The sequence below is a fragment of the Mandrillus leucophaeus genome, unplaced genomic scaffold, assembly GCF_000951045.1.
Source record: "Mandrillus leucophaeus isolate KB7577 unplaced genomic scaffold, Mleu.le_1.0 Scaffold339, whole genome shotgun sequence".
NCBI lineage: Eukaryota > Metazoa > Chordata > Mammalia > Primates > Cercopithecidae > Mandrillus > Mandrillus leucophaeus.
This window is the reverse complement of record NW_012103576.1, coordinates 1,478,959-1,543,644: the sequence shown is the minus strand read 5'-3', so window position 1 is coordinate 1,543,644 and position 64,686 is coordinate 1,478,959. Positions and strand designations below refer to the sequence as shown.

The 64,686-nt window shown below is 39.7% G+C and overlaps 1 long non-coding RNA gene and 1 pseudogene across 1 annotated transcript; both read right to left on the bottom strand.

The window, feature by feature from the left end:
• Positions 1–20,303: 20,303 nt before the first annotated feature.
• Positions 20,304–20,739, bottom strand: LOC105545783 (annotated as a pseudogene).
• A 1,253-nt stretch (positions 20,740–21,992) lies between these two features.
• LOC105545782 lies at positions 21,993–48,180 on the bottom strand. Its single transcript, XR_001006981.1, has 3 exons — positions 47,829–48,180; positions 43,513–43,656; positions 21,993–22,058 (listed from the first exon to the last, which is right to left on the bottom strand). It is a non-coding gene; the product is annotated as an uncharacterized LOC105545782 (long non-coding RNA).
• Positions 48,181–64,686: the final 16,506 nt, after the last annotated feature.

Below are 64,686 nucleotides of genomic sequence, written 5' to 3'. Positions count from 1 at the left end.
CATTTTTTAATTCAACAACTAGTCATTAAATGGTCCATTACAGGCCAGTAGGGAATATATATACACACATACACATATATAAAAATATAGATATAAATAAATATATACGTGTATATATATACACACTTTTTCTCTTTGGGGGGACCAAAACTTTCTCTGTCACCCAGGCTACAGTACAATGGCGCAATCTCGGCTCACTGTAACCTCCAAGTTCAAGTGAATCTCCTGCCTCAGTCTCCTTAGTAGCTGGGATTACAAGCACAGGCCACCAGGCCTGGTTAATTATTTTGTATTTTTAGTAGACATGGGGTTTCGCCATATTGGCCAGGCTGGTCTCAAACTCCTGACCTCAAGGCATCCAAACACCTTAGCCTCCCAAACGTACCCAGCTATATATACATTCCTAATTTCATGCAAATAATAAATCTGTATTGAAATTGGGTTACACTCTACACTGTGGTTTGGAGCCGATCATGTATGTATTTTAACAAAGCTTTCAAGAGCATTAATTCATTTAAATATCATCAATACTAAACGTTGTTTTCAACATTTCAAGTCTTCAGTGTAAATGAAGGAAAATCTGAAAAATATATGCTCAAAAACATTCCTTTAGAAAAGCAGACACTATTTATTTATTTATTTTTGAGACGGAGTTTTGCTCTTTTTGCCCAGGCTGGAGTGCAATGGCCTGATCTCGGCTCACCGCAACTTCTGCCTCCCAGGTTCAAGCGATTCTCCTGCCTTAGCCTCCCAAGTAGCTGGGATTACAGGCATGCACCACCAGGCCTGGCTAAATTTGTAGTTTTATTAGAGATGGGGTTTCTCCATGTTGGTCAGGCTGGTCTTGAACTCCCGACCTCAGGTGATCCGCCCACCTCGGCCTCCCAAAGTGCTGAGATTGCAGGCGTGAGCCACCGCACCTGGCCAATTTTTTGTTTAAATTATTACAGATACATCACAATGTGCATACTGGCTCTATAGAATACATACTTGACTATATGTTTGGTTTAAGTTTCTGACATGTTAGAAGTAGAGTAACATATACTTTACTTTATCATTTATCTTACGGTGTGGTAGGTTTAATCCTCAAGGTTCTATAATTTTTCTTTTCTCCCTAAATTAGAGGCAGGGAATGGTTATTTATGAAGACACAGAGAATAAAATTAAGATTTTGTGATGGGCCAGGCGCGGTGGCTCACGCCTGTAATCCCAGCACTTTGCGAGGCCAAGGCAGGTGGATCACGAGGTCAGGAGTTGGAGACCAGCCTGGCCAATATGGTGAAACCCCGTCTCTACTAAAAATACAAAAATTTGCTGTTTGTGGTGGTGCACGCCTGTAGTCCCAGTTGCTTGGGAGGCAGAGGCAGGAGAATTGGTTGAACTCAGGAGGCGGAGGTTGCAGTGAGCCGAGATCATGCCACTGCACCGCAGCCTGGGCAACAGAAGGCGACTCGGCCTTAAAAAAAAAAAAAAAAGAAAGAAATTGTGAGGGATAAAGGGACTACCTGGTACAGATGAATGACATGTATCCAACCTAAATGGGAATGAGAGGCTCATTGCCCCTCCACACTACCTTTCATTGCAGAATAAACCAATCAATCTCCTTGTCACTGCCACTGGTAGTTGGCTAGCTGTGATTTCCTTTCCAGGCTTCCATCCACTGCCCAGGCACATAGCCACTTTATTAAAGATAGTTAGCAAGGGGTGAATAAAAGATCACTTAGCCTAAAGAATTCTAGGTTTGGCACCACTAGCATTTCTACCTTCAGATATGAGACACTGTCCCATAGGTAGGTCTGTATTCTTCCATGAAAATGGTCGGGTCAAACTATTCCTCCATAGGAGGGAGGCAGTTTAGCAGATGTCTGAGTTTACTTTAGGTGAAATACTCCGGGGAGGTAAGATATCCTTTTTGTCCTTTCCAGGAACAAGGATCATGGGGAAATGTTTCCCCTAGAGTCTCCAGAACATTCATGCATGCCAATATCATCTATGTCTGCAGATCATCACTCAACTCAACAAAACCAGCTAGAGTGAGAGCTAGACACAGTTAAAGATGTCAAAAAAGCCAGGCTACCCTAGAATGCCTTACCCTGGAATGCCTGCCTGAATCCTCAGAGGCCAGGAGAGGTCATACCTGAACAAGCTCTTGAAGCACTGTAATGTCACAGTGCAGAACCAGACTAACATTAATTCCTTTCATTAAGAATTCAGATACTAAGATAATAAACTCTGAGGAAGAATGTCATGAGGATCAAGTCACCCATACACTTTTAGTCACCCTTAATGATTCTTCAATTATGAGTCATAGAGTATCTGGAGGTCTCCATACCAAAGGTTGGATATCTTCATTAGGAAATGGATTTGAAGCTGCTAGAGAAAATACTAGCTTGGATGCAGTACATAATGATTTGCTCAGGCCTAAACAATGCCATACCTCTCAAGGACATCGAACAGGAAAGAGCCACCTATCTGCCCTCCTTGAGAGAACTGAGATGACATCGGGGTCCCATTATGACAAAAGACTTTCTCCTGAACTTATAAAGTCACAGAAGCTGCTGGCTTGTGCGCTCAGATAATTGCTTAGGCCTTCCATCACATTCTTGGCCTTCATCCACTTTAGCAAATCGGCTCTCCTAAAAGATGATCTGGCCCTCATAGGCATGTTAATGTATCCTCACTCCTCTACAGAGGTCCCTCTAGTTGTAGGCAACGGTGTTTAGAATTTTTGTGTATTGAGGACCATGTGAATGACACTGGCTTCAGATAGACGGTCCCTGGAACTGGCCTGTCCATTGCAACCTAACAATGCTGCTGTAAATGTCACAGCCCCATAACACAGGGACAATCAGATTGCCTAAAACTCCCAATGGCATATTCATAACATAAATGCCCCAAGGGTCTGCATTTGGCTGTGTCATCTTCTAGTCTTGTCCCCACTATGAGGAAACTGAGGCCCTGTCCTCTGTTTCCTGTACTAGGACTTCCTGGAAGCAATTGGCTTAGTCCTGGTCTCTCACTCAGCAGATACTTCACTAAGAGTTTGCATTTGTCCATTGCTTCTGCCAGGCCTCAGAGAAAAGGGTAGGAATGTCAACTTGTCTTGGGCGACTTTTCCTTCCGCAGCTGCTAGGGCTTACAGGGAGAAAACGTTCACGGCTTTGGATGCTATGAAACTATTTCCGCACGATGGCAGTATTGTGCGAGAAAAGCCAGCTAATTTTGTTCCAGTCGCTCCTCTCCCGCCCATCACGTTTCAAAAAAAAGGCCAAGAAGAGACAAAGATACCAGAAACTATGGTTACCTAACATTTTGCTACATTTGCGTAAAGGTATTCCACTTTTGGCATTTATTGGATATTAAACTGAGGTGTCATCCACTCACCCTCATCGAGCATCTCCTCTTTTCAAGAATTCAGTTTCTGCTCAACCAAGTCTTCTCATTTCTACTCCTCTTCACTCAGCATTGTGTCTGCAGGGCTCTATTATGATATCAAATTGCCTCGTAGTATTGGGGACCAACCTCAGGGATCCATGTCTAAAGAGAAAGAAAAAAAAAAGTTGACATTTAAGGTCTTGGAGGAGAGCAAATCTAGGCACCAGGCCACGCGTTTCTTCTCCAGACTCCCTACCCAGGTTCCCTGGAAGTTTTACTCTATGTTCAGACCTAGTCAGTAGGCCTTGTATGTTGAGAGGGAGGCTGCTATTTAGTGGGGCTCTAACTTAAGAGTCCAGATAACTCTCAAGCTTGACAGACACATACAACCCTACTTGCATGTACACAAATACAGGAATGACTATAAATGCTAATCAGATAGATCCCAGGAATTTGTTTTACGGTTTCATTATATAACATTGTAACACAAACATTTTCCTGGTTCATTAAACTGCAACGGCTTACAACTATGTCCTATGAGTTTACTGTGTATGTGTGTTACTGTTTATCAGTTAGGAATCAGTCCTATATTTTCACATTAGTAACAAAGAGGTGGGATTTGCAAAGAAGTTAAAAAGATGTGGTGATCAAGAGAAAAGCAATGCCATACAACTGTGTCTTAAATACTGAAGGCTGGGTGCGTTGGCTGACGCCTGTAATCCCAGTACTTTGGGAGGCCGAGGCAGGTGGATCACTTGAGGTCAGGAGTTCGAGACCAGCCTGGCCAACATGGCGAAACCTCGCCTTTACTGAAAATATAAAAATTAGCTCGTGTCACATGCCTATAATCTCAGCTACTTGGGAGGCTGAAACAGTAGGATCGCTTGAACCCAAGAGGTAGAGGTTGAAGTGAGCGAAGATCACACCATTGCACTCCAGCCTGGGCATCAAGAATGAGAATCCGTCTCAAAAAATAAAAATAAAAAACACTGATACCCTTTTTCATATTTGCTCCCACTTTCAATACATAGATAAAACTTCTGTATACACAGTCACAATATATACAGTCAAACGCCACAATAAATTTACATTTAAATCGGATTCAGGCCAGACGCAGTGGCTCATGCCTGTGTCCCAACATTTTGGGAGGCCAAGTCGGGCGGATCACTTGAGGTCAGGAGTTTGAGACCAGCAATTTCTTGATTTTAGACAAGAAATTATATACAAAGAACTTTGTGATTGTACTAGTCATTAAAAAATAAGTTCTGATTGCTCTTTTTAATCTAAAAATGTGTTTATACATATATAAACACATAAATATTTACATATCATATAAATATGTATATTATACATGCTTATACCTCTGAAAATGAGGATTTTAAAATTATTCTTGAGATTTTAGCTCTAATTCTTACCTTCAAATTTTATCTTTAAAAACTCAAAAGAAGGAAAACAAAATTCAATACATGATAATTGAAATAGGCATCTCTCACATGCAGTCACTTAGATGTGAACCCTAAGAAAACTGTAAGACGGATGTATTCACACCACTCACATGCAGCTACATGGTTTCATTAATGTCTCTGTTTATATAACTATGAATTAAAGATATGAATTTGTGGGCCAAAAATATCATATTCAAACATATACTCACTATAACACTGACCATGATTTAAAATATAAGCCATTGACTGAGTGTGGTGGCTCAAGACTGTAATCCCAACATTTTGAGAGGCTGAGGTAGGAGGATTGCTTGAGCCTGGGAGTTTGAGACCATCTCGGGCAATTAAGTGAGTCCCTGTCTCTACAAAAAATACAAAATATACCTGGGCATGGTGACATGCACCTGTGGGCCCAGCTGCACAGGAGGTGGAGGTGAGAGGATCACTGGAGCCCAGGGAGGTCGTGGCTGCTGTGAGCCATGATCACGCCACTGCACTCCAGCCTGGATGACAGGGTGAGACCCTGTGTAAAAAAAACATATATATGGCATTTTAAAATCTGTATATGCATATAAACAGATATGAATACACACACAGTCCCACACACATTTTACATTCAGTATACTTGGATTCGTGCTGTTTGAAATTTTGTACAAAATCTTCAGCATCACCTTATAATCTTTGAATATATCCATATCGATTTATACTTTTCAGTGCTTGAGTTTTTTTATATTTTACTCTAGAAGAAATTTAAGAAAATTATAAGCAGAAAACATATGGTAGGTCAAACCTAGTGAGAAGAAATAATCACTTTTAAAATATCTATGCTTTGTATTATTATCTCTTTCCTATGCACATATAATATGTACATTTATAAATTCATGTTCAAATTCTCCTGTAGTATAATTGTTAAAACAAGTTTTCTTCACTGATAACTTGAGTACTTTTCAAATATAATTAGTTATTCTTGGAAATAATGATAGGTTTAAAAATATTGACACTTTTTAAAACTGTGTTGGTAAAATTCATGTAACATAAGAATAACCATTAAAATGTTCAAATTCAGTGGCATTTAGTACATTCACAATGCACTACCTCTATGTAGTAGCAAATCATTTTCATTACCACAAAAGAAAACCCTGAACTCATTAAGCAGTCATTCCCCATTCCACTCTATGCCCAACTCCTAGCAAACACTAATCTATTTTCCCTCAGTACTGATCATCACAATAAGTAGCCTTTTTTGTCTTTCTTCTTTCACTTAGCATGTTTTCAAATTTCGTCCATGTTGTAATATATGTCAGTGCTTCATTTCTTTTTGTAGCTGAATAATATCCATATGTATATATCACATTTTGTTTATGCATTCATCAAGTGATGGATGTTTGCTTATGTTCACCTTTTGGGTATTGTTAATAAATATATACAGTGAGTATATACATGTACTTGTTTATTTGTTTTCAATCATTTGTGGTATATACTTAGGAGTAGAGTTGCTAGCTCATACGGTTCCTTCTATGTTTAAATTTTTGAAGTACTGATAAACTGCTTTTCGTAGTAGGTGAATAAACTGCTTTTCGTAGCATTTCCACCAACACTCTAGAAGAGTTCCAATTTCTCTACCACCCAACTGATATTTGTTCTTTTTAAGTAATTCCCATTCTAGTGGGTGTTAATTGGTATCATGAGGTGGTTTTGATTTACGTTTCTGAAAAGACTAATAATGGAAGCATCTTGCATAGAACTGTTGGTTATTTGTATATCTTCTTTGGAGAATCGTATATTTAAGACCTTTGCCTATTTTTAAAATTTACACATAATTGTACATATTTATGTAGTACATTTATTTTCATGCATTCATAAAATGTGTGATAACCAAAAAAGGATAACTGGGATACTCGGCACCTAATGCATTTATTATTTGTTTGTGTTGGGAACATTTCAAATGTTCTTTTAGGTATTTAAAAATAAGCATGAAATTATTGTTAACTATGGTTGCCCTAACTATGCTATTGAACACTAGAACTTACTCCTTCCGTCGAGCTGTATTTTCGTAGCCATTAACCAACCTCTCTTTATTCCCCTCCCTTCCTAACTTCTGGTACCCACCATTCTACTCTATAGTTCCATGAGATGGATTATTTTAGCTCCTGCATATGAATGAGGACATGTGATAATTTGTCTTTCTGTATCTGGCTTATTTCACTTAACATAGTGTCCTACAGTTCCATTCATATTGCTGCAGATGACAGGATTTTATTCCTTTTTCTGACTTAATAATCTTCCATTTTATATGCATGCCACATTTTCTTAATCCATTCATCCATCAATGAACACTTAGGTTGACTCTATATCTTAGCTATTGTGAATAATGATGCAATGAACATGGGAATGCATATATCTCTGCTGTACTGATTTCCTTTCTTTTGAATATATACTCAGCAGTGGGATTGCTGCATCATATGGTAACTCTGTTTTTAGCTTTTTGGAGAAACTCCATCCTATGTCCCATAGTGGCTGTATTAATATACATTTGCAGCAACAGTATACAAGCATTCCTCTTTGCTTCCTAGCCAGCATCTACTATTTTCTGTCTTTTTAGGAAGAGCCATTTGAACTGGGGTAATATGGTATCTCACCATGGTTTTGATTTGCGTTTCCCTGACGGTTAGTGATGTTGAACATTTTTTCATATATCTGTTGGCCATTTGTGTCTTTCTTTCAGAAATGTCTATTCACATCATTTGTCCATTTGTAAATCAGATAATTTCATTTTTGGTTATTGAGCTGAGTTCATTTTACATTGCGATTTGTTACTCCATTGTTAGATGAATAGTTTGCTAAGATATTCTCTCTTTCTGTAGGTTGTCTCCTCACTTTACTGTTTTCTTTGCTGTGCAGAAGCTTTCTAGCTTGATTTACTCTCATTTGTCCATTTTTGCTTTGATTGCCGGGGCTTTTCCGGTCTTATACAAAAAATCTTTGCCCAGAACAATGTCTTAAAGCATCTCTGCAATCTTTTCTTCTAGTAATTTCATATTTTCAGGTGTTTTCTTAAATTTGTTGAACCTTGTTCTGTGGCCTAACATATGCTCTATACTGGAGAATGTTCCATGTACTGATGACAAGAATGTACATTTTAGAGCAATTGGATGAAATAATTTGTAAATGTCAGTTAAGTTCATTTGGTCTAGAGTATAGTTTAATTCCAATGTTTCTTTGTCTAGATAAGCTTTCCATTACTGAAAGTGGGGTACTGAAGTCTCCCTGTATTGTTGTACACCATTCTATCTCTCTGTGTAGATCTTCAAATGTTTGCCTTATTTTGCTCTCCAAATATCTGCGTATTCCAGTGTTGGGTAGATACATATTTCCAATTGTTATATCTTCTTGTTGTATTGGCATTTTCATTGTTATACAGTGACCTTCTTTGTCTCTCTTTACAGTTTTTGACTTTTAATCTATTTTATCTAAGTATAGCCTTTCTTTTTCTCTCTTTTCTTTCTTTCTTTTTTTTCTTAATGGAGTCTTGCTCTGTGACTCAGGCTGGAGTGCAATGGCATGATCTCGGCTCACTGCAATCTCGGCTCACTGTAATCTCTGCCTCCTGGATTCAAGGGATTCTCCTGCCTCAGCCTCCAAAGTAGCTGGGATTACAGGCGTGTGCCAACGCATCCAGCTACTTTTTGTATTTTTAGTAGAGACAGGGTTTCACCATGTTGACCAGGCTGGTCTTGAACTCCTGACCTCAGGTCATCTGCCTGCCTCGGCCTCCCAAAGTGCTGGGACTCAAGCATGTGCCACCATTCCCAGCCAAAGTATAGCCTCTCCTGTTCTTTTTTCCTTCCTGTTCATTTTCATGTTGCTGCTGATGCCCTCTCTGACTTGAGGTCTTCTTTGAGTAAAAGAGGAGTCCCCAAATTTAATGCACTGGGGTTGCTAGCTTAAACTCCACTTATTGTCTCTAACTGCCCTCAGAGATTTTTCTTCCTACAGGCAGTCAGGATGCTGTCTAGGGAGTGAGGCAAGAACAGCATTCCTGCAAAGGACACCAAAATGGGAGAGAACCTAGCTGCCTGCCTGGATCTCACATTTTATAGAGGAAACCGTGAGTCCAGGGGGAATTTTCTACGTGGTGCCTAGCAGCTTCTGGTTGGAGAAGAAGTCCATCATGGAGAGAGAAGTCCATTAATCTTACCAGCTGCTCATATGTATTCACTTTCTTATGGCCCCACAGATCGTCATAGTCTCAATTTTCAGTTCTGTAATATTGATTGTGACAATCTCGGCACTAGACAGCTGTTTTTAGTCTTTTGGGGGATAACGTCAGATTGCTTCCACTCTACCATTTTGGTGACCTCACTCTCCCTTGGCCTATTTTTTTTTAAATTGAGTTGTCTTTTGTTGTTTTTAAGAGTCCTTTATATGTATTGGATATTCGCAGTTTTTAGATAATTGATTTGGAAATATTTCCTCCCATTCTGTAAGCTGGCTTTTCAAGTTCTGAATTGTGCACTTCGATGCAAAAAGTTTTTAATTCCAGGGAAGTCCAATTTATTTTTTCTTTTGTTATTGGTGTTTTTGGTTGTATAGCTAAAAAATCATTGCCAAATCTAAAGTTCTGAAGATTTATTCCTATAGTTTCCCTGAAGGTTTTATAGCTTTAGCTCTTACCTTTAGACATTTGATACATTTTGAGTTAAGTTTTGCATATGATGTGAGGTAGAGGTTTAACTTCCTTTCGTATGTGGATAACCAGTTGTCTAAGCACTATTTCTTAAGGGGTCTATTCATGTCTCATTAAATGAACTGGATAACTTTGTGAAAAGTCAATTGACCAGAATGTCTTGGTTTATTTTCAGACTCTTCATCTCTTCCATTAATCACTGTGTGTATTCTCATTTGATCATCACCCTGATTTGATTACTCTAGCTTTTCTAGTAAGTTTTGAAATCTACAAGTGTGTCTTCCACCTTGGTTTTTCTTATTCAAACTTTGGTTACTCAGATCTCTTGCAATTTAATAGGATCTTTAGAATTTGCTCTTTCTTTTTCCCAAAAATAAATGCTCATGCGAATAATAATTAGGATTACATTAAATCTATAGATCTCTATGGCTAGTATTGCCATATTATAAATATTTAGTCTTCCAACTCATTACCACAGGATGTCTTTTTTAAAAATCTAGGTAATCTTTAAGTTCTCCAATATTTTGTGATTTTCAATGTACAAGTCTTTCATCTGTTTAGTGAAACATTCTCCTTAAAATATGATTTATTTTGAAGCTATTATAAATGGAATTGCTTTCTTAATTCAATTTTCAGATTGTTCATTGCTAGTGTACACAACTATAACTGATTTTTACCATTTAATGTTCTATCCTGCAGGGCTTGCTGAATATTGTTCATTAGCTCAAATATGGTTTTTCTGCATTTTTAAGCATTTTTATAAGATCATCAACTTTATGAAGAGAGATAATTTCCATTTTTTTCTTCTCAACTTGGATGCCTTTTATATATCTTCATTGTCCCATGACCCTGACTAGAATTTTAAGTGTACTGTTTAAGAAAAGGGCAAAAGTGTGCATTCTTACCTTGTTCATGATCTTAGGAGGAAAGTTTTCAGTCTTTTACTCTTGAGTATAATACTACCTGTAGACTTTTTATAAATGCCCCATATATTGTGTTGAGACAATGATCTTCTAATTATAGATTCTTGATTGTTTTGAGTTGCCTTTCCGGAGAGATACACTACAGAAGTTCCCTAATGCATAATTTTCATTGATGTCACTTTTGCCACCTGTTTTTGAATTTGTAGAAACAATCATGCTTCTTGAAAACATAACTGCCACAATAGTCATACATGATAACGTGAAGTGAGATCATGAGTAATGCCATCTCCAACAAATACTATTAAAACATAGATTGATTTTCAATCCCTTTCACTGCTCTTGGTTTATGTGTTTATGTACAGCAGTCCACTAGAAGAAGATGTAACTCTTCCTCGATGCTCAGTGGTTCAATTTCTCTTTATGCCCTTCTAGTCTTCTCCAGACAATTGGGTACCCTTGAGACCCTCAGAAAACTTGCTCGCTCCTGCTATATCCCACTTGGAACTGGTCTGTCCTTGGTGTTCTCACATTGCTGCAACAAATGACTCATGCCTCACAGCAGAGTGACACTGCCTGAAAGCCTGCTAACTCTTGCTGTAAGGAAGAAAACATAATGCACCCATCCATTCCCCACATAGGCACTGTGTAAAGTCTCAGGAAATACTTGAAATATATGTAACACATGGGAAATGCTGTATTTTTATGTTAAATGATGCGACCATGAGATATAACTCTGAGTAACCTCGACAGGAATTGAACATATGTACTATGAGTATCATTCCATGTGGAGTATATGTGGCAGGCAGCAATGACAGCTATTGGATCCCTCCTCTAAGGCTGATGACAAATTACTGCCTATAATGCAACACATGAGGCTAGAACATGAACTCCCTGGTTGTCTGGGCGGGGAGCCAGGTCAAAGAACACCAGAATTTGTAAATTGATTGCCAGAGAAGATCTCCAAGTTTCAAGTAATTTTCTCTTTATGCCTTCATCCCTGAAGAAGATAATTTTATACCATGAAATACACTGGCCCTGTAACTCTGTGAAATAAATCATACCCTCAAAGACTTGGGCAAGAGGATATTTAATTTCTGAAAGCAAAGATTCTTGGTGAGGGCGGGTCTTGTTTGATTTCAAGTGGAAAACAAAAGCAAAAGTGCAGCAGTAAGACCTGCTGGCCCCAAACCGGGATAAATATAAGGCAGCCATGTTTGGTGGTGCCTTTGTCTATGGGTGGCGTTTTTTCATACAAGAAGGGCGGGAGTAGAGGGCTCCAAGACAAGACTTCTTGGCACATCTGGAGCACTACTGCCATCGTGAGGATGTCGTTTAACGAAACCCCTACGCCATTATAGAGTTCTAGTGAGGGCTACCTGTTGGGGCAGATCTGGTCAGGTAAGAGGTGGAAGAGGCTTGGCCTCTATGCTGGGAGTCCTTGCCTACTCCTCTAAGGCTTTAAAAGAGACCTGGACATTGGCGGTATCTTGCTACAGAACCTGGAGAGTGAAGGTTATAATAGCAAATCCCGTAAACTTCCCTTGGAATAACCCTGTTGATTGTGCGCGATGCTACCAGAGACCCAAAGATCCATAGCAAGATGACAGCTCGTGAAAACCCGACTCTTGCTCCAAGGGGCAGGAACAGGAAAGAGATGCCCATAAGAACCTACATGTGTCTTTGAGAGGATTCCTGCTGTCCTGCCCACACCAGGAGGGCCAGAGGCAGGGAATGGCTGTTTATGAGGACACAGAGAATGCAATTAAGATTTTGTGATGGGCCAGGCGCGGTGGCTCACGCCTGTAATCCCAGCACTTTGCGAGGCCAAGGCAGGTGGATCGAGGGACCGAAGCCCCGCCCCACGACTTCCTGTACCAGGACCGCCTGGCGGCTGCTGCTTCACTCCAAGCCCCTCACTCTCCAGGTTCTACACCAAGATACCGCCAAAGTCCAGGTATCTCTTCAGGCCTTACAGGAGAAGGCAACAAGACCTATAGCCTGGAGCCCAATCCTCTTCCACCTCCTCACAGACCAGACTTTCCCCTACAGCGAGGCTTCCCGAGAAGGACGCTGTAATGGCCTAGTCTGTCTAAACGATTTCCTCACGGTGGCAGTAGTGCTTCAGATTTTCAAGGACACCCTGTCTTGGAGCAGTCTTCTCCCGCCCTTCCTGTCTGAAAAAACGCCACCCAGAGACAAATGGGCCAGGAAACATGGCTGCCTTGCATATTGCACAGTTTGGGGCAACCTGTGCAAATTCCTGTATTTTTGCTTTTCTTTTCCATGTGAAATCAAGTCAAGGCCTAAACCACCCATCCTCATCAGGAATCTTGTTCTTTCCAGAAATTAAATGTTTTCCAGACTTAGTCTATGTGGGTTGGCTCAGCACTTTCACATGGTATCAAAATGTCTGTCTCAGGCAGGAAATTAGACTGATCAGAGAAGAAAGGCGAGAATAAATTATCAGAAGCCTGGAGATCATCATGAGCCACCAATTCACAAGTCTAGGTGATCTTTGACCTATTCCCCTCCCCAGACAACCAGGCAGTCCTTCTCCATTTTCTTAGCTTATGTGATGAATTGTCAGACAGTGTTTGATAGGAGTGGTAAGAGAAGGCCAAGACAGCACACATCATTGTATGTAATACATTGCTCCACAGAGCATGATACATACACTTACATCTGTATAAATTCCCATTAGAAGTTACACAGTTTGGGGGCAGACGCAGTGGCTCACGCCTGTAATCCCAACACTTTGAGAGGCCAAGGCGGGTGGATCACTTGAGGTCAGGAGTTTGAGACCAGCCCGGCCAACATGGTGAAACCCTATCTCTACTAAAAATAGAAAGATCAGCCAGGTATGGTGGCCCACACCTGATGTCCCAGCTACTCAGGAGGCTGAGGCAGGAGAATCGCTTGAACCCGGGAGGTGGAGGTTCCAGTGAGCCGAGATCACGCCACTGCATTTCACCCTGGGCGACAGAATGAGTGAGACTCTGTCTCAAAAAAAAAAAGTTACACAGTTTTAAAAATTGTCCTATGTTTAACAGTGAATAATTTATTTTTCCACATGTTCCTATGTCATTAAATATTTTTCAGCTTCTTCTTGTGATCTGAGTGTGTGTGTATGTGTGTGTGTGCCTGCATGCGTGTGTGTGTGTGTGTGTGTGTGTGTGTTACCTCTTATCTCTTAGGTATCAGACTTACAATATCTTCTTATTAGCAGTGGTATTTGCAAGCCAGGTAGTTGCGTGTTCCTGTAGTTTCAGCTTCTTGGGAGGCTGAGGCAGGAGAATAGCTTGGACCCAGGAGCAGAGCAACCTGAAGAACATAGTGACACCTTAGTCTCTTTAAAAAAAAAAAAAATTTAAAGAGTATGATGTTTGCCACGTAGTTCAAAAATAATCTTGTGTACACCAAGAAGAAAAACACCATAAAATCTGTTAATACAACTGATAATATGTTGGGTTATTTTCTTCCATACTTTTCAATGTATACATACATAGGCCTACTATATTTAGGTTCACACAAAAAATAAATCTATATTAAAATTGGATTAATCTGTAGTGGTTTGGATCAGACCAGATGTGTATTCTGACAAAGTTTTGAAGGGAAAGTATTGGCTTGCATTAAATGCATGTACAAACTCTCCTTAACATCTTGTTTTGTATAAATAAGTACATATACACATACATACGGATATAGGCACAAAGCGAGGTAACTGAAATGATTACCATGGCTAAAATATAGTTAGTAAACATGTGTACACACATAGGTGTATATATACCATAAATAAGTGGTCTCTCAATCTCAAGAGGAAATGACTTTTAAAATGGTTTTATCACACATTCACGTATTCCATTGGTCATATAAGAACTTCTCTATTTAAAGTTCCCATGTATTTGTATGTCCAGTGTATGTCCAGTGTTCAAATATGTTCTCTTACAAATGGATTCTATGATTGTTCATGAGAGGTGATACTATTTTACTAAATCGATAGAGGCTTATTAATATACTCCCTTATTTGCACAACAAGGTGTTCAACACACACACACACACACACACACAATCACATTAATTATTCCTTTCAATTCCATCATCAAACTATAGGTAGTATTTAGTGCCTTGAATATTTCACACAATATTAGGTAATGGGAAGTTTCCAATGGTATGGAGTAACTAATAGTACTTTATTGCTAACTCTCATGACATTTCTTTATAGTTCAAAAATAACAATGAATCAAATTGCACTCAAATCCTAAGGATAATATAAACATTTGGCAAAAAAATGAAAAATGGAACAATTATAACAGAAGCTAATGAGGCATATTCTCTATCACAGAAGCTCAATCAAAATTCAATTACTGTTTTTCTCAATTGCATTTTGCTTGTTCTTCTATTTGCATTATATTGGGGGGTTAGAGGGAATGTACATGTGCAGGAATTTTTTGTTATAAACATCAAATAACACTCTTTATGAGAAATTTCCTTCTGATTTAATGTTTTTCCTTCTATCATTTTTCTCGGTTTTTATATAGAAAGGCTACTTAAAATGTCACTAAACATATTTCAGCTAATTGGATTTTGTGTTAAACAATAATTGGTTAGAAGGTTTTAATTTTCTTGACTAGTAAGAGCAAGACATTTAATCATCCTAGCATGTAAACAGTGCCATTTATTTTTAGATAAAAATATGGTATTACTCAGAATGTTATCAGTACTAAGCTTATTTGTCAATGTGTCAAGCCTTCATTATAAATAAAGGTAAAACTGGAAAACGTGCTCTCAAAAAACTCAGCTTTAGAGAATTAGACACTGTTAGTTGTTTTGTTTGAGTTTTTTCAATTTACAGATACATTACAATGTGCATATTGGCTCTCTAGAATACATACATGTTTAGACGTTTGATTCAAGGTTATCACGTATTAGAAGTAAAACGCCCTTGACTTTGCCATTTCTCTTACTTAGTGTTAGCAAACTTACATGGTTTGATTCCCAAGGTCGAACTGTTTGCTTTTCTCCCTAAATCAGAGGCAGAGAATGTCTCTGCCAATCAGGCCACAGAGAATGGAATTCAGGCTTTGTGAAGGCTGAAGAGGCTACCTAAGGAGCCTAACTCATCTAGTCAAGGCTTTCTCTGAGTGTTCTTTAGATGATATATGAAGGGAAGGTTAGAGATCATTTTTCTCTTTCACAAAATACCTGGAAGACGTCGTGCTTGCTTCCCGGAGCCTCTGCAAGGCACTCCTGTGTGTCAGTACACCTATGTCCATATGCCATCCTTTAAGTCTAAAAGAGAGTTAGGCACAGGCCAGGATGTCACAAAAGCCAGTTCCCTTCTCCTGGCATAGCATGGTCTACATGGTAGGTGATGGAATCTTACCTTTCAAGGAAAGATATATTTTTATATCTTTTAGGTCTAGTTGACTTATAACTTTGTTCACATTCTCTAATTCCTTAATGATCTTCAGTTTAGTTGTTTCATCCATTGTTTAAGGTGGAGTATTGGGCTGGGTGACGTGGCTCATGCCTGTAATCCTAGCACTTTGGGAGGCCGAGGTGGGTGGACCACTCCAGGTCAAGAGTTCAAGACCAGCATGGGCAAAATGGTGAAACCCCTTCTCTGCTAAAAATACAAAAATTAGCTGAGCATGTTGGTGCACGCTTGTAATCCCAGCTACTTGGGAGGATGAGACATAAGAATCGCTTGAACCCAGGAGGCGGAGATTGCAGCCAAGATGGTGCCACTACACTCCAGCCTGGGTGATAGAGCAAGAGACTCTGTCTCTAAATAAATAAATAAATAAATAAATAAATAAATAAAGTGGGGTATTGAAGTCACCAAGTTATTTTTTAGAACTCTCTATTTTTTCCTTTAGTTCTGTTCAGTTTTTGCCTCATGTATTTGGGGACTCTTGCAAAATAAATATGTATGCTTAATTAGTACATCTTGACAGACTGATCATATCATTATATAATGTCCATCTTTGTCTCTTGAAATAATTATTGTCTTAAGGTGTATTTTGTCTTGTATCAGGACAGTCAGATCAACTTTATTTTGGTTATTTTTCACATGAATTTTCTTTTTTCATGCTATTACTATTAACCGTTTGTGAATTGGATCTAAAGCCAACTCTTTTAGACAGCATAGAGTTGGATGTTCTAAAAAATGCATTCTGCCAATCTCTGCCTTTAAATTGGAGAGTTTAATCCATTTAAAGTAATTACTGGTAAAGAGGTACTTACTCCTCCTATTTTGCTATATATTTTCTGTATATCTTATAGCTTTTTTCTCAATTCCATAATTCCTACCTTCTTTTGTGATTAATTGATCTTTTCTAGTGTACCGCTCTTATTCCTTTCTGTTTCTTTTTCCCTATATACTAATTTTTTATGGCTATCCTGCAGAATACAATTAATATCTTAATTTTAGAGCAATCGATTTTTATTAAACTACAAATTAGTTTATATAGTACATAAAACCTACTCCTTTAAAGCTCTAATCCCTTTTGTGTTATTTTTACAAACTATATGATTAAACATTGTACAATGTTAATTAATACAGACTTATAATTATTGTTTCATGCATTTGTTTTTAAAATCATATGGGAGGAAAAGAGAATTATAAACCAAAAATATAATTCTTCTGGCTTTTTTATGTATCTATGTAGCTACCCTTTTCTTTGTTCCTTATTTCTTCATATGGTTTCGAGTTACTATCTAGCGTCTTTTCATTTCATCCTGAGAGACTCCGTTTTGCATTTCTGTTATGGGAGGTCTACTACTGGTGGAATCTGTAAAGTTTTTTTCTATCTAGGAATGTCTTAATTTCTCCTTCATTTCTGAAAGTTAGTCTTGGGGGATATGGAATTTTTGACAAGTTTGTTTGCTTTTGCAACTTTAAATATGTTATCCCACTGCCTTTTGGCTTCCATGGTTTCTGAAGAAAAACTGGCTGCTAATCTTATTGAGGAGTCCTTGTATATAATTAAGGCCTTTCTCTTATAACGCTTTCAAGATTCTTGCTTTGTCTTTGTCTTATGACAGCATGGTTATAAGCTTTCTCATTGTAGATTTCTTCATGTTTATCTTACATGGAGTTTGTTGAGCTTCTTGCATGTTTATACTCATGTGTTTCAATTGCTCTAGCTTCACATTCAATGACTTTTTTCTAACTGTTCTAATCTGCTGTTGGAAACTTCCAGTGGTTTTTTTTTTTTTTTTTCATTTCAGTTTCTGTACTGTTCCGTTCCAAAAGTTCTATTTGTTTTTTTAAAAAATAATATCTCTCTCTTTACGGATATTCTCTACTTGGTGAGACATTATTCTCTTGGTTTACTTTAGTTCTTTGTATTTTATTTATGGAAACACTTTGAGCATATTTAAGAGAGTTGACGTAACTCTTTTCTAGTAAGCCCAATGCCTGGGCTTCCTTCTGCACAGTTTCTATTAATTTCTCTTTTCCCTGTGAGTAGGCCACACCTTCTTGTTTTCTCTGCATGTCTTGTTTTTTGTTTATCATTAAAAATTAGATGTTTTGATATCATACTGTATCAACTCTGGAAATTAGATTTCTAGACACACTTCCCTCCCCACCCCATGGGTTTAGTTGATAGCATTTGTGTGTTGTTGTTTTTTATTTGCTTTTTTAGTAACTTTTCTTAAATATTTTTGTAAAGTCTGTATTTTTATCATTTGTGGCCACTGGAGTCGGTGTTCTGATAGCTTAGTGGTCACCTAGTATTCCGACAGTTTCCTTAAACATGTGGAGCCTAAGAAAGAAAGAGAAGTATTCTCTAAGTCCTTGAAGGCTGGCTCTGTGTGTTGGGGCACTCTTTCAACTAGCCAGGCTGTAGTCTTCACTTCTAGCTTGCACGGGGCCTGAAAGCTAGTGAGATATGAGTCCTTAAGGTCTTCTCAGGCATTTTCTGAATAATTGTCCAGCCCTGCGCATGTGCATGGTTTTTTATTTCTCTAGTATATACAAGAACTTTTTAAAGTTCTTATTCCCCCAAGTATTTCCTTTCATAGCCTCTTCCTTCCCATGCTTTTCCATCTGTTTACTGTTTAACTGTTGTCCCTTGCCCCAGACTCCTATAGCCAATACTTGTATCTTTAAGTTTTTTCAACACATGCCCCTCAGGAAGCTGTTCCAAACCTGGAAACGCTCTAAGTGAGGCAAAACAAAAGCAAGATTACACCAATCCTTTAGGGAGCCAAAAGACAGGTCCAACTGGAATGCAACAATTCTTTGAGAATAAGTTCTGTATTATACCTATGCACAAGGGTGGGAGCTATACTGAAGGCACTGTGGAGGCTGGGGGATGGTAGACAGGCAATTTAAAATGCCGTAGCTCTCTTGCTCTCTCACCACAAAGCAGCCACTTCTTTCTTCACCAAGGCTTCCTTGGGTGTTGCAAGTTTTTGACAAGCTCTAGAGTTCTGTAAAAGTGGATTCTGACACTTCTTTCTAGTTCATGCCTGGCTCGTTGTTGCTTTTGTGGAGGGTTGATGTACCAACGTGTCCTCCTTTGTGATCTTCAGTGACATCATTTTTGCCACCTGATTTTTGCACTTCTAGAAATAATCACATTTCTTTACAACGTTCCTTCTACAACAGGCATGTATGAAGTCATAGAGTTATATCACAAGGAATGACACCTCTGACAGGCAAGGACTTTTCAATCCTTTTCACTGTCTGTGTTGAAATAAATGATAAATATTATTTAACAGCTTAGTCATATGTAAAACATATAAATTAGATTGAATTCTACTTCAGTTTTCGTTTATGCTTGGCTAACATATTTGGACTACTTCTTCTCCATCTGTTTTTTTGTATCTACTCCTTTAGACGTTTCATTACTTCTTGGTTTGGCTACGTGGCCCCACTTCTCTTCAATTCCTCCTGGCTGCGGGCAGTGAATCTCTAGATGTTTGAGTGACCTGAGATCCTAAGCAAGCACACTTGCCTCTGCAATACGTCACCTGGAATTGGCCTGTTCTTTGTGTTTTGACACGGCTGCCACAAGAAACCAATGCCCCATAGCTTCCTTGAGGAGTCCTTGTATATAATAAGGCCTTCACCATAGGATGGTGGTACCACGTGAAAGCCTGCTAACTCTCGCTGCAAGGGGCAGGAACAGAAGACAGATGCCCACAAGAGCTTGCATTCGTGTTTGAGTGGGTCCCTCCAGTCCTGACCACACCAGGAGGAAATGAGGCCCCACCCCACGACTTCCTGTGCCAGTATCGCCTGGCAGCTGATGGTTCACTCCAAGCCCCTCACTCTCCAGGTTTTATACCAAGATACCACCAATGTCCAGGTCTCTGTTAAGGCCTTAGAGGAGAAGGCAAAGAGGCTCACCATGGAGCCCCAGCCTCTTCCACCTACCCACAGAACAGCCCTTCCCCAACAGTTGGGTCTCAGGGAAAGAACGCTGTAATGGCGTATTCTGTCTTTAAATGATTTCCTCACGGGGGCAGTAGTGCTGCATATTTTCAAGGAAGCCTGCCTTGGGGCACTCTTCTCCCGCCCTTCCAGTGTGAAAAAACGCCACTGAGAGACAAAGGCGCCACCAAACATGGCTGCCTTGCATTTTGCCCAGTTTGGGGCGACCTGCTCATACTGCTGGAAGTTGCTTTTGTTTCCATCTGAAATCAAACCAAGGCCTAAGCCAGCCACTTTTTTACTGAAATTTTTCCCCACTAAACGCTCAATAACTTTATTTGCCTTTGGCTGGCTCCTGGGTGTGGGGCGGGGTAGGGGTTGGCAACAGCCTGGGTTTCATGCGCCCTCTGGTGGACCTCGAGAACTGGAATCCCGGCCAAACCTGAGGACTTCACAGTCAACACAGTTTAGGAGGGTTGCATCGTTCCTCAGGTCTGCACCCCAGACTCAACATGAGGGGACGGGGCATGTTAGAGGGATGCCCTGAACCTCTGGCTCTCATACTGTCCCGTGTTGGACACCCGCATGTTCTGCCGAGCCTTCATCTGCTTCACACGGTCCTTGTCCACTTCCCGCTTGTTGAGGATGAAGAGAAGGATACCACAAGGGAAGCCGATGGCCCAGGCCAGTCCCTGGCTTTCATGGGGTTCTTGCTCCTCTTTCTGGGAATGTATTCCAGCTCGGGGGATAGGGGTTCAGGTTCCTCCCTGCCCTCTGGGGAGCTGTGGGTTTGCAGTGCCTGGGTCCTGTTATGGGAGGCCGTGTTAGCTGTGGTTCCTGCCTGAATCCCCCGGAGGACACAGGCATTTCTCACCCCCCATATCCCCGGCCCTTCAGCACCATAGCAGCTACCACCGCCGCCATGTTCAGATCCCACCTTAAAGCACCCTCTTTTATCAGGCAATATTGTCTTTCAAGAACGCAATTTCCACTTAACCTAGTCTTTGCAGTTCTGCTCTTAACTCGGTTTTACATCTCAAGCATTTTCTCTACATTACCAAATTGTTTACGTCTAGGGGCAAGTCTCAAGGAGCTAGGCCTAGGAGGAAGAAAACAATTCTGAAAATTAAGGGCAGGATTGGGGCGTTTCTAGGCAGCAGGCCACATGTTCCTTGACTTGGCTTGCTGTTGTTAAAGAGAAAATTATTCTGGCACTTGTAAAAGTGATAAAGAAGACTTTATTCAAGACTATTGCAATAGGGACATTACAACAGGTGAGAAATAGATCAGTCTCCATTCTGAGCATAGTAAAGACAGCCAGGGATTTACAGTCAAGGAGCAGAATGAGGGGTGTCAGTGCATGGAACATCACAGAGAGGAGACATCAAGGGTAGGGGAATTCTTGCTAAACTGAGTTAAGATTCGTATTAAAACTGGATTAGGCAAGCCAAAGACTGAGCTCAAGAATGAGCTCAGTCAAAAAGAGGGCTCAGAGGAGCCTATCTACAATTTGGTCAAGGAGATAGCCTTTGTCAGTATTCATGCCCTCAAGGAGTCTTTCTCCATTTACGGGGTTAGACTGTAAAATGAGAGGCACCTGTTTTCTTGGAGCCCTAAGAGGAAGGCTTAGATACCGCTCATCACTTCATGCCATAAATGCGGACTTTGAGTGGTATACATATATAAATATGTATAAACCCCTATCAGAAGTTACTAAAAGGTTGTCTCATGATTTCATCTTTTAACATGGAAACACAAGCACTTTCTAATATCATTAATTTTGTACCTTATATTTTAAAATTTTTATTTCACTTTATTTTTTGTTTGTTTTCATTGTATTCTCATTTGAAATTAGTTACTTAGTTTCTTCAGAAAGCTAAGGAAAATATTCATTGAAATAAATTACAAATATTACTGAACAGCTTAGTCATATTTCAACTTGTTAAATACATTTAGGCTTAATTCAGTTTTTGTTTATGGTTGGCTATAATATTTGGACCATTTCTCCTCCATATCTCTCCACTGGAAACAAAATATATAGGATGAAATACAAAATTCTCCCTAAAAGTGTCAAAGAATTCACAAAAGAGAAACTCTCAGATTAAAGCTCTATAGACAGAGAATTAAGGGGAACACCAGATTACCCAGTCTTTTTGGCCTTTCAGGTATTTGCTTAGCTGGGTAGTATTGGCCTTCATTTTCAGGGACCTCACAGGTGGCAAAGAGCAGAAGATAGAAAAAGCCTGAAGGGAAGTATAACTATTAAAAAATAAAACACACTTAGGGATTTTCCTTTAACACAAACATCTATCCCACATGGTTACAGGTTGGTTCTATGAATTTTTTTTTTTTTTTTAAGATGGAGTTTCACTCTTCGTGCCCAGGCTGGAGTGCAATGGTGCGAACCCGGCTCACTGCAACCTGCACCTCCTGGGTTCAAGTATTCTCCTGCCTCAGCCTCCGAAGTAGCTGGGATTACAGGTGCATGCCACCATGCCTGGCTAATTTTTGCATTTTTAGTAGAGATGGGGTTTCGCCATGTTGGCCAGGCTGGTCTCGAACTCCTGACCTCAGCTGATCCGCCCGCCTCGGCCTCCCAAAGTGCTGGGATTACAGGCAGGAGCCACCATGCCCGTCCGGTTTTATGAAGTTTTAAGCAAAAGATGATTCCAATCTTATTCAAAATATTTTAAAGGGGAACTAGAGAAGAATTACTCCCCAACATATTCTGAGCAACTTTTATAACCTTGATACCTAAATCAAACATAGATTGTGACTGAAGAGAAAAATACAAACCCACTTCGATTATGAGTGGAGACTTAAAAATTGAAAGATATAAGCATGTTTAATCCATAGTTCTATAAAAGACAATAAACTACGATCAGCTTGGATTTATCTCATGACTGAAAGGGAGTTAAAACATTACAAAAGGACGAAATGTCATACACCACTTTTCCAAATAAAGGAGAAAAGTATATGGTCATCTCAGTTGATGCAGAAAAATAAAAATATTTGGTAAATTCAACAGCACTTACAACATAAACTTTTAGGAAGCCATGAATATAAAGGAACTTTCATAATCTGGTTATTGTCTCATTTAATCATTGCTCTGTGAAACACTATTTTTTAACTCAGTGGCTTAAAAAACAAGCACTTATCATAGCTGAAAAAGCTACAAGTAAGACCAAGTGCTGTGGCTCACGCCTGTAATCCCAGCACTTTGGGAGGCTGAGGTAGGCGGATCACCTGAGATCAGGAGTTCGAGACCAGCCTGGCCAATGTGGTGAAACCCCGTCTCTACTAAAATTACAAAAATTAGCCAGGCATGGTGGCATGCCCCCGTAGTCCCAGCTACTCGGGAGGCTGAGGCAGGAGAATTGCTTGAAACCAGGAGGCAGAGATTGCAGTGAGCCAAGATCATGCTACTGCACTCCAGCCTGGGTGACACAGCGAGACTCTGTCTCAAAAAAAAAAAACAAAAAAAAAAAAACAAATCTACAACTATACTGTGTTGTTATCATGGTCTTGCCTGGATTCTCAAGCATCTGGCATCATCACTAGGTCAGGTTGGCAGCTTTGCTAATGCTATCTCTTACATGTTTGGGGGTAAATTCACCATAGAGACTGCTGGTCTTTCCTCCCCATCCTGCAACAGGCCAGCCTGAGCATATTCACACACTGGCAGCAGGTTCGCAAGGGAAAATGGAAGTGCACAAGTCTTGTGAAACTCAGAGCTGATACACCATGACTTCAGAGTTTTATTAACTAAATCAAGTCACAAAGACAGCCCAGATTTAGAGTCCACCTTTTCCTGGAAAAGAAACTGAAAATTCACATTTACCCTAGGAGGACAATTTAGGACGTTTTCACATTCAATCTAGTAGAGATAGCTACAAAAACCTACATCTAACATAATGCTTAATGGGAAAACAGCTAAAGAATTCCTTTCACGGTCATGAATAATAAAAGGCTACTCAATTAGAGCAATTCTACCAAATAGAGTACTGAAGGCAATGAAAAAAGAAAAATGAAATGAAAACAGGATTAGAAAAGAAGAAAAGTAAAATGTCGTATATATTATATAATTCTATACATGTATAAAATAAGAGAATACATCAAACTGGGCATAAGATCAATATATAAAAGTAAACTGTATTTCTATATAGCAAAGGACATTAGAAAACATAAATTTAAAGAAGACACCATGTGCAACAGCACCAGTCACTATAAATTAACTAGGGATAGGCTGGGCTCGGTGGCTCACGCCTGTAATCCCAGCACTTTGAGAGGCCGAGGAGGGTGGATCACCTGAGGTCAGGAGTTCAAGACTAGCCTGCTCAACATGGTGAAACCCCGTCTCTACTAAAAATTCAAAAAAATTGGCCAGGTGTGGTGGCAGGCATCTGTTATCCCAGTTACTTGGGAGGCTGAGGCAGGAAAATCACTTGAATCCGGGAGGTGGAGATCATGCCATTGCGCTGGGGCAACAAGAATGAAACTCCATCTCAAAAAAACAAACCAAAGTGAATTAACTAGGAATAAAAGATGTGTAAGACTTTTCATTTGAAAATGTAAAATTGCTAAGTGGGCCAGGCGTGGTGGCTCATTCCTGTAATCCCAGCACTTTGGGAGGCGTAGGCGGGCGGATCACCTGAGGTAGGGAGTTCGAGACCAGCCTGACCAACACGGAGAAACCACATCTCTACTAAAAATACAAAATTAGCTGGGCGTGGTGGCGCATGCCTGTAATCTCAGCTACTCGGGAGGGTGAGGCAGGAGAATCGCTTGAACCTGGGAGGTGGAAGGTGCGGTGAGCCGAGATCATGGCATTGCACTCCAGCCTGGGCAACAAGAGCGAAACTCTGTCTCAAAAAAAAAAAAAAAATTTACTAAGTAATGGTAAAGAAGATTGAGATAAATGCAGACACCATGATCAAACATAGGAAAATGCAGTATCATAAAGGTATCAGTTCTACTACAATTGGTTTATTGGTTCAATGCTACTCAATTTATCATTGCAAAATGTCCTTGTTGTAGTGCTTTTTTTTTTTTTTTTTTTTTTTTGAGACGGAGTCTCGCTCTGTCACCCAGGCTGGAGTGCAGTGGCGCAATCTCAGCTCACTGCAAGCTCTGCCTCCTGGGTTCACGCCATTCTCCTGCCTCAGCCTCCCGAGTAGCTGGGACTACAGGTGCCCGCCACGACGCCTGGCTAATTTTTTGTATTTTTAGTAGAGACGGGTTTTCACCGTGTTAGCCAGGATGGTCTCCATCTCCTGACCTCATGATCCACCCGTCTTGGCCTCTCAACGTGCTGGGATTAAGGCGTGAGCCACCTCGCCCGGCTTTTACGTTTTAGTGCTTTTAACTTCAAAGCGCATTTGTCTGATATTAATATTGGTACTGCTACTTTCGTTTTGTGTGATACTTGTTTGCCCCAACCTTAATTTTCAAAACTTCCTATAATTCTTGGCTTTAAGTGACTTAATTTTTAAAAGTACTGCATAGGGTTCTTTTTGTTGCTGTTTTGTGTTTTGTATTTTAGCCCGATATAATGACTTCTGTCTTTTGAGGAGATAATTGTGTCCACTCACATTTACTCTAATGAAGAAAACATTTAACTTTATTCCTGCCTTCCTACCTTATGTTTATTATTTCTTTTTCCAGTTCTTGTTTTTGATGTTTAAGTTGCTGATTATATCTTTTTTACCAATTGTTAATTTCCATTCATAGTTACCTTCATTTCTCCATGTCCACAAACAGCCACATATTTTTCTAATGTTGTCCGAAACAAAGTCCCTCAAAGCACACTATTTCTTAGGTCAAGGTACTTGATTTCTTCCTCAAAACTAACCCAAGATGTTGTGTCCATTAACATATGTATTCCAATTCATCCTTTTATATTTTTCCTACTTAAAAGATTTGTTAAAATTCTTTAATATTTTATTGTGTACTCTTAGTGTTATTTCCTTTGCAGTATAGTCCCTCAATTATGACCATTTAGAGTGCTTATGTTCTTCATTTATAGAGTATAAGGTCTTTATTCCTGCTTTTCCTTCTTCATCCACTTCAGTTCTCTTTTCTGGAATATTCACTTGGCTAGATTTTTTTTTTCTTTTTTTTTGAGGCGGAGTGTTTGTTCTGTAGCCCAGGCTGGAGTGCAATGGCGAGATCTCGGCTCACTGCCACCTCTGCCTCCCAGGTTCAAGCGATTCTCCTGCCTCAGCCTCCCAAGTAGCTGGGATTACAGGCGCCCGCCACCACGCCCGGCTAATTTTTTGTATTTTTAGTAGAGACGGGGTTTCACCGTATTAGCCAGGATGGTCTTGATCTCCTGACCTCGAGATCTGCCCGCCTCATCCTCCCAAAGTGCTGGGATTACAGGCGTGAACCACCATGCCCAGCAAGGTGACTTTTTAATAATTCTAGTATTTTGCCAACATATGCTTAGTGCATATCTTTATTCCATTCTGTACCACAGTGAGACTCTACAATCTGGGCCTTCTTCAATTGTGGGAAGTTTTCTTCTACTTGTTACCTTAAATTTTGCCTTGTTTATTCTGTTTTTTCCCAATTGTAACATCTTTTAGTAATATGTTAAAACCTTAGATTTTTAAGGGTATTAACTTTTCCTTATTTTTCCCATTGCTTTATTTTTTCCTTTGTTTTGAGATATTTTATGCAGTTGATCGTTCTAGCCTCTCATTCAATGTCAATTGATCTCCCTTTCAAAACTTTTCCTAATAGTTTAGCATTTTCCTAAATAAACGCTTTTGGGAGGCATCTGAATTTTAACAATTTCATATATTTTTTTTAATTCAAGTTGTCATTTTTCCATCTAGCTACTGTATTTGCTGAGTCAAAGGTTGGCTTGTTCAGAGGCTGTTAGGGGGCCATCTAAGGTTGCTTATGCCGCTTATGTGGGCTACAATTTATTTATTTATTTATTTATTTATTTTTTGAGATGGAGTCTCACTCTGTCCCCCAGGCTGGAATGCAGTGGCCGGATCTCAGCTCACTGCAAGCTCCACCTCCCGGGTTTACCCCATTCTCCTGCCTCAGTCTCCCAAGTAGCTGGGACTACAGGCGCCTGGCACCTTGCCCAGCTATTTTTTTGTATTTTTTAGTAGAGACGGGGTTTCACCGTGTTAGCCAGGATGGTCTCAATCTCCTGACCTCGTGATCCACCCATCTCGGCCTCCCAAAGTGCTGGGATTACAGGCTTGAGCCACCGCGCCCGGCCTACAATTTATTTTGTTGGAGTTACTAAGTAAAAAGTAGCTGAAATTCCACAAGTGGTAGAGAATAAAGTGTTCTTTACTCCTGTAAGCTACTGGAATACCACCATCAAGGACAATAGCTAACAAATATCGAATACTTAACCACGTTATCAGGGAATATTCTAAGGATCTGAATACTGAATACAAATTCATATATTTATTCTTCACGACATCCTTCTAATGTAAGTAGTATGATTCTAGCCACTTAATTAACGAGGACAGATAGCAAAGAAAGTTTTATTATTATTATTTTTTTGAAATGCAGTCTCGCTCTGTTGCCCAGGCTGGAGTGCAATGGTGTGGTCTCTGCTCACTGCAACCTCTGCCTCCTGGGTTCAAGCAATTCTCCTTCCTTAGCCTCCTGGGTAGCTGAGATTACAGGCACCTGCCACCATGCCCAGCTAATTTTCTTTTGTGTTTTTAGTAGACACGGGGTTTCACCATGTTGGCCAGGCTGGTCTCGAACTCCTGACCTTGTGACCGCCTGCCTCAGCCTCCCAAAGTGCTGGGATTACAGGCGTGAGCCACCGTACCCGGCCGCAAAGAAAGTTTAAATACTTTAGGCAAAGTCACAGAAGAACAGTTAGAAACAAATTTTATAATTGGATTAGTCAGGCTTCAGAATTCACATTCTTAAGATCTAGATTAGGCAAACTGTCAGCTCACTTCTGAGGCACTTTGAGGAAGCCTCCCAACTTTTATTGGTTTTCTTGCATTCTGCAAGTCTCAGGTCCAGGGAGGACTCAGGTAACAAATTCAGTTCTATCTTGTGTTCTTGGCATAGGGGAACAACTGGCAAAAATAAGTCTGACTCAGTTGACCTTCCAGTTATTATTAGTCCACCTGTTTCTCAGGTCAAGCCCTTCCCACAGTCTGTTCCTTTTCATTGCAAGCTTTAAAATTTTTGGCCGGGAGCGGTGGCTCCCGCCTGTGATCCCAGCACTTTGGGAGGCCGAGGCAGGAGGATCACGAGGTCAAGAGATCAAGATCATCCTGGCTAACATGGTGAAACCCCTTCTCTACTAAAACAAATACAAAAATTAGCTGGGCTTGGGGTCGCGCGCTTATAGTCCCAGTTACTCAGGAGGCTGAGGCAGAAGAATTGCTTGAACCCGGGAGACGGAGGTTGCAGTGAGCCAAGATAGTGCCCCTGCACTCCAGCCTGGTGAGCAGCCCAAGGGAGAAATTCCCATAATGGCCCCACTTATCCTCAGCTACCTGCAGGCCCAAGGACTCCCTTGGCTCGGAAGAAAAAGATAAATTACAGTTGGGAATGTAGAAATACACAGTCACATTCAGGTTCCAATGTTATAATTTTAAAAAACGCTGACATTGTTTAACTATATTTATGGGTATATGGGTATATGGGTATTTGTTATGGCTGTTTGCCAAATATTTCCATTACTCCTCCAGGATACTGTTAAGATAGTGGCATTTGGCTAAAGGATGGAGTCAAACCCATAGATCTGATTAAATAAATACCTAACCTACCCCTGCAATCCTGCCAGAACCCTTTATAGGAGAATGTAACCAGGACCTGTAGAGCAAGACAGCCAGATTACATAGTCCATACAGATTAGCCATTTGATACACAGAGAAGTAGAGAAAAATGAAGAGTGGATTAAAGAGGAGAAAATAGAAATATCAGGGAAAAACATCCAATATACGCTATTACGCAATTTGTGTTTAAAGAAAAAATACATACAGATTATAGTAATACGATAGGTCATTTTGTGTTCACTTATCTGAATTCCATATTTTCTAAATATTCTGTATTGAAAGAGTCTATTTCTCTTAATTTTAAATATTTCTATTTCTTATAAATAGCTATTTTCATATTTTTAAATCGTACTTTTGGATAACTAAAGTCCAACTGTCAAAATGCTCATAATATAGCCAAGAGAAAAAGTATAAAAGAAAAAATATGCAGGACAAGGCCCAATTTTTGTAAGCATGTATATGTATATACAAATTAAAATTTATTGGCCAGGCGCACAGGCTCAAACCTGTAATCCCAGCACTTTGGGAGGCCAAGGCGGGCCAATCACCTGAGGTCAGGAGTTCGAGACCAGCCTGGCCAGCATGGCGAAACCCCGTCTCTACTAAAAATATAAAAATTAGCTGGTCATGGTGGTGCACGCCTGTAATCCCAGCTACTTGGGAGGCTGAGGCAGGAGAATCGCTTGAATCCAGGAAGCAGAGGTTGCAGTGAGCTGAGATTGTGTCACTGCTCTCTAGCCTGGGTGACAGAGCAAGGCTCTGTCTCAAAAAAAGAAAAAAAAATGTATTTAGGTAAATAAAGCATAAAGATGTGATCACTGTTTGTCTCAAGACTGTGGAATTATAAATAGGGTGAACATTCCTTTCAGTTTGCCTTAGGAAGTCACAGTTCACACAGTTGTCCAACCTGGACAATAAATTATATAATTACCTAAGAAGGATACACGATGTATATTCTCTACCTAAGTGCCCAATTAATTATTTAAAATGTGTTGTTTCTTTATTCATTCAAAGCATCATCTATGTGCAAATTAAAACATGAATATATATGAGGCATAAAAATGTAAAAGTGTAAGAAAAGGTCATATGGTAAAATTGATAATGTTGTTTTAACATATTAGTTCAAAACCTATGGAAGAGCTTAACTCTAATGTCCTTAAATTATAATAGCTAAATATTAGTATTTATTTTGAACATCAAGTTTGAGCAACTGAAATATTTATTAGTGAGTTCTCCATCTGGAAAGACATTTAAAAAGAAGGATGCCATTTTGGTTACTTTCTAAACTATGTGAGCCAGAAAATGGAGTACACCATAAGAGCTTGGGAAATGAGCCAGGTCAAAGACCACAACGTCTGATGGAGACAGATAGCCTCGTACAAGCTTTGGAGTTCCAGCAATTTCTTTTCCTCATGCACGGACTCCTTGGGACTTGAACCTTGTATCAGAAAACTTGAAAATGGGGAAAATCGTACATATCTAATGGTGACTGATGAGGAGATCTGTGAAGCTGTGGTAGAGGAAACTGAATTACTGAAAAGAAAAGATGCCTGATGAGAGTGTGTGGTTTTAGGCTTCAGTTTGATTGTATATAGAAACCAAAAGCAAAAGCGCAGCAATGTGAGCAAGTTTCTTCAAACTGGGTAAGACACAAGGCAACCATATTTCCTGGTAGCTTTGCCTTTTAGTGGTGATTTTTTTTCAGATGGAATGGGCGGGAGAAGAGGGCCTGGGGGCAGGGTTAGTTGGCTTTCCTGAGTTCATACTGCCATCGCGAGGAAGTAGTTTGACAAAAGCAAAAGCTTTGGATTTGAATTTCCCTCCCATCTAGCAGTTAAGAAAGATTTAGCAAATTCAAAGGTTCAATAGGGCCTGACTCCAAGATGGGCCTTCTCAACTTCAACAATTAGGCTTTCCAGGAGCTCAATCTGGACAAAGGCAAAATCTCAATGACTGATGCAGGGTTTGGTTTCTTCTCACTGTGGGCAGGACTATAGAAAAATTAGTCTACACACAGCTTCTGGGCATTGATCTTCTGGCCCTGCCCCTTAGACCATGAGATAGTTGGGCTGGCACAAGATAGCCCTGTACTTTGGAGTATGGGCCCCAATGTCAGCAACGTTAGAATGTGGGGAGGGGAAAATGAATCTCATTTGAGGTGGCATCTAACAGCCGCTGGAGGTCTCAGGGACACCAAAAGTCTGGTGCCTCTGTTGCCTAGAGCAAGAGGGATCTGAGGAAAAGGAGCATGTGTCACTGTGCCAAGTCAATAAATTCTAGAACATCGATAGGAGTGCAGATATACACAACCAGAAGGCCTGGAAGTGTTCTCTGAGCCCAGGAGGTAACAGCTATAGTGGCTTTGCAGCATTTTGTCTAGGGTCCAGTGTGAAGGCATACCCACGTGAAGGGATCCGCTCTCATTTCAGTTCTCTTAATGGGACAGAAATGGGTTCTTTAGCTTTCTTCTAACGAAGATGAGGCCTTTAAGGCTCAGGATCTAACTGTTCATTAAGATTAGCAAGTAGTGTTCTCTGTGCCTGTTCCTTAGCCTTTTTCTGATGAAGATTCCTTGTAGGCCTGACAAGATATCCTTCTTCAGGGAGCTGAGTACATCAGGAGCCCCAGAAAACTTGCCTCTTTAGTGCCACGCTTTCATACCAGAGATGATCTCTGTACATGATCCTTTTGAGAAAATGCTGAGCAGTCCATGAAAACAAGCATGAGTATTTTGATCTTCTTTCTTCTGCTCTCTTCTGAATCTATTCCGTTTGAATATTTGCATGAGTACATGTATATGTGAGCACTCATGGGTTTGTTGGTATGACTTTAGGCTTCCACATAGTTTGCAAATCTCCTTGGGTTTTGAAATTTTTCCTTTTATCATACTTTTCCTTTTTATTATAAGGCCACCTCATGGGTCACTAAATATCCTTCGGATTATTGGATTTTGTGTTACTTATAAATTTGCCCAAAGATTTTTGTTTTCTTCACTATAAAAAGTGGTCTTTTTTATTTCCATATGTAAACAGAGCAATGTATAATTTTCAGAGAAACTGATTCTTACACTGAAGGCTATTTTAAAACCTGAAGGGTATACCTTTCTTTCTTTCTTTTTTTTTTTAGACAGAGTGTCACTCTATCGCCCAGGCCACATTGCAGTGGCGCGATCTCGGCCCACTGCAAGCTCCGCCTCCCGGGTTCAGGCGATTCTTCCGCCTCAGCCTCCGGAGTAGCTGGGATACAGGTGCCTGCCACCACGCCCGGCTAATTTTTTGTATTTTCAGTAGAGACAGAGTTTCACCATGTTAGTCAGGATGGTCTCGATCTCCTGACCTCGTGATCCACCCGCCTCGGCCTCCCAAAGTGCTGGGATTACAGGCGTGATCCACCGCCCCCAGCCTACCTTTGTTTCTTGATTTCGAATGTAAACCTTGCTTGTTACTATTTCAAGCATGGAGACATGTATGACGTTAATACTTGAGGGCATGGCCTTAAAATAATTACTCCAGGAAGGTAGACACAATGAGTATCTTCGTTAGAAGGCTCTGCAAATTCATTCTTTAGAATTCATATATATGCACTCAACTTAGAACAGTAGTCACACATGGAATAAGCAGAGAGAGATAGGCTTTATTGTTTTTCTTTCTTTCTTTTTTTTTTTTTTTGAGATGGAGTCTTGCTCTGTCGCCCAGGCTGGAGTGCAGTGGCACTATCTCGGCTCACTGCAAGCTCCGCCTCCCTGGTTCACGCCATTCTTCTGCCTCAGCCGCCTGAGTAGCTGGGACTACAGGCGCCCACCACCACGCCCAGTTAATTTTTTGTATTTTTAGTAGAGACAGGGTTTCACCATGTTCAGGATGGTCTCTATCTCCTGACCTCATGATCCACTCGCCTCGGCCTTTCAAAGTGCTGGGATTACAGGTGTGAGCCACCGCACCTGGCCTGTTTTCTTATATTAGTAAACTAGGATGGTTTGATCCCAAAGAGTCAATAATTTGCTTTAACCCCTAATCAAAGAGGTGGAATATCTTTACTCATGTGGACACTGAGCATGGAATTCATTCTTTTCCAAGAACTTAAGAGGACCACCTGGTACAGCTGAAACATGTGGAGTCAATCTACTAGAGAATAGACCCTTTGCTCCTCCCCACTGTCTGACATTGCAAAGGAAAGCTGAATGAACCTACTCATCTCTATACTCCTGTCTCCTATGGGAATGTGACCTTGACTCTGGAGAAAGAGTGTGCTCATGTGAAAGGTTAAGTGATACACATATATTGCCCACCAAATTGTAAAACCAATTGACAATGCTTCCCACCTCACGGGAACTTGTCCGATTCTACAAATGTTCACACAAAGTAGGTGTTTTCAGTGGTTTCATGTTCAGTAGCTTGCTCAGGGATATTTTGAAGAGGTGGGGAATGTTTGAGACTTTGTCAAATTGTAATTTACTTGAGTATTGGTGAATTTGAGAACCTCTGCTGTTGTGGGAAGTCAGGGATCCCAAACAGAGGGACCAGCTGAAGTCACATCGGAAGAACACAAATTGTGAAGATTTCGTGGACATTTATTAGTTCCCCAAATTAATACTTTTATGATTTCTTACACCTGTCTTTACTGCAATCTCTGAACATAAATTGTTAGGATTTCATGGACATTTATCACTTCCCCAGTCAATACTCTTGTGATTTCCTATGCCTGTCTTTAATCTCTTAATCCCATCATCTTCATAAGCTGAGGATGAATGTTGCCTCTGGACCCTGTGATGATTGTGTTAACTGCACAAATTGTTTAAACAATATGAAATCTGGGCACCTTGAAAAAAGAACAGGATAACAGCAATGTTCAGGGAACAAGGGAGATAACCATTAGGTCTGGCTGCCTAAGAGCCAGGTGGAACAGAGCCATATTTCTCTTCTTTCAAAAGCAAATAGGAGAAATATCACTGAATTCTTTTTCTCAGCAAGGAACATCTCTGAGAAAGAGAATGTGTTCCCAAGGGGAGGTCTCTAAAATGGCCGCTTTGGGAACGTCTGTCTTTTATGGTTGTAGATAAGAGATGAAATAAGCCCCGTTCTCCCGTAGCACTCCCAGGCTTATTAGGATGAGGAAATTCCCGCCTAATAAGTTTTGGTCAGACTGGTTGTCTGCTCTCAAACCGTGTCTCCTGATAAGATGTTATCATGACAATGCATGCCAGAAACTTCATTAGCAATTTTAATTTCGCTCCATCCTGTGATCTCGCCCTGCCTCCATTTGCCTTGTGATATTTTATTCCCTTGTGAAGCATGTGATCTCTGTGACCCACACCCTATTCGTACACTCCCTCCCCTTTTGAAAATCACTAATAAAAACTTGCTGGTTTTGCGGCTTGGTGGGCATCATGGAACCTACTGACATGTGATATCTCCCCCGGACACCCAGCTTTAACATTTCTCTCTTTTATACTCTTTCCCTTTATTTCTCAGACCGGCCAACACTTAGGGAAATAGAAAAGCAGCTACATTAAATATCGGGGGCTGGTTTCTTGTTCCGTGGTCTTTTTCTTCTGGGAAGTTTGTGCCTGGTTCCTTTTCTCTTTCCTTGCTGAATTGTTTCTCTTTAACTTTTCATCTTGGAATAGCTAATGATCTGTAATGGATGCCAATGGTTGAAAGGCAGTAAACACGGACAAATAATTGCTTGTGGTTTCCTGTTTTTGCTGTTATTTTTATTATGCCTGAAACAATGAAATTGTTTCCATCTGCAATCAGGCCTGTAAGCCTGTATTAAGTATAGCCAGGTGAGGTGAATACAACATTCTTGAGCCTGAGGAATTCCTGAGCTGAGGCCACTGCTAGTGTCATCCACAATTCTGTCTCCTCACATTTGTCTACCCTACTTCAAGCATAGGACCTAGTCAAAATGCAGCTCCAACGCAGGCATGCTAACCCATCTAGTTCAGGTCTTCTCTTTCAGTCTGTTTCAACTGAGATAATGTCAGAAGATCAGCAATGAACTTTCACCTTCACAAGACATCTGGGATCACTGAGGGATGCTTTGCCACATGTCTCCAAGACACTCCTGAGAGTTATTCACCCTTCTTGTCAATTATCTATTGCCTCTCAACTTTGAATGCATTCTTCAATATATGCTCTACAATAAATAGTGGGAATTTCCCCCCTGCACTCTGAGCTCCCGCACTACTGCCAAATGGGGCTCATATCCCAGGCCCCAGTGTGCTAGAGGACTGTGTCCCAGACTGTCTGCCTCTACAACAAGGAGCAGGAGCAGGAGACAAATGATCAGAAGCCCTGCACTTAGCAGTGAACTGCTTCTTCTAGTTCTTCCTGTACTGGGAGGACACAAAAGCTCCACCTCCAGGACTTCCTGTGCATGAATTTCCTGCCTGCCCCTTGGTCAGTTCTGGCCGCTTCTACAACTATATCATGCCTTTGTCCACAGATCCTAGAAGGCCTGAGAGATGAAGGCAAGGACATCACGCTTGAGGCCAGAAGCCTTTCCACTTCCCCACAGGTCCAACCTTCCTCGACATACTAGTTTTATGGGAGGAATTGTTCATGACTTGGATTTTCATCAACTGATTTCCTCACGATGGCAGTAGTGCTCCAGAAATGTCAACTGTCCCCAGGGCCTCTTCTCCCGCCCATCCAGTGTGAAAAAACGCCAACAAAAGACAAAGGCACAAGGAAACAAAACTGTTTCAATTCTTGCCCAGTTTGAGGAAACTTGTTCACATCACTGTGCTTTTGCTTTCTATTTCCATCTTAAATCAAAACGAGTCCTTAACCATCCCGCCCTGGTGAGGCATCTTCCCTTTTCCAGCATTAAATTTCCACCAGATCTCTGGCTTCACAGTTCAGCTCTTCTTCACTGAACATTAGTTCTTCAGCATTTTCTCAATTTATTAAGTTCACTTCTTAAAGTTGAACAAGACTCAGGATTCCAGAATGAAATGGGAGAAGAAAACGCCGTTAAGTTCCAGGCTTGGAGAAGGTCATCTCTAGTCACCTGGTATTATGGTCCTTGACATAGTTTTCTAGGTTACCAGGGAATCTCCCTCCATTTTGTAGGAGACACTAATCTTTCTGTTTGGTGGAAGGCTGTTATTTGGCCAAATTCCTGAGATTATTTTCTTATAGCCTATATAGCTCTCATTGGTTTGACATGTCATATATGACATACCAAATGTACCTTTACATTTATTTATTTATTTATTTATTTATTTATTTATTTATTTATTTATTTATTTATTTATTTATTTATTTATTTTTGAGACAGAGTCTCTCACTCTATCTCCCAGGCTGCAGTGCAGTGGCACAATCTCGGCTCACTGCAACCTCCACTTCCTGGGTTCAAGCGATTCTTATGCTTCAGCCTCTCAAGTAGCTGTGACTACAGGAACCCGCCACTACGCCTGACTAATTTTTGTATTTTTAGTAGAGATGGGGTTTTGCCATGTTGGCCAGGCTGGTCTTGAACTCCTGACCTCAAGTGATCCTCCTACCTCAGCCTCCCAAAGTGCCAGATTTACAGGCATGAACCACTGGGCCTGACTTGTTCTTAGGAAACTCTTAATGAAAAAAATGTATTAAACAAAAAGGTGAGTTCTTATCTAAAACAAGTCTTCAGATGTAACTTTTCTTTGCACTTTGGTGTATCTATTTTAAAAATTCAGTACATCTGTCATGTGACCAATTTGTCTTTGTAATTATCAATACATTTCTTACAATGCTAAATGTGGAAGTCCAAACGGACACACACACACACACACACACACTCCTTTTTCACTTATGTCATTACACTGAATTCACAGGTTTGCATTTTACTATTTTATTTCCCTTAACAAAACAATAGTCAATATATGTTCTTTAAAGTTTATAAACTGAATCTCCTACATTATTTTCTTAGAGGAAACCAGTTTTAATATTTCTCCATACTTTATTCTAGATGTTTCAGTCAAGGAGGGCTGCCATAAAAAAATCATAGATTTTTAAACAAAATAAATGTATTTCTCACAGTTCTGGAGGCTGGGAAGTCAAAGATCATGGTGGGAGCCAACTCAGTTCCTGGCTAGGGTCCTCTTCCAGGTGTAGATGGATACCTTCCTATAATGTACTCACAAGGCAAAGAGAGAAAGCTCTGTCCCTTCATCTCCTTATAGGGGCACTAATCATAATGCAGGCTCCACCCTTACGACCTCATCTAAACCTAACTACCTCCCAAAAGTCTCATTTCCAAATACCATCGCACTGTGGGTTAAGGCTTCCACATACGAATTTTGAGGTGACACAAACTTTCAGTCCATACTACTAGGTTTTCTTTTTTTTTCTTCCCCGTGTGTAAGCATTGCATTCATTATCTCTTGCTATGTAACAAATTACATCAAACTTAATAGCTTAAAACAGCATACATTTTTTATCTCAGTTTCTGTGAGTCAGGAGTCAGGGCATAGCTCAGGTAGGTCCTCAGCTCAAGGCTGCAATCAAGGTGTCAGTTAGGGCTGGGGACTCATCTGAGGCTCAGGATCCTCTTGGAAGGTCATGTGGTTGTTGGCAGAATTCATTTTGTTGCAGCTTTAGAACTCACAATTGCTTACTTCTTTGAGGCTAGCAAAAGAGAAGATCTCAGACCACCAGGCCCTCTTTCCCTGTCCTGATTAGATCCAGCCCTCCCAGGGTAATCTCCCTTTTAAGACACTATCATTTTTGCCATATAATATAAAGGAATCAGAGGAGTGATAATCTATCATATTCACAGGTCCCACTCATACTTAAGGAATTATACAGGGAGATGGAATCATCTTAGAATTCTGCCTATATACCACAAGGATGAATGAATGGATAGATAGATACAGTTTTTAAAGATTTTAAGTCAAAATTATACATGAACACATTTTTCAACGTTAGTTATTTGTACAATACTTTACAAACAACATTATGCCATCTCTGACATTCCTCCGAGATTGAAACTTTTTTTTTTTTTTTTTTTTTGAGATGGAGTCTCACTCTGTCACCCAGGCTGGAGTGCAGTGGTACGATCTCAGCTCACTGCAAGCTCCGCCTCCCGGATTCACGTCATTCTTCTGCCTCAGCCTCCTGAGTAGCTGGGACTACAGGCACCTGCCACCACGCCCGGCTAAGTTTTTGTATTTTTAGTAGAGATGAAGTTTCACCGTGTTAGCCAGGATGGTCTTGATCTTCTGACCTCGTGATCTGCTCGCCTTGGCCTCCCAAAGTGCTGGGATTACAGGCGTGAGCCACCGTGCCCAGATGATTGAAACACTTTTAACACTCTTAGCTAGTAAGTTTTTACTTGCTTATATATCCCTAAATAGAATGCCCATATTACCAATTCCTTCTAGAAGAATATTTTACTTTCTTTGCCCTCACTACACTTCACTAATACCAATATTAGTACTTCACTTACATCCTTCCTTCCTTCCCATCCTCCCAATGTAGCTATAATTGCTTGTGTCAATATTTAATGCATACAATACTATAACAATGTAAATATCTTGAGATGATCCATGTACTAAATTGTGTTTGCTTTTCTTTTTCTGGACTTCTTTCCCCTAGTCTCTGTCTCCTAGAATAATTTACTAGTCATTTCATTTGATGGTCTGTGTACTCAAAGTTCATTCAAACACACACATATACAAGTTGACTAAAATATCTCTCAAGGCTCTCATTCATATTACAGATTTTGATCAATTTAATTTTCCTCGCAAAATTTATCTCAAAATATTCTGACCTCCTCCAATGTGTCCAATTTCCCCTATGTCTGATGCCCCAGCACTTTGGGAGGCCAAGGCGGGTGGATCATTTGAGGCCAGGAGTTCGAAACCAGCCTGGCCAACATGGTGAAACCCTGTCTCTCCTAAAAATACAAAAATTAGCTGGGTGTGGTGGCACACGCCTGTAGTTCCAGCTACTCTGGAGGCTGAGGCAGCAGAATCGCTTGAACCCGGGAGGTAGAGGTTGCAGTGAGCCGAGATTGCGCCACTGCACTCCAGCCTGGCAATGGAGCGAGACTCCATCTAAAAAAGAAAAGAAAAAAAAAATTAGCCAGGCACGGTGGCACATGTCTGTAATCCCAGCTACTTTGGAAGCTGAGGTGGGAGGATTGCTTGAACCTGGGAGGCGGAGGTTACAGTGGGCCAAGACACGCCACTGCACTCCAGCCTGGGCAAGAGAACAAGACTCTGTCTCAAAAAAAAAAAAAAAAAAAAAAAGACTCTTACTATTGATGATACTTTATAATCTGAATTGTATTTTTAAATATATTAAAACAATAGATGTTTCTTATCTTTTATAAAGCATCCTTTTTTAAAAAACGTGAAAAATGTTTTTTTAAAAAAAGACATGAGCACCCATTCATAAACAGTATATGGTAGTACAGTTACTACTATTTGCACTTTGGTGTTTACCATCTCAGATCTCTCAATATGTAGAGGAAATCATACATTCCTTTAACCAATATTTATCTAGTTCCTGCCAAGTTCTGGGCACTGTTCTAAGTCTTGGGGATAAAAGAATATTAAATAGGATATTTAATTGAATAGAATCATTTAACTGAATAGAATTATTTAATATTTAACTTAATATAATTCAGTTGTATTTATTTACTATATCAGTTATAATTAATATTTAACTGAAATAATTGATATGTAATTGAATATAATATTTAAGTGAATAGAATTATTTTAATTGTGCACACACACATTTACACATACATGTCTTTATATATACCTCTATATTTGTAAAAATTGTATATAACTTAATGTGCATGCGTATATACATAGTACATATAAATATATATATAACAGGCATGTATGCATAGATACAGGAATATGTGCAAATATTGGTGCATATATTTATAAACTAACACAATACATACATAAACACAATGTGTGTAGATAATTGGAATGTCATAAACAGTAGTAAAATTGAGTATCTTTTCATTTATTTAATAAACAGCTGGAGTTCTTCTTTTGTAAATTGCCTGTTTAATTCCTTTACCAACTTTGCCATTGGTTTAAATACGACAGAAAAGAAAGTTTTAAATTTTTTAGTCACAGGACGCTTACACGCAAACACACGTACAAAAAATCATTTTCAACTACTCTATGAGGTCAAATGCTAACTGAGTGAGGAAAGTAGAAGAGGGGGCCAGAATGTTTCTCCATTATGCAATGAATCCCAAGTAATTCTAGACGTTCTCCATCAACTTGGGAGCAAGAAGTATGGGTTATCAGGCTTACCAGGTATCCTCAACTGGAGCTTTTTATGAAGAAGTAACAGAGAAGAACAATTGTTATGTATGAGGAGAATCACTAGACTTCAAGGAGTCCAGCATCCTCTGGGAGAACAAATAAAGAGATGAGCACTCTTCCTTTCCTCCCCACCAACCCCACCAAGAGATCTGAGATGATGGCAAAACTCTATTAGGGGACAGGCCTTGGCTATAAGCATAACATTTTTTGGCCTCTTTGTGTATGCCTCTGCTCTCTAAGCAGGAGAGTTGGCCTTTTTTGGCTTGGCAGGATGGCTCCCAGTGTTTCTTCATTTCCCTCCTTGCTCTAAGGCAATGGGGTCCGGACTTTTGCTGTGTATGAGATTCCCCAGCAAGCACAAATGCTGTTATAAGATATCTCCTCAAATTAGCCTATTTTATGAGTTGTGATGCTGCTATCAAAGGGAGCCCAGGTTCTATGGCTCCAGAACAAGGTGAATTGACCTGAGCCATCTTCTGAGGGGCAGGAACAGGAACAGGAGACAATGGGCACAAGCCCTTCACTGGGCCCTGAAAGTTATCCTCAACGGAAGCCCCACCCAACAACTTCCTGTGCCCGGACTTCTGGCAGCCGTTGGCTCTGTCCTGCCTCGCCAACAACAGGCTTTTACACCTGGATATCACCTTTGTCATATTAGCATCAAGTCTTTGCCCAGAGATCCCGGAATAACTCAGAGAAGTCAGGGAAGCCCAATTTGGGGTTAGAGCCTGTTCAGTCTCTCCGCTGAACCGACGTTTCTAAACCGAAAGACCTCCAGGGACGGACGCTGTAATGGCGTACGGCATTTTAAAACTATTTCCTCACGATGGCAGTAGTGCTCCAGATATACCAACACGTACTGCTCCTTAGTCCTTCTCCCGCCCTTTCTGTCCAAAAAAACGCCAGCAAGAAAAGGACGCCAGGAAACATGGCAGCCTTACTTTTGCCTAGTTTGGGACAATCTGATCACGCTGCTGTACTTTTGCTTTTGGTTTCCATTTGAAACGAAACTGAGGCCTTCTCTTTTTAAGAACTACATTTCCAATAGGTTTAGCCTTCACAGTTGTGTTCTCGCTCACTCAGCATTACATCTCCAGTATTTTCCCAAGTTACCAACTTCTGCTTCTGGATTCAAGACTCAAGAATCCAGGCCTAAGCAGAAAAAGAAAATGTTAGAAACTCAAGGCCGGGAGGTTCTCTCTAAGTACCAAACCACATGTCCTTGCCTGGCTCATCCATCTGTAAGGCTCCCAAGGAATTCTATATTTTCAGGATAGAGATCTAAGTCTTACGTGTTGACTTGTTGGCAACCATTTGGCTGGAGTCTTAAGAGAAGTGCCCAAATGGCTCTCATTCCAAGAGTTTTGTCTTGTGATTTCATTTACCATTCGAAGACACTTTCCGATGCCATTAAATGGTCTCCAATTGCTTCCTACCACTTCACTGGGTATGTAGGGGTGTGTGCATGTGTGTGTGTGTGTGTGTGTATTTATCTTTGTATCTGTATTTACCATTTATCTCTTAGAGATAAGCCTTAAAATCACTTCCTCATTAATAATTAAGACATGATGTTTGCCAAGGATTCAGAAGTAACCATGCACTGATAAAGAGTAAAGCACTATCATAAAACTGATTAAGACCACTGATAATTTTTTAGATCATGTCCTCCTACTCCTTTCAATACACACAGAGTTTTATATTTATGTTCATATGTGACAATAAATTTATATTAAAATTGGTTGTTTGTACATGATGGTTTGCCTAGGAGATTGCCACTCCTGATTCTAAGACAGTTTGGCCACATTATATAAAATTTTTGTCTTCATATTTAGTAATGAAGGCATTGCAGAAAAATGTTTCTTGGCTGGGCGCGCTGGCTCACGCCTGTAATCCTAGCGCTTTGGGAGGCCGAGGCGGGCGGATTACCTGAGGTTGCGAGTTCAAGACCAGCCTGGCCAACATGGTGAAATCCCGTCTCTACTAAAAATACAAAAAATTAGCTGGATGCAGTGGCGCCCACCTGTAATCCCAGCTACTCTGGAGGCTGAGGCAGAAGAATCGCTTGAACCTGGAGGCGGAAGTTGGGGTGATCTGAGATCACGCTGCTGCACTCCAGCCTGGGCTACAGAACGAGACTTCGTCTCAAAAAACAAACAAACAAAAATGTTTCTTATTGCTCCATTTATTATATAGTTTAAATGTGGCATATATAACATATAATATTGCTATATATATATATAACACATAATATTGCTATACATATATATGCACATTTATTTCACCTTAATTATAACTTGACTTATACTGGGCATACTTTTCTACAAAGTCTTCTGCAGCAGCTTACATAAATTGCATGTTTCCGCATATCAACATCTATTTTCCCTAGCTGGAAATTTCTTTATACTTTATTCTACAAGGAAGTTTCTCTTCGAAGGAACTATAAAGGTAACATCTGCTGTTGGAAATCTGCTCATATTTTGAGAAATTACAAAGCCAAAAATAAATGGTATCTCAATGAAAACTAGAAGAAATGACTTTTAAAATGTCTTTGCCATACATTCTCGTATCTTCCCTATCCACATATAATGTAGATTTTTTAACCTAAAATCCCAGTTACCTTGTATGTCAGACATGCTTTTCTCACTTATGACAGTTTGAGGTATTTGGAAACATCATTAACTACTCCTTGGAATAGGCAATATTTTTAAGGTTGCTTCTTAAATTTTTGCATTTCCTAAAATTAAGCATACATGTTTACAAAATAACCAGATACATTAGCCTTGTACAAAGAAGTGCAGTGAGGCCACAGGTAATGCCCACTAACGCGGATAAGGATTTTTAAAATATGGGTGTCCTGAATACACCTGTTTTCTGTGATCAGTTAAAGATATAAATATATTAGGTTTCAAATAGCCAACAAATCAAGTTTTCACCAATAATTTCTTTTGCACATATTTGTTCTGGGTTGACTCTCAAATTACAAATATATCATCAGCTTCTTGAAAAATCTCTTAGAATACGCAATATATGAAGAACAAATGGAAACACTTTATCACAAATCCCACTTTTTTGAGGCATCCACTATTAGCAGCTTGATGAGTATATTGGTTTAAACATTAAAAAATGATATATAACGGTTCAATAATAACTGATGCTATTTAATGAAATAAATTTAGTCTATATCTCATCAATATACTCCCCACATTCCTCAGCACAATGCTAGACACACACACACACACACACACACACACACACACACACACACACTTTTCCATTTCTTTTCTTCAAATCCATCCTCACTGGTCCCACTACACATAGAATTTGGTGCCCTGAATTCTCAACTCAACTCTAGACCATGAGTACTCTCCAATAGCATTAACTTTTCTTGAGGAACAAGATAGTTTTTTATGGCTAAATCTCATAGCATTCTTTTACTGTTGATCAAACCGTAAGAATCGTATGCATCTGGGAAAAAATCAGTAAGTGGAACAAATATATAGCAGTAAAGAAATGATATTCTTAAGAAGTTTAATTGATATTCCATTGATGCTTGTTATATTGCATTCTACTCTTTTTAATATATAATTGTACATTGTGGGCACATGTGGACAGGTTGTCAGGATTTGGTGAGTTTTTACTTACATGATACATGAGGAATATCCTTGCATGATACATGAGGAATATCCTTGCAGCTTGAGTTGCTTCTTTCTATCATAGTTTTCTCAGGTCTCACATCACATAAGTCTCATCATATGTCATTAAATGTGCTTCAGAAAGCTGGATTTTCTGTTAAGTAAAATTTGGAAATAGAATTCAGAATAGAGCCTTTAAATCTTGCATGTGTGTAGAAGTGTGTGTGTATGTTTTAAAGAAAAATACATCTTGTAATATGTTCTTTTCCTAATTATATATTGAGATGGTGCTGGTTTCTTGAATTTTTTAAAAACTTGCAAATGTAAGCTTTTCTCATTTTCAACATTTCAAGGCTTTGGACAAGTCTAAGTTAAAACGTGAAGGCAAGTCATTAGAAACATCACTGCAGAAAATTACACACTGTTAGTTGCTTGACTGGGGAACTTTCCAGATAACTTCCTTTCTGCCTATTTACTTTTCTGAACCAATATGTTTATGTGTTCAACTTGAATTAATAATGTATGTAATTAAGAGAGAAAGAAAAACTTCATTTTTCTTTTCAATTTCCTTGTTGTTAGCCAACCAGAATGGTTTGATCCCGTTACAACATTTTGCATTTTCTTGCCTAAATCAGAGGTGTGGTCACCTCCCCTATTGAGGACTTGGCGAATGGATTTCAATCTTTCCAAAGGCTTAAAAAGACTACCTACTATAGCTGAACTTAACTGTAGTTGAACTTGGACAATGGATGTTTTGCCCCCTCCCCACCGCCATCCTTGCAAAAGAAATCTCAGCTATCCTCTTTGTCCTCTCCTAGTCTAGCATATGACCATATGCTAGACTAGGCTTTCCTAGTCTAGCATATGGTCAAGTCAAACTATGACTCAACAGCTGGCAGCCTAACCCATCTGATGCAGGGTTTCTCTCAGTCACCTGCTTAGCTGAAGTAGGCTGAAAAGGTCAGAGGTCACCTTACACTTTCATAGGGTATTTGAGACCATTGAGACACGCTTTCTCAAATGTTTTCAAACCCTTCTTGGCTCATGTCAACCTATAACATCCTCAAGGGCAGCTAGACCAAGACATGAATAGTAGGAGAGTCATTTTCCCCAGGGACCCTATGGTCTTTGTAGTAGTTGCTAAAAACTTCCTAATAGATGTTATAGCTCCACCCTGGGCAGGTTGAATTCAGATGGTGACCATATATTACAGCAGTACCCGAGAATAACATTTCTTCCTCTTCTGTAAGTGGTCAGCCACTGAATCCATCATTGATACACAAGAAAACTCTCATGTGCAGTCAATCTTAAGAACTTTTTGCCTTTTCTTGCTATGCTATGGGCAAGTGTCCTGAGGGTCCTGATGTGCTCAGCTTTCCAAAGGAGGGTGTCCTTAGAGGCCTTACAAGGAATCTTCATTAGAAAAAGGCTAAGAAGCAGGCATAAAGAACAATATTTGCTAATCTGAATGAACAGTTAGGTCCCAAGTCTCAATGGCCTCACCTTCCTCAGGGGAAGGCCAACAGCTAAAGAACTCATTTCTGTTCCCTTAATAGAGCTAAGAGTATGTCTCTCTAAATAGGGAAGCCTTCACATTGGGCCCTAGAAAAAGTGCTGCAAAGCCACCATAGCTGTTACCTCCTGGCTTCAGAAAATACTTCCAGGTCTGCTGGTTGTGTATATCTGCACTCCTGTTGATGTTCAATGATTTATTGGCTTGCCCAAGTGACACACACTACCTTCTCCTCAGGTCTTCCTTGCTCTAAGCAATAGGGGCACCAGACTTTTAGGTATCCTTGAGACCCCTAGAAAGCACGCTGGCTGCTGTTAGACATCATCTGGAATGAGATGTTTCATCTGTACCCTAACATTGCTGACACCTTGTGCCAACCCCCACCTCATTGTTCAAGGGGCACAGCCAGAGGATATGTGGCCAGAAGTCCCCCCAGATAGGATCCGAGCCATTTGTTTTAGCCCCACCCTCACTGGGTAGATATCTAAGCCCCAATACTTCCTATACTCCACCTGCCTAGCAGCTGTCCCCTCAGTCCTTCCCCTGACCCTCCACTTATCAGCTTCTCCCCCGGGATCCTGCCTTTGTCCAGAGCTCCTGGAAGCCTTCAGATTTAAAGTGAAGGGGACGTACTTAGGGCTAGGGTCCACTCAACCTCACAAAAGGCCCAACATTTCTCAGTTGCTAAAACTTGGGGGAACTCTAACAACTTTGGGTTTATGTTTTGTCAAACTACATCCTCTTGATGGCAGTATTGCTCTGGAAAAGCTGATTAGCCCTGCCTATGCACCCCACCCCCAAAGCCCTTCTCTTCTCACCCATTCAGTCTGAAAAAGCCACCAAGACAAAGGAGACAGGAAACAAAGTTGCCTTGCTATTGGCCCTGTCTGGGGGAAATCTGCTCATTCGAATTCACTTTTGCTCCTGGTTTCCCTCTAAACTCAGACTGAAGGCTATACCACCCAGTTTCATCAGCCATACTTTGTGTAAAGAATCCCATTTCCACTCTACCTTAGCTTTGTAGGTCTGCTCTTCTTCATTCAACTTTGATCCCCAACATTTTCCCAAGTTATCTGCTTCAGTGGGAAATTCTTTAGGGACCTAGGGCTAAGAAAGTGAAGAAAATAATGGAAATAACAGCCTGGAGAAGAGCAAATCTAGGCACCAGGCCATGTGACTTGTTTCACTGCCAGGTTCCCTGTGAGTCCTCCATTTTCTGACCTGGGCACTAGGTCTTGTGTATTGAGTTGGGAGCAGCCATGTTAGAACCCTAATAGGAGGGTCCAGATAGATCTTAAGGCTGAATTCCATACAATGTCCCTCTTGGGGTGACACACACACTCCAAACTTACAAAATTCCAGTAGAAAGGAACATGATTTTGTCTTACGGTTCCATCATTCAACATTAGAACACAAGCAAGTTCCCATGCACATCATTATTTGACTTTTAATGGCTTCCTATGACTTTATTATGTATGTGTGTGCCACTGCTTAAGCCTTAGGAATCAGTCTTATGGTGTTTTCTCATAAGTAATTAAGACATGGTGCTTGTAAAGAATTTAGAAAATAACTATGTGCTGATCAAGAACAAAAGCACTGTCATAAAATCTTGTATTAAACACTAATAGCCTTTTGCATATTTACTCCCATTATTTCAACACACACACAGGTCTGTATTTATGGTAATACACTACAATAAACTTATATTTAAATTAAATTTATATATGCATCATGTTTTAGATGCAAACTTTTCACTGTTGGTTCCTGGGTAACTGAAATTGTCATGAAATATTTGCAAGACCTGGATTTTAGATAATAAAACATTTGCAATGAGCTTCTTGATTGACTAAGTCATTAAAGAATATTAGGTTCTCAATTTTTTAAAAATTTATACACAGGACGTAATACCTATAATACCACCACTCAAGTATCTTAATTTTGATACCTGCTTCACCTAATCATTACTATGCTGACTATAAATGTGTGTGTATATATATATACACACACTAACATTGGAACAGGCACTACGTGCTTATGCCTCAGAACATTAGGGTTTCTTTTGTTTATATTTTTCAAAACTTATACCAAAATTTTATCTTAAAATTTTATGTAAAATCTGTAAAGTTGAAACGCATACTCACTCTAACACTGGCCATGATTATACATATATATGCATAATGCATATATATGTATATGCATTAGATAGATAGGTCCAAGTTACCTAGTTACAGGCCTAGAGAGAAAAAAAATGGTTGCACCTATTATATATATATATTTACTTCTCTTTATTTATTTATTTTTATTCAACCCCTGGGAGCATGGACTATTCTTCTCTTTAAAGATAATTGAATGCAAACTGGATATAGTTTTGCACAAAGTCTTCAACACTACCTTATACCATTTGCATACATGAATAACAATGTATATTTTTGAGTGCTTGGATTTTTTTTCTATCTTACTCTAGAAGATCTTTCTATTTCAAGAAATTACAAAAGTTACACCCACTGCTGGCACCGTTTAGATTTTAAGAAATTATAAAATAGAAAGTAAATGGTACTTCAATCACAACAATAAATAGCCACTTAAAAATATTCTTGTCATACATTCTTATATCTTCACTTTGCACAAATAGTATATACTTTAAGAATATGTTCAAATTCTCTTGTACTTTGAATGCTAAAACAAGTTTTCCTCATTTGTAACTTGAATGCTTTTCAAATCTCATTAAGTATTCTTCAGAATAATGACAGGTTTTAAAATCTTGCCACCTGTTTTTGCATTTCTAGAAACAATCATGCTCCTTTACAATGTACCTGCTATAACAGCCATGTATGGAGAAGTGAAGCGAAGTCACAGGTAATGCCACCTCCAGCAGATAAGAACTTTTAAAATGTGGGTTCATCTTCAATCCTCTTCACTCGATTTTGGTTCTCATCTGTTTGTGCGTGGTCAGCTCTCCTAGCAAAAGTGCTAACCCTTCTTGGTTTGGCGGGCTGGTTCCATTTCTCTTCAAGGTCCTCCTAGCTGCAAGCAATTTGGTTGCACCTGAGACCTCCAGCAAGCACATGGCGTCCTTCTATAAGCAACCTGGTATTTTCTGGTTCTCTGCACTGACTCTGCTACCACAAAGGTCCTAGGCCCCAGAGCCTGAAGGCACCACGTGTCGGCCTTTCCCAGACTCTCAGGGGCGGGGAGAGAGACAAATACCCACAAGCCCAGTACTTCGTTGGTTGGTGGCTTCCTCCAGTCCCGCCCATACTGGGAGAATACCAAGACTCCACCCTACAACTTCCTGGGCCTGGACTTCCTGGCAGAGACAGACTTAGTCTTCCCTCCCCGCGGGCCATTTCCTACACCTGGACCTCAGTCTGTCCAGAGCTTCAGGTAGGCCTCAGGAGGTGGAACTAAGATCCAGCTCACGGTCCGAGCCTGCTCAGCCTCTGACAGAATGGACCTTTCCAATTTAAGTCCTCTAAGGGATGGGGCTTTTTCCAAAAATTTCCTCACGATGGCAGTATTGCTCCTGGAATTCCATCCAACACTGCCCCAAGCCCTCTTCTCCCGCCCGTCCGGTGTGAAAAAAAGATGTGACCAACAGACTAAGGCACCAGGAAATATGGCTGACTTGAGAAACTTGCTCACAGTATTGTGATTCTGCTCTTGGTTTTCATCTGAAATCAAACTGGCGCCTAAACCTACATTCTCATCAGGGGTCTTTTCAGTTCAAGAACTCAATTTCCACTTACCTAGTCTTCACAGTTCTGCTTTTTCTTCACCTAGCTTTTTCTCATGGTACTAAATTATCTTGGTGTATCAGGGGTCAAACCTCAGGGATCCAGGCCTAGAGGGAAAAGCAAATGGTTGCATCTAAGGGCTTGGAGAAGACCAAATCCAGGCACCTGTACATGTTGTTCTTTCCTGACTCACTTCCCAGGTTTCCTGGTAGTCCTACTCCATTTCTGGCCTAGGCACTAGGCCTGTGTGTTGAGGGAGAAGCAGTTGTCTGGAACCCTAAGGTAAGCGTCCAGATGGTTCTCAAGACTGTGTGCTATGCAGTGCCCATTTGGAGGGATACACAAACTCAAATATATATAAATTCCAGTCAGAGGAGACTGATACAATCTCATAGTCAAAATAATTTAAGATCGGAACACAGGCATGTTCCTATGTTATTATATGACTGTCAGTGGTTTCCTGTGACTTTAGTGTGTATGTGCTTATCACTTAGGGGTCAATCTTATAGTATTTTATCTTAAGTAATTAAGATGTGGTGCTTGCAAAGGATTTGCAAAGGATTCAGAAAAGAACCATGTGCTGACCAAGAGTAAAGCACTGTCATAAACAGTACCTATTAGTAATACTGATAAACATCTGGATTATGTTTTGTAAACTAAAAAATATCTGAGACAGGTCTCAACAGTTTTAGAAATTTATTTTGCCAGTTTAAGCACATGCATGCCTGGGAGGTAGGTCCATGTTTCTTCAAAGATGATTTTGAGGGCTTCAGTATTTAAAGGGGAAAGGGCAAATACGGAGAAAAGGGGAAGAAATTTTGAAAAGGTGCGGGTAGATAAGAGGCACAGGGTAGCATTCTTTTGAGTCTTTGATCAGCCCTTCATAAGTGAGATGAGGGTAGAGGAATAGTCACGTACACATTCATCTAGCTCAGTGAATCTGCATTTTTTATGTAGGATAAAATAAACAGGGCAGAGGAAGCAATCAGATACGTATTTGTCTCAAGTGGGCAGAGGGAAGATTTTGAGTTCTGTCCTTTGTTCCATACCTGTGAGGATAAGTCAACATTTACATTGTCAGGGTGAAATTCAACAGAATGGTTTTACGGTAAAAATCTTGAGGCTCACAAGGAATTGCCTGATGGGCAAATTGTGAGGGAGATATGGCATTTTATGTTTTTGTTTTGTCCAATCATTGTAGTCATCTTCTTTAGGAATAAAATGGGAGGCAGGTTTGCCTGACGCAGTTCCCAGCTTGACTTTTCCCTTTGGCTTAGTGATTTTGGGATCCTGAGATTTATTTTCCTTTCACAGTTTCAACATAAACATGCAAACTCACATACTCACGCACTAATTTCAATATATACACACAAACATTTAGATTTCGTGTCATACACAATAGTAAGTTTACATTAAAATGAGGTTTGTTTGTATGTTACGGTTTGGAGTATATTTTCATTTTTGTTTCCTGGGCAGTTTGTCACTATCATAAAAAATTTGCAACACCTATATTTATATTAAATGAAACATTGACCAAGAGCTTCTTGATTGCCACATTCAATAACAATGTGGTCTCTGAAAACATGTTCACTTCATAAAACACTTATTTAACAATTGGAAATTTAATTCCTATGATGTCTCCTCTCAGGTATCATGATTTGAAGAGCTTCTAATCTTTATTATGCTGACATGTATATACTCTAAAACAAATATTGAATCACAAGTATAACATGCGTGCATCAGAAAATACAGGGTATTCCTTCCTTCTCAAAATTTTAACCTACAAGTAAATCTAAAATTTCATCTTATTTTATTTCTTTATTATTATTTTTAGAGACTGGGTCTGGCAAGTCTATGCAATCATGGCTCACTGTAGCCTTGACCTCCAGGCTCAAGCAATCCTCCCACCTCAGCCTCTGGAGTAGCTGGGACCACAGGCACACACCACGGCACCCAGATAATTTTTTCTTTTTTATATTTTGTTGTAGAGAAGGGGTCTCCTTATGTTGCCCAGACTGATCTCTAACTTGTAGGCTCAATTAATCTTCCTACTCCAGCCTCCCAGAGTGCTGGGATTATAGGCATGAACCACTGCACCTGGCCTAATCTTATTTTACTACTAAAAAAAATTAACAACAGATTGCATTACTGTATAAATAAATTCTGTGTCCTCCTCTCAAAGGTTCAAGGTGAATGCATTAGCATATTTTTATATTCATCTATAATCTTTTCTTAATGTTTCCCTTTATATGTATTTATTTCCTAAAAATTAAGTCTTGCAAATTTTTCATAATGGCAAATTGCCAAGAAAACAGAAGTGAAAATATGATCTGAATCATGATATATGAATAAATCCCATATTAATGTAAACTTATATATGAAGCTAAATATCAAAGTTTCTATGTGTATACATATATACATGTACACATATACATACACATACAAATACACATGAATATACAGACAAAGAGAGTGAAATTTAAGTGCATTGTTACTACAACAATCATGATTTAAAATATACACTTTTTAGGGAGACTGAGGCAAGATAATTGTTTGAACCTGGGAGGCAGAGGTTACAGTGAGCCAAGATCGCACCACTTCACTCCAGCCCTGGAGACAGAGTGAGACTCCATCTCAAAAACTATATATACTTTTTAAACATAAGTACACATATAGATGGATAAGGAGTCATACCTCATTTAATGACAGGGATACATTCCGAGAAGTGCGTTGTTAGGTGATTTCATCATTGTGCAAACATCGTAGTGTACTTACACAAATCTAGATAGTATAGACTACTATACTCCTAGGTTGCGTAATATAGCCCATTGCTCCTAGGTTACAAAGTGGTATAGCATGTTGTTATACTGAATACTGTAGGCAATAGTAACCATGGTAAGTATTTGTGTATCTAAACAACAGGTACAATAAAAATACGATATTATAATATTATGGCATAACCATCATATATGCAGTCAGTCATTGACCTAAAGATCGTTATACGGGGCATGACTGTATACTAATGTGTATGCTTATTTATCTTTAAACATAATTGAATGAATACCGAAGGTAGTTTTGAACAGAACCATCATCATTATCTCATACAATTTACATGTTCCCATATACATATAGGTACTTGGAGAACGTGAAATCTCTTTATTCTACCCTGGAAAGAGCCTTGTTATCTAGAAAATTTAAAAAGCAATAGTTGCTGTTGGCAAACTGTTCAGGTATTGAAAAATCATGAAGCCAAAAATAAATGATAGTTCAATCCCTACAAGAAAAAGACTTTTAAAATGTCATTCTCCCAGCCTGGGCAACATGGTGAAACCTGTCTCTCCAAAAAGTACAAAAATTATCCTGGCAAGGTGGAGTGTGTTTGTAGTCCCAGCTACTTGGGAAACTGAGGTGGGAGAATCCCCTGAGCCCAGGGAGGTCGAGACTTCACTGAGCCAAGATCATGCCATGGCACTCCAGCCAGGGCGAGAGAGTGGGACTCTGTCTCCAAAATAAATAAATCAGGCCGGGCACGGTACTCACGCCTGTAATCCCAGCACTTTGGGAGGCTGAAGTGGGCGGATCACGAGGTCAGGAATTGAAGACCAGCCTCACCAACATGGTGAAACCCCGTCTCTACTAAAAATTCAAAAATTAGCCGGGCGTGGTGGCACATGCCTGTAATCCCAGATACTCAGAAGGGTGAGGCAGGAGAATCCCTTGAATTCGGGAGGCAGACGTTGCAGTGAGCCAAGATTGCGCCACTGCACTCCAGCCTGGGCAACAGAGCAAGACTCCATCTCAAAAATAAATAAATAAATAATAAATAAATAAATAAAATTTCATTCTCATTTCCTACTTATGTACATATAATAACATTAAAAATCATATTCAAATTCCTTTGTACCTTTAGTGTTCAAATACATTTTCTGTACATATTGTAGCTAGAGTACTTACCAAACTTCATTAAATATTCTTTGAAATACTGATTGTATTTTAGAGAGTAGCATCTTTTGGGATTTCACAAATCAGATGTATTTCTAAATAATGCGTTCAGGTAAAACATCCATTTCTAAAGAAGCATAGCAAAATCATAAGTAATGCCACCTCAAGAGGACAAGGACTTAGAAAATATGGTTGTATTTTCAACCATATTTCACAGATATATGTTGTATACATTCAGAAATATAGATTCCTTAGGACTCTCTCATGTGTTCAACACAGCAAGTTTTCACCAATAATTTCTTCGGTACTTTTTTTTTTTTTTTTTGAGAGAGTCTCACTTTGTTGCTCAGGCTGGAGTGCAGTGGCGCGATCTCAGCTCACTGCAACCTCCGCCTCCCAGGTTCAAGCGATTCTCCTGCCTCAGTCTCCCGAGTAGCTGGGATTACAGGCATGCACCACCACGTCCAGCTAATTTTTGTATTTTTAGTAGAGACAGGGTTTTGTCATGTTGGCCAGGCTGGCCACAAACCCCTGACCTCAGGTGATCCGCCCACCTCGGCCTCCCAAAGGGCTAGGATTACAGGCGTGAGCCACTGTGCACGGCTTTCTGCACATATTTATTCTGGATTTGTTATTGAATTACAAAGATAATATAAGCATTATGAAAAATTTCATAGAGTGCACAAATCAATGAAAGACCTAAGGAAATACTTTATCCCAAATCAACCTATCCCAAGGGAACCACCATTAGCAGCTTAATGGGTACATGTATTCAAATGTTGTAAACAAAGTGTACAACCACTCATGAGAGCTGATATTATTTAACTAAATAAATATATCCTACTGCACATCAATAAACTCCCCTATTTGCTGACAAGATGCTTGGAATATACATACATTTATCCAGGGAGGAATATATCATTATTTATTTTCTTCAATTACATTCTAGTTAAAATGTAGGTGGAGTTTTGTGTCATTGTTTCTTATTCAACATTGAATAATGCATACTGAATAGCATATCTCTTCATGATAGTACTTTATTTTTAATCTCATATAATTGCTTTGATTTTAAGTTCTTAAGGATAATAGAGGCATCTGGCAAAGAAATGATAAATGAGTAATTGTAAAACAGGAAAGAGAGGATACTTTCAATCACATAAACTCAATTGATATTTCAATCTAGTACATTCCACCTTTTCTTCTATATACACTTTTGCATGGGAGTGTACAGGGGTTTTTTGGTATGAATTTAAACTGACATGGTCTATATGTAGAGTTCTCTTTTTAATTTATTTTTCTTTTTTATGCTTTACTCAGGTCTTTTAGAGCAAGGCCACTTACAATGCCGTTAGCATGCCACAGAAGACTGGATTTTATGTTAAGTAATTATTTGCCAGAAGTTTTTCTTTCCATAACCATTAAAAGTAGGACATTTAATCATTTCAACGTGTATATAGAAGTGTACTTATTCTTATGGAAAATAGAATCTAAAATAAAACTATATTGTATAACTTGTACCTTTATTTAGTGTATACTATGACCCTTTTTGGGTTTTCTGTAAATTTCAAAAGCAACCCTTGCTCGTTTTCAACATTTCAATTTTTAAGACAGAAATAGTTAAAACCTGTAAACTCTAACTTGTATTTTTGAGATATAAACTATACTAGTGTTTGATAGGAAACCTTCCAGACATTGTACTTAGTACATATTCACCCTCTAGAATCCATATATGTTTATGGTTCTGTGTAACAGTAGAGAAAACCAGTCTTTCATAAGAGTAATCCTCATGATTTTGTTTTAGACACTAGTTTCTTAGGGATACCAAAAGCATAGCCAACCAAAGAAAAAACTCGACAAACCAGATTTCATCAAGTTTTTAAAAAGTTGTTTCACAAATGATACCATCAAGAAAGAAAAAAAATAAACTCACAGAATGGGAGATAATATTTGCCAATCTTATATTTGGTAAGGGACTTGTATCCAGAATATAAAAAAAGCCTTACCTCTCAGTCACAAAAAGATAACTCTTTTAAAAATGGGCAAATGATCTGAATAGACATTTAACTAAAGAAGATATGTATATGGCTAACAGCATGTGAAAATATGGTCAACCTCATTAGCTATTAGAGAAATGCAAATGAAAACCACAGTGAGGTACTACTTCACAGCCCCTAGGTTATCTATATTTTTAAAAGACAGATAATAACAAGTGTTGGTAAGGATGTGGATAAGCTGCAAGCTTCATATACGGCTTGTGGAAATATCACATGGTACAGTCGCTTTAGAAGTAGTCTGGCAATTCCTCACAAGTTTGAAGATTCTATCATCATATGACTAAACAATTCCAAACATATTGATCTACAAAAGAGAAATGAAAACATGTTCACACAAAAAGTAGAAACAACCTAAATGTCCATCAACTGATGAATATATAAATAAAATGTGGTATATTCATACAAAGGACTATTATTAAACCATATTGAAGAATGAATTATTGATACATTGTACAACATGAAAAATTCTTCAAAACATTATGCTAAGTGAAAAAAGCCAGACACAAAAGAGCATATCTTGTATGATTGTGATTATATATAATTTCTAGAATAGGCAAATCCATAGACACAGAAAGTAGATTAGTGTTTGCCAGGGACTAGAGGAAGCTGAGAATGAGAACTAACTGCTAGTAGGCATATTTCTTTTTGGAGTGATGAAAATATTCTAAAATTGATTATGGTAATGATTGCACAATTCTTTGAATACATTGAAAACCACAACATTGTACATTTTAAATTGGTGGAATTTATAGTGTGTGAATTCTAGCTCAATAAAGCTGTTTTTAAAAGTTTCAAAAATTAATAGGTTAATTCACATTTATAAAATTAATAAGAAAAAGTACACAATCATCTCAAATTGTGTAGAAAAAGTATTTGACAAACATAAGCATCAATCCTGATTTAAAAAATCTCTCACCAAACTAGAAATTGAAGAAAATGTATCTTCAATATGGTAAAAATATACAACTAATATCATACTTAACACTGAAAAAGTCAACACTGTTTTTAAGATCTAGAGCAAGATGAGGAATTCGTCTTTCACCTCTTCTATTCAACGTCATACCAGATCTTCTAAGAAGTGCAATTAGGAAAAAATAATAAAAAGAAGAAGAAGAAAAGAAAGAAAGAAGGAAAGAAAGGAAAAGATTGAAGTTTGGAAAGAAAGAAGTAAAAGTGCTTTCACAGATGACAGTATTGTTTACATAGAATGATTCTACAAAAACACTTCTAAAGCTGCTAATTTAAAGTCCATATCTTACAGACAAGGTAAGATTAGTCTCGCTTTTGTATCCATTTAAAAAAATGTGTCTTTTATGTGGAATGTTTAACCATTGACAGCTAATGTATTTATTGATAGGTTTGAATTTCAGGCTACAATTTTATACTTTACATTGTTTGTCCTCATTAATTTGTATCCTTCCATTTCCCCTTTCCTTCCTTTCAAGTATTAGAACATTTAGTCTTTTAGAATTCTATTATAATATATCTGTTGGCCTTTTGGCTATACCACTTTGTGTTATTTTTTTAGTGATTATTCCAGAGATTGCAATATGTGTCCTTAACTTTTTATAATTTTCTCAGAGTTGATATTTTACCACCTCATACAGAATGTGAAATCCTTATAACAATATACATACTTTTACTACTCCTCGGTGTCCTTTATTCTATTATTGTCATATGTAATTTATCTACATACATTATAAACACCACAAAATGATGTTAGAACTTTTGCTTTAAGCATTCAAGTGTATTTTAAAGGAACTAAGTGAAAAATTTTTTGTACATACTCAGACACTGAGAAGTTCTGATGTTCTTTACTCTGGAACGTGTTCTGGCTCTGGAAGATCTGTATTTTCCTCTGATGTAGTTTTCTTCAACCTGAAGGATGTCCTATAGCATTTATTTTATTGTATGCCTACCAGTGACAAAGAATCTTAGTTGTCTTTTGTCTGAAAACATTTATTTCACCTTCATCTGTGAAGATATTTTCAAGGATAGAGAACTCTGGGTTGATTTTTTTTCTCATCAGCACTTTCAAGAGGACATGACACTGTCTTGTAGCCTCCATAGTCACTGATGAGAAAGCCATAGCTTTTAAAATAAAACATGTGATATATGTCAGCTGCAGCATTTCAGTTCTGTGGGGGAAATGACTGAGTTTTCAATGAGTGGTCTTGGGATTACTGGCCATCCGTGCGTGCAAATGAAACTTTACTTCTCCCTCACACTGTAGACAAAACTCAATTCCATAGTCTCTTTTCAGGTAGTCATGGTGAGGAAATTCATTATAAACCTGCACTTGTACTGCAGAAAGCCCAGGAGAGGAGGGAGGGCTTTGATGGATTTGAGAGGTGAGAATGAATGTCTAAGCCAGGGGTTGGCAAGCTGACTCACAGAACAGATGTGGCCAGTGACTTGTATTTGTAAGGCCTGAAAGCTAAGAGTGATTTTTACATTTTTAAAGCTTTGCTTGAAAAAATGGAGGCTATGTGACCGAGGTCACCTGTGGCTTACATAGCTTAAATGATTCACCATCAGGCCTTTTACACAAAGAGTCTGCTATCACCTGCATCTAGGACCAAAGATACCTTGACCCATAGTGTCTCCTATGTAGGGACAGGACATGTTCTAGAAACCTCACTGTGGTCTAATGTGCACGTCCTCTTCATGAGGATGGCTTCACTGATGTAAACATAAGCAGGACCAGATTAGCATTTCATGTCAGGCCAGGCCCCAGAAGCAGAGTAGAATGAGATCCAGACACAAGTTCTAACCGTATCTGTGACATGGCCTTACAGGAGACCAGTGGAAATCATTCCCCAATGAAAGGCAGAGGCCTAGGAAATGGGGTTGGAGCTGGAGTGCATGGGTGGGCATGAAGGTTTACCCTTTCTGGAGGACCTCCCAGACCACTGTCGCACAGAATCAAGGAGGCACTTCCTGGACATCTTCTCACTACTGTGTATCTTCCAGCCTTGATTTCTTAAAAGACAGCAAGGTGAGAGGAGGGGAAATAGGGGAGCATGCGAGAGACCACTGGGATCTTGGGTCAGGACTATCTTGCCATCAAAATGAATTTGGAAACTATGGAACCTACGACCCAGGATGTTGATTTCGCAAACTCTGTTAAGTTCTTTTAAACTCGTGTTTCTGCATCTGATAGCGCTTTTATGCTCGGAATGTTGTCCTGCAAGGTCAATGGTCATATTCTCAAAATAAGAACTTCCTAGGTGCTGGCCATCTGGGGTCTCAAGGCGGGAGTGGGGAGCAGCTATTGTACCTCCTTTGCAGCCAGGCTTTGGAAGATGAGGGTGCTAAATGACAAAAGACAGTTAGAAATGGCAGTGAAGGTGAGGATAAGAGTTAGGCAGTAGAGAAAGGAGGAGAGAGGAGAGGAAGAAAGAGTGAACTCCCCTACACACACACACACACACACACACACACTCTCTCTCTCTCTCTCTCTCTCTCTCTCTCTCTCATTCATTAAAACCTCTACTCTCATTCTCCTAAAATGATTTTTTTAACATTTCCATTTCTGGAACAAAGTTGTGTCCCCATAACTTAATAAAAAGAATGATTTTAAGTAGCATGATGTTTACAGATGGATTAAAATTTAGGAATGTTTCTCATGTTACTTGATAAGCACATAACCATTGGTATTAAAAGGGATAAAGGATTAGATGTATGTCTAATAGTTGGTGACAGTTAAAGATGGCATCAAGACTAGTGACAGGATGAAACCAAGAGTGCGTGCTTTGGTGATCATATGGACGTTGAAAAAGTGATCTATAGGTGAAAGCAGTCTTGGCAACGGTCAGGGATCAAGTGAGCATCAGAGATGGGGTGAGTGAGGATTAGGTGTGTTCACAACGCAGGATTTTTGCAGTTATTCTGAATGTTAGGATCATAGTTAGGGATGGGATGGATTCGGACTTTTGTGAGGGTTGTTTTTCATTTCCTTGATAATAGGAAGCACCGATTTTACATAGGGTAAGGGATTAGGTTGGAATCAGAGATAGAGGTCAAGTTGGGGTGGAAGCAAGTGTGAGGATAAGGGTTGTGTCGAGAAGGAATACATACATATTGCTTCAGATAAGCAGTGCATAGTAGGATGGATTGGGGTCAGGAATAAAGTGGGGGTGCTGCTATTCTGAAACATAGAACGATTATACATGGCATCTCTGAGTCAAAAGGCGGGAGGAACCTGTAGGCCAGAGGTGGTGACTGTGAGTCCTCTGGAAGCATCTTTGCTGTTTGTGGCCCCGGAGGTATCAGTCCGCTGTGTGTACCCTGAATGCCTCCCTGCCTGAGCAGGAGTGGAGTGAAGCCTTTATGATCAGGAAGGGTCAGGGCCGATCATCTGGGTCCCAGGCAAAGGAGGAGCTGGGCTGGCTGTGGCCCCCTTGGCAGCCATATTCCGGAGGGACAACTGAACCCACAGGGTGGAGTAGGAGGTGGCAGCTATGGAGAGGGGAGAAGGCAGGATCCCTGGGCCTTACTCCAGAGGGAGGGAAGGAAAGCATGAAGAGCTTGGTCTGGCCTGGGAGGGAGCCCAGGCTGCCGGGCAGAAGAAAGACTCTGGGGGCTCCAGGCCAGGCCCTGATGGCGGGGAAAAGGTGAGGGGCCCAACAGGGTTCTGTCAGGGAAGGGGCCGCCCCTGTCCTCTCCAAGCCAAGACAGCCTAAACTCCACCAAGAAGTTCCGGTGGTTGCAGTTCCCCCAACCGGAGCCACCCGCAGCAGGAGCAGGCCTCTCTGGCCACCCTTTCCCGACTCTCCAGCCGTGGCCCTTACATTGTGTGTGTCCCAAAACCCACTGCGGATCTCATGGCAGATGTGGGAAAATGCACCAGAATTGCTGATATAGAGGATTCTAGGAGTTTTGCTGTCTCAGAACTTCCCCTCCACTTGCCTCGCCGAGCCCTGGGTTAGGAGCCCCTGCTCCCCACATCTCTCCCTCCTCCTACATGGGAGTTTCCCCCTGGTAGGTTCTGAGTTGTGTGTCATACATCCCAGTGGCCACTAGATGGCGAAAGAGATCTTGGCAGGGCGCCTCACCTCTTCAGGGCTGAGGGCAACCTTTTCACAGGTCATTTTTCCTGTTCCAATGGGTGAAATTAGGGCTCAGGACCAACCCGCACCCGCATACCTCTCACACACATCTTTGAGGGAATGAAGGCTGAAAACCACTTTCTGCTGCCGCCTGGGCTACTCCTCCCCTTACCACCCTCTCCCCTATCAGATCCCACAGTGTGAATGAGCATCTCCACAAACAACGTGGGTAGGATAGGCGCTGGGGGTGGCGCTGTCTTTGGCTGTTCCCGTGTTCCTTGTACCTGCTGCCTCCCTCGGCTCAGCACAATTGACGCCAACAACTAATAATACTGTAGGCTTGGCTGAGGACTGGAGTCCCGTCTTAGTGGCTGTGTGACTTTGAGCTAGTTAATTAACCTCTCTGTGCTCGGATTGTAATAGTGTACCTATGTCATAAAGTTACTGTATAAAGATTGTAATAGTGTACCTATGTCATAAAGTTACTGAGAGGCTGAAAGAAATGAACATTTCTAAAACACTTATGACAATTCTTGGCACATGACCGCACATCCAATATGTGTTAGCTATTCTAATTTGCCATCTTGCCCTGCAGAGTAAGGCCTCAGTCATTATTTGTTTTTCTTGGCATTTCCTATCTTGAGCTCCTAGGTTTCGACTACGGACTGTGTCTCTGGCGTCATCAGCTGTGTCTGGCAGTTGGGAACTGCTTTTTAAAAATTAATTAATTTTTAACATTTACAGATGAAAGTTGTATGTATTTATTAGGTATAGCATGTTGTTTTGAAAAACGCATACATTGTGAAATGCTTAAATCGAACTAATTAATTAAATCGAACTAATTAATATACACATTATCTCACATACTTATGATTTTTTAAAATGAGAATACTTAAAATCTACTCTCAACGATTTTAAATAATGTAATGCATTGTTACTAACTATAAGCACCATGTTGTACAATAGATCTCTTGAACTTATTTTTCTCCTGTTTAATTGAAAGTTTGCATCCTTTGACTAGCATCTCCCCAACTCCCCCATCCTCACCCATAGTAACCACCTTTCTACTCTGTGCTTCTATGAATACAACAACTTTTTCGATTGCACGTTTGAGTGAGATCATGTGGTATTTGTCTTTCTGCGTCTGGCTCATTTAACTTAGTATAATTGTCCAGGTTCATCCATGTTGTCACAAATGACAGGATTTCCTTCTTTTTAAAGGTGGAATTCCACTGTGTGTATATGCCATATTTTCTTTACACATTTAGCCTTTGATGGAAACTTAAGTTGATTCCATATCTTGGCTATTGTGAATAATGGTGCTCTGTACATGGGAGTGCAGATACCTCTTCGACATACTGATTTCATTTCCTTTGATATATACCCAGAAGCACGATTGTTGAATTATATGGTAATTCTAATTTTAGCTTTGTGAGGAACAGCCATATAATTTTCCGTAATGAATGTACTAATTTACATTCCCACAAACAGTGTGCAATGGTTCCTTTTTCTCCATCTCCTCACCAACACTTATGACTTTTTGATAATATCTATCCTAACAAGTGTAAGGTGATGTCTCATTATGGTTTTAATTTGTATTTCCCTGATGATTAATTATGTTGAGCATCTTTTCATATACTTGTTGACCATTTGTACATCTTTTGAATAATGTTGCCAGGTGCGGTGGCTGACACCTATAATCCTAGCACTTTGGGAGGTCGAGGCAGATGGATTGCCTGAGCTCAGGAGTTCAAGACTAGCCTGGGCAATGTGGTGAAATCCCGTCTCTACTAAAATACAAAAAAATTAGTTGGGCGTGGCAGTGTGCACCTGTAGTCCCAGCTACTCTGGAGGCTGAGGCAGGAGAATTGTTTGAAACTGGGAGGTGGAGGTTGCAGTGAACCGAGATCGTGCCATTGCACTCCAGCCTGGGTGACAAGAGTGAAACTCCATCTCCAAAAAACAACAAAAAAAAGTCCATTCACATCCTTTACGCATTTTTAAAGTTGAGCTATTTGTTTTCTTGCTATTGAGTTCAGTTCCTTATATACTTTTGATATTAATATTTTATGAGATTTATGGTTTGGAAATATTTTCTCTCATTCCATAGGTGTATCTTCACTCTGTTGATTGTTTCCTTTGTTGTGCAGAAGCTTTTTAGTTTGATGTAATCTCACTTGTTTATTTTTGCTTTTGTTGCCTGTGCTTTTGAGGTCACATCAAATAAATAATTGTCCAAACTAATGTCATGGGGATTTTCCTTTATTTTTTCCTCTAGTAGTTTTACATTTCCAGGTCTTATTTTTAAGTCTTTAATCCCTCATTCATTTTCAGTTGATTTTTGCATATGGTGTGAGACAAGGGTCTAGTTTCATTCTCTGCATGTGGATATCCAGTTTTCCCAGCATTGTTTACTAAAGAGACTGTCCTTTTCCCATTGGGTGTGTGTAACTCCTTTTTGATCTCAGTATTTTTTTTTTTTTTTTTTTTTTTAGAGACAGGGTCTCACACCATCACTCAGACTGAAGTGCAGTGGTGCAATCACAACTCACTGCAGCCTTTAACTCCTGTGCTCAAGCGATTCTCTCAACTCAGCGTCCTGAGTAGCTAGGGACTACAGGCTTGTGCCACCATGCCCAACTAATTTTTAAACATTTTTTCCTAGAGACAGGATCTTGCTATGTTGCCCAGACTGGTCTTGAGGTCCTGGACTCAAGTGATCTTCCTGCCTTGACCTCCCAAAGCATTCAGATTACAGGTGTGAGCCACTGTGTCCATCTCTGGTCCTAGTTTTTTTATTTTGTTTGTTTGTTTTGTTTGTTTTGTTTTGTTTTGTTTTTTTCTTTTACAGAACTTTGGTGTTGCTGTTACTGGGTAGAGAGAGGCCTGACGTTATGTTTCCAGAGTGAGTCCCAGTGTTCTCTGAGAACACATGAGAAAAATAGAAACTTCTCTCTCCACCTACAGGACGAAATCCTCCCCCGCCGATATAAACATTTGAGTTGGGGAGCAGAGCTTCAGGGGCCATTAAGAAAATGCTGCTCTGGGGACACTAATTGAACTTTCATGTAGCAGGTCCTGTGCCCTACCTGCTCAAGAACAAGTTCTGTTTGATGAAGAATTTACACAGCTCCCAAGTTCCCTCATTCCACTACCTGTCTAACCCCAAATTCAGGAATGTCTCCATATGTTGACTGTGCTGACTTTTTCACTGTCCTAGTGGAACCACAGCTTAAAAAATGGGAAATGGAGGCAGTCCCATATGGCAGAGTCTCCAATGTGGAATTAGGCATCGTCCTCCAAAAGCCAGCCTGCAGGCCCTTTGGAGAGCTTACTAAACTACAAATTGTCAACTGTATTACATGATAAGCCAGATGTGCCCATACAGTAACTCTTTTGCTAATAAAAGAGGTCTAAATTCCAATAATAGAACCAAGTGTTCCTAATGAATGCATCACAAGAATAATTTCAGTGAATGGAAGAACAAGGCCCATTACCAAGGAAGGTGTTTGCAAGGATAAGACTATCCAGATAGTGTATAATCCAGATGGACAGCTTCATTAACATTTCCCTCTCTGCCAGTGTCTGAGCTCACCCTACAAAAAACCATGACGCACTTCCAGATTTATATAAAGATAGGCGAGGTTATTCATACCAACCCTGCCTCTGGAAACAACTTTTAAAAACCTAAATAATATGTAAACAGTGCCTTCTTTAAACAATTGAAGAGCTCAGAAGGGGGTAAGATGTTACCTGTCCAAAACAAATGGAAAACGAAGACGTAGGGAGATAAATGAGAACTGGAAGCTACTTTTGCCATGTGAATATTTGCCAAATCAGAAAATTGTAATTTTTGTTCTGATAGCCTCCTAGGGCAAGACAAATATAAACTAAAAGCCACACTATATACAAAGCAGAGCCTTCCTTCAATAAGGTGGCCCCCAAAAAGGCTAAACCACAGAGAATAGATGAATAGGATTTGCCTGAGCTCTCACATAGAATTTCATCTTTTGTTCTATTTACCTAATAATCCAAGGAATCCCAAGCCTTAAAATTTAAGATCATCCTCAACTGAGAATAACCCCAATAACTTGGCAGAGGCAAAGGGAAATCTTCTCTGGAGGAAAGTTACTTCATCCTATCCTAAAGTCACTGCTACAGATAACAAAGTATGATGACCGAAATAACCAGGCCCATAAGCAAACACGACACAATGGGCAAGAACAGGCAGAACAATAGGCAAAAAAGGCACAAAATTTCAGTTAATGGAATTATTAAGACACAGACCATAAAACAACTATGCTTACAATGTTTAAAGACATGAAAAAGGAAATCCCACTTCTAGTCACTCTGGAGGAACAGAGACCAATTTGCCCTCATGCTTGAAATAACCAAAAACTACAAATATATGAAACAACAGTTACTGAGATCCTGGATATCAGGTTACAAGGGATGATCACCCTTGGATAGGGGCAACAGATAATGTAATACCAAGAAATATGTCAGCTTACTGCCTTAAAAGAGTTTCTAGGTTTCCAATGAGAACACATGGACATAGGGAGAGGAACAACACACACTGGGGCCTATGGACAGGTGGGGTGGGGAGACGGAGAGCATTAGGAAAAATAGTTAAGGCTTGCTGGGCTTAATACCTAGGTGATGGGATGATCTGTGCAGCAAACCACCATGGCACACGTTTACCTGTGTAATAAACCTGCACATCCTGCACATGTACCCTGGAACTAAAAGTAAAAAATAAATAAATAAAATAACAATTCTAAATAGTTTCCAAAAAGGTGAGGTTAAGAATATAAGACCCATTTTCCATGACTCCAGACTTCAAAATGTAGTATTTAAAAGAACTCCCACTTCATTTTTTTTTTTTTTTTT